Here is a 59,258-nt window from a genome sequence, read left to right on the forward strand (position 1 = left end):
CCGGCTAGCTATCGAGCTAGTGGGTAACAGACGCCTCCGAAAACGTCGGAGCGCTTTTGAAAATATGTGGTGTCTTGATAAACTGAGCAGATATTTGAGGTTTACACAGCTACATTCTCGCCTGAAAATATGTTAAACGTTTATTTTGTGACCCAGAAAGAATAATAAGAGTAATATTAAAACTAACTAGCTGCCGCCATTGTTGACAACTGCGCTGGGCCGCGCTATGAATTCTGGGACACAGTTTCTTCTTCTTCGGGGTTTAACGGCAGCTGGCATCCTTGTACATGCAGTGTACATCTTCTGTTTCAGTCCGTTATTACACTCTTAAATCCTGCTACTTATTCCTGCTTTTGGGATCTTACAAAGCTTCAAATGACGCGTCGACTATTAAATCAGTCGTCGACGATTTTGATAGTCGACGTAATCGTGACTAGTCGACTAATCGTGGCAGCCCTAGTTGACAGTGATTAATAAAAGTAAGTTGCATCAGGGTAATCATGTAAAACAGTGCAACCAAATAACCAAAAACTAACTTTATTGTATAAGTGACTGAAGTATAATGATAGAGATAAGTATGCTGATCATAGTTTACAATTAACATTGTATATGTGTCATTGCTTTGAAGTACGTATTTGTACCTTGGAAAAAGTACTACGCGTTACTAACGGCGTTACTAACAGCGTTACGTTTTTCAGTAAGGAGTAATCTAACTAATTACTATTTCTATCGTTACAACGTCGTTACCGTTACTAACAAGAAAATTCGGTGCGGTCGCGTTACTATTTTTCAACAAACAGACGGTTTAAGCTGTGTTCAGTTTAACGCATCTTATATCAGTTGCACCGAAATAACTGTAGGTAATCTGGGCGCTATACAGCTTTAAGCAGCTGCGCGCGCTCCCGCGGACGGCTATCACTTTCTGCCCGATCACTTTTTGGCACAACTAGTGATGGGATTTCCGGGTCTTTTTAGAGAGTCGAACCAAGCCAGCACTTTTGGTTCAACTCTCTAAAAAGAGCCGGCTCTTTCGGCTCCAAAGCGGCTCTTCAGGTTGTTTTGTTGCTTTCATTAATTTATTATTAACAATAATATAAAATTATGCACAAAAGGAATTACTAATGTAAAAAAAAAGTGGTTTTATTTATATATGTTTATATATAAATATATGCAATATTTCTTCCAAAACAGAGCTAAATTACACAATTGAAAACATATGTGTATTGTTTGTGTATTTATACACAAGCACTCATACGTCTAGCATCCTGGAGCCCTTTTTTTTGTCGTTTGTACGTGTTTTGAGTTTTTATGTGCTTCTGAGTTTTTACGTGCTTCGGAGTTTGTACGTACTTTGTCTCTAGGGGCCACCGTAAGTATACTTTTATTTATTCACTCCACATAAAATGTAATAAATAAATCATATAATACAAAAACCAACTATTCACATTTCAACTTTTAACTATTTAAATTTTCAGCTTTTTCAATTCATTAAAATATGAAAACAAAAAGAACATGCACATTCTCTGTCATATGGACCTGCATGAATAAACTTTCTGAATCCTTTATCATCTGCAACTGAAAATAGTTGTGGATGATTACTATACCTTTCTAATGTGACGTTGTTGTCCCTGGCTCTCTTTCTCTGTCTGTCTCTCCCTCCCGCTCTGTTCCTGTGCTACTGAGTGTAACTACCGCCCCTCCCCCCTCATCCCAGCTAAAGCACAAGGCTCACATGCTCACAGGAGTGAAGGGGCAGATCCAGCCAAAGCCCTTCATACTTCAATGGAGGGAAGGCTAATCAATGCCGTAGCAAACAACCCGGAGCCGTACGACACCAGCTGCTTTCTGTACTGAGACAGGAATATAAAGGACCGAGCTTGGAGGAAGATATGTAAAGAGATCGGGCAACCTGGTAAGTTCATTCATTTCTCTTAAGTTTTCTCTAAAGTTTTCGCTGACCCGGGGAAGCCGCACAAAAACTAGCAAGCCCCTGCTATTTTCCCACTGACGTGCAAATACCGTTCTGCTTTTATGCATGTTGTCATTTAGGAATATATTTTATTGTTTATTAATAAACAGTACACAGTGGTCCCGCTGTTCATCCGTCACTGCTTCGCTTTTTCGCTGATTTTCTTTTTTTCTTTTTTTTTTTGCACAGTACAGCATTGCATTCTGCAGCCTGATTGACAAATCTCCTTTGTGTCGTGTCTCCTGCGCTTGCCAAATTTATCATGCTTGGTTTTGATAACCATCACATCCAATAGGAAAAACAGCACAAAAACACCCATAACTATGAGCCTCATTCGGAAATAGACACCTGCACCGCGAGGGAAAAAGGCGCACGAAAGTGGCAGGCAGATGAAGACAAAACGCGGCATAATAATACTTTTACGTTTTGCAATCTACAAAGGTTTGTACTTTGAGAATCAATTGTGAGAACTGTAACCAATGTTCATATGTGTGGGGAAAACAGTGTATAAAGTGCGTGACCAGGGGCTAGTTATTCTGAGAACCCCTGCTGCAATAAAGGAGGGACCACTGTCTACTCTGTGATTATTATATTCAACCTGTTAACATTTAATACTGTATTGATAGAACCAACTGATTCTGCAGCAGAGCATCCCCAGTCCCTGAGCTCCTGCACCCACAGGTATGTACAGCAAGCACTGATACCTTTTTAGTCGGTGGGATTGCCTTGTGATCACCTTTACTAAAAATCTACAACCAATCTGATTATATCCTGTTTTTGTTTTTTTCAATGTTGAAATTAAAATCTAGTAGCAGCCTTCTAATTTCTTTGTGTTTTGTGCTGTTTTACAGGCCCACAGGGGAGGACGGCTCCGAGGCAGATGAGGGACGGGTCCCAGGACGGTCCATCGGCGCTGGAGCTGGCCATCCTGGTGTCCCTGAAGCGTTCACACCAGTCTCCAATGGAGCATTTCCTCCTCAGCCTTGTTCCTGCTCTGGAGAGCAGCTGGTCCTTTTTATTCCTGTCTCTGTAAATTCTTATATTTTATATATTTATGTTTAATGTTTTTCTGTTTGAGAATTTTAATATTATTTCAAATAAATTTTTATAATGACTAATGTCTCAGTTCTACTACACAGCAAATGTTGGCACACGACTTGACACATGTAGAATTTATTTCATATTATACTAATGACAAAATATACTAATACAGTGGGATGCAAAAGTTTGGGCAACATTGTTAATAGCCATTATTTTCCTGTATAAATCATTGGTTGTTACAATAAAAAAAAATGTCAGTTAAATATCATACAGGAGACACACAGTGATATTTGAGAAGTGAAAAGAAGTTTACTGGATTTACAAAAAGTGTGCAATAATTGTTTAAGCAAAATTAAGCAGGTGCATAAATTTGGGCACCACAAAAAAGAAATGAAATAAATATTTAGTGTATATCAATGTGTGTGTCTCCTATATGATATATGGGGTGCCTTTGTCTGGACGTGCTTCCCATCCAGAGCTGCACAGCACAGAGGGAAGTTCCAGCGCTCCTGGAGTCCCTCTGTGATGGACCGCCAGTCTCCAGGTGAAGGCACAGCCATGAAGTCTCCACTAGACAGTCCCAGATGGCCGTCGTTACTTGGGGGGTGATCTGGCTCACCATGGACACACTGACTCTGAAACTGAACGCGATGGTCCTGAAGGAGTCCCCGGTGACAAGGAACCTGGACAATATCTAAAACAGTTGTGTTTTGTTTTAACTTTAACATATCATAATTTGATTGGTAGCAACTTTTACAACTACAGTGTGCCAATCACTCATAATTCCTAAACATGTCAATCAGGTAGGAATGAAGTAAGACATTAATAGAAATAAAGAGTTGTATGTTGACATGTAGCCCTTTCCTTGCTTAAATCATTAATCTTTTTGAAAAATTAATCTGTGATAAGACATAGCTTATCAAGATAGAACCATGTAACTAAAGATGAACCAAACTGTTCAGTTTTATCTAACTCTGTTTTAATAAAGGCTGGTGACCCCTGCTATAGAGTCTGACAGCTGCAGGGATTATATACAAATATTCAACTATACCAGAATTAAACCAGGTCTAAATAAAAAGGAGTGAGTATCACTACAAAGGTTAACTCAGTGGTCCTAATGCTACAGTTTGATATCAGCAAGCACCGAGCGCATACATTGATGTGACACCACAGCCATGCTATCATTGCAAACACTGATAACAGTAGGGATGGGTACCGGTGTCGGTTCTGACATAAACGGTAGTAACCAAACCGAAAAGCAGCGCACATTTCGGTGCTTTATTTCGGTGCTTTTTTTTCTTGAGCTGTGATACACTTCTAGCCAATCGTTTTACGTTTCCGAGGATAGTAGGCGGGCCCAGGTACATATGTTCTTTTAGAGCAGAGCTACAGATTAAAAATGTCCAAGGCGAAGCGGTCAAAAGTCTGGCTGTACTTCACAGCAAAATATGCAAACTCAGCAGCCTGCAACAAGTGCTTTAAGCTGATACTGTGATACTGTCAAAGGAGGTAACTCCTCAAATCCGATGAAACACCTGGCGACGCATAGCGTTTTTTTTAAAAGCCCAGAAATGCGCCGTATTTGATAGCTTGCTGCGAGACCTCACACCGAGCGCATCTACTGCGGGTGGGTTGCCTGTTATGCAACATCCCCCAAAAACACGAAGAGGAGAGTCCTGGCCCCTAGCCCTGCCAGTGTAGCAGAAATGATGAGGATGATGATGGCAGCAGCAGCCGTTCTTCTCTGCGTGAGTAGCTTCATGTTGTTCGAGTGTAATTTACGTTGAGTAGGCTAACCACGTTATTACATTAATGCATGTAAGGTGAACTAGCAAACATCATAGCTACATGCGGCTGTCCTCTTGTTTGATGGCAGATACTCCCTTCACCCTGGCCAAAAAGGCTAAAATGACCAAAGAAAAAGTGGAAAACAGTTAAACATGAGAGGTTTTGGACAAAGTTTGTGTTTTTTCCATTGTTTAAGCACTGCTTCCAGCCAAGAGTGATACCATATATGCCCCATAGCTGCAGAAAAGGCTAACATTGTTATCTTTTTACAAAAAACAGCTGAACATGAGAGGTTTTTGGACCAATTTTGTGTTCTCCATTCTTTAAGCACCGGTTTGAGCACCGTTTGAGCACCGGCACCGTTTCAAAAGTACCGATTTGGCACATCGGATAAAACCTAAACGATACCCATCCCTAGATAACAGCATAAATTGAATTAAATCGGGACTTGATGAGACCTTCTGAGTATCACTAGAAATATTATAAACAGTAGTCTCCGTACCACAGTTTGCTATCAGTAAACACCAAGAGCATTCACTGTTAGCATAGCACATCCATGTTAGCAGTGTATAAACGATAGTTTAGCATATATTAGCACAGGTATCAATAAAGGACTACCATATTAAACACTTTTACTAACCTCAGGCAGATGGACAGGCGCTCTGCAGGTGGGATTGAGCGCTTGTAATTGGTGTCTAGGCGGGCGATTCTGGGACCAACGCGGGAAAGCAGGTCCTCAAACTGGCCAAGTGAACATCGGTGATAGCGCTGGAATCCGCCGTCATCCAGGCGCAGCTCCTGGAGCAAGTGGTGAAACTCACCAAACTGCTCACGCCTATGGAGGACCTGATGGACCCAGGTACAGCGAGGACGTCTTTTACGCCGCTGCTCTGCTCTCCACAGTACATAGAGAAGGGAGACTCTCTCTTCAAGCTGTCATGGTCACTGTGTGGCAGGCAGGATGAGGACCCAAAATGCAAACTCACAGACTCAGGGGATAAACTCAAAATGCAGCTTTATTGCTGACAGGTGACAAACGAAAGCAGTGATACCAAAGCAATACAAAACTAAACTACACTGGGAAAAGCTAATTGTAACATATACCAGAAGACACGGGGAGAACCACACACAGCATGAGGGAGAACGCGACGCCGAACAGAGGGAGACGCAGACAGAAATACACAGAGGGTTAACGAGGAAAGTGGGAACACACGGGGAACACAGCTGACACAGATAACCCTAACGAGACAGGGCGGGGTGAACATAACACTGACGGGAGACGGGCAGAGTCAAACAGGAAGTACACAGAGGTTCAGACAGGAGGAGAGAGCACGGGGAGAACACAGACATAACAGGCTGGGGAAAACATGGAATAAAACACGAAAGGGGACAAGGGCTCATGAATACATAGAGGGGCACACAGGGGGTGAGAGTCACAAAGGGAAAGCACACAGGGAACAACATAACAGGGCAACTCGGGAAACAGAACCTAAACAGGGAACTGAATACAAAAATACAAGAGAACTAAGAATACTGGGCCAACACGGCCCAGGACCATGACACAAGCGCTAGCTCGACAGCTGCCATCTTGCAAAGACACCGGTCTGGCACAACTTCCTCCCACATTCCTCCCACATTTCCAGTTCACGCGCGTCAAAATGCGCTATGGATTTTTCTTGGACACTCGTTGAGACGCGAATGTGCACACGTCAAATTTGGGGTGTTTTGTTCGCGTCCATCGCGTTCGGTGTGAACACACCTTAAGAGCCATTTTGTTCGCGACCGACACATCACTAGGCACAACACCTGGAGCTAAGGGGGCAAAACAATCGCATGAGTGCTGCTGTTTGACTGGGGAAGAATAAAGTAGTCGCGGTAAGCCAATCACATAACCACTTCAAGGTGACAAAGCAACAAGGTGATATATACCAGTTTTCAAATTGTCTTGATAGGCCACGTAAAACCAGAGTCACGATAAACAATATATACGTGGTGTTTTTTCGTTAATAGTTTCATCACGTTTACTGTCTAAGGATAGCACTAGCAAGCACTCTCTGCTTATGATCAAAAAATGATAAAACAAAACAAAAAACAGGCCTGTGGTGTTTGTGTAAAAATGCACCGTGTCGACTAATCAAAAATGATATGGCAACATGACATTTGGTTGTTTAGGAAGAGTCAGAAGTTTTAGGAGTGACGGAGAGAGAGAGAGAGAGAGAGAGAGAGAGAGAGAGAGAAAGACAGCAGAAAAGAGAGAGAGCAAGTTTTGAGATGTGAGAAATTTGTGACATTTAGCGTGTTTGGAGTGTGTAGTTAATGTGTTGTCTTGTGTAGTTAGTGTGTGTATTATCGTTAACGAAAACTAACGAAATAACGAAAACTAGAAGTGAAAAAACATTTTCGTTAACGGAAATAAAAATAAAAACAAAAAAAGGAAAACTAGGGCAGCACGGTGGCACGGTGGTTAGCACTGTTGCCGCACAGCAAGTGAATTGGCAACTGAATTTATAGCAAAAATGTGTTTAGTTTTCGTTGATGTGTGCGTGTCATACAATAGTCAAGGGTGAAAAAGAAGTTTCGTTTCCAGATTTTTTTTTCTTGCTGTCTAATTATGCCAGCAGGTGGCAAGCACGTTAGTCGAGTCGTCTGTGTCGCTGCTCCGTCCACGCGCAGAATCATGTCAGGAAAAGTCGGGAGAAAGCGCCAGAGTCCAATTTGGGATTACTTTGAATATGACTGTGTTTTGGATAAAGCAAGTGTAGTGGAAAGAGACAAATTATGAGGGACATTTCTAAAGGGAAAAAAATCCCACAAACCTTAAAGTGCGCTTGAAAAGCTCGCACAAGAAGGCTAACCTAGCTTAACTTGAGAAGGGAGCACACTCAACCCTCATCCCCAGAAACCGAAGCTAACACCAGGCAAGGCAGCGTGATGCATCCCGAGACAACAGGACTGGGATATCTACATAACTGTGTGAGTCAATTGCCTTAACACCCGGTGCTGCAAGAGTTAATAGTCTCATTGGGGCCAAGATATACATTTTATAGTTGCCTGGTATCAATGGTTGTTCATCTGCCTTTATTTATTTATTTAAAGAACCCATAGGTGGGAATGTGAGTTGTCTGTCTCTGCGTGTTAGCCCTGCGACAGACAGGCGACCTGTGCAGGGTGCAGGGTATGGTAGCTGGAATAGCAACATACCCAAGGATAAGCAGAAGAGAATGACTGATGTGATGAAACTGGGATTTTGTTACACTTAATTATTGCAAACACAACTAAAACTATAACTGAAACTAATCAAAACTAAACTGAAACTAATGATTTTCAAAAAAATAAAAACTAAACTAAACTAGCAAACAATTGGTAAAAACTAATTAAAACTAATATAAAATTGAAAATCTGAAGTCAAAACTAAATAAAAATAAAAACTAATGAAAATTGCAAAACTATTAAAACCCTGGTGTAGATACTACTGTGGAAACTACTGTGGATAGTTTTGTGTTGTGTGTCAGAAGAACAATGAGGCAACTTCTGAATGAAAACAGGAGGAGTGATACACCTGCTGCCTTCAGACCTGCAGGTATCAGGCTTGTGATGTTCTCCTTTATACTGGACCAAAATTTTTGGAGTGGCTCAAATAATTTGTGTGGCATCTTAATGAATGCAGAACAGCTGATTGTTATGTAAATGGTTTGAAATGGTTATTTAAAAAATAGGTAAAAGGTAAATGGCTGCAAATAACGTTGTTGTTTGCAAAACTTGTGCATATGAATTTAGGGTGGCTGTAGCTCAGGTGGCAGAGCAGGTCAGCCACTAATCAGAAGATCGGTGGTTCGATCCCAGGTTGCCTCCTGGCTGCATGCCAAATATCCTTGGGCAAGATACTAACCCCATGTTTGCCTACTGGTGGTGGTCAGAGGACCAGGTGGCGCCAGTGTCCGGCAGCCTCGCCTCTGTCAGGGCAACTGTGGCTACGACGTAGCTTGCCATTGCCAGTGTGTGAATGGGTGAATGACTGAATGTAGTGTAAAGCGCTTTGGGCTCCTTAGGGACTGAGTAAAGCGCTGTACAAATGCAGGCCATTTACCATTTAAAATTGACAATTTATATTTGCATTTAAAGTTATGAAATGTGATTCATTAAACATGTTTGTGGTTGTTACAGTAAAAAATATAACTTTTTCTACTCGGATTTTATGTTTTTTTGTCTGATTTTAGATCAATTGTGTTAATATAGTATGTCAAAATGAAAACACAACTGTAAATTCAGAAATGTGAGGTTGTGCTGAAAAGGATGATACCAAACAAGGCAAAGTAAATCGTTTTTAAAGGTGAAATTTAGAGGGAACATCAAAAGTAGTTAAAAATGGCCAATTATACCCTGGACCCCAGCGGGTTAAACATTTTTATTTAAAGTAATGCAATAGTTACTTTTCTAGTAATTAATTACTTTTATAATCTTGTAACTCAGTTACTAACTCAGTTACTTTTTTGAAGAAGTAACTAGTAACTATAATTAATTACTTTTTCAAAGTAACTTGTCCCTATTGCCAGTCTTGGCAGCTGGGGATCAGTCCGCTAGGGCCTCCGCATCTGCACGCATTCTTATTTTAAACTTAATCTGGAATTCATTGCAAACTGTTTGTGCGGGATATGAATGACAAGATTTTGTTTTTCTACAAGAGTTAGTAAAAAACATCTCCAGTGTGATCAAATCTTCTTGCCAAACATCTGCAGCTTGGCAGTGTATACAGCAATATAATCACCAGACCTAATTCTTTCAAAAACCATACATCTTTCCACAGGTCTCAACTTCATCAGACATCACCTAGACTCCGAGCTGAATGAGACCAGCACAAACAGCAGCCTAACCGACTAAGATGATGGATCCATGGCGTCAGGAAAGCCAGAAGCAGGGAAGCTGGAGAGGTACCTTTCATGTCCATTCACTGGAGGTGTGGATCTATTGCATGGCGTTCCTCACATCAAGAAGCTGTTGATCAAAATCAATACAGCTCTTCATGCATCTGAAGCTTGTGAAGGACTTCTCAGTCATGCAGGACTCCTGTTCACTGCTAAACAGTTACAGCTTCACAGCAAGAACCTTGAGAGCAAACTGCTGCTGAAGCTTAACCATCACTTCACTGAGTGAAGAAATGGCACATTTTTCCTAAATATGCAGAAATAAATGCAAACCCATACAATTTATGTTAAACTGAGCTGCCTTGTATGTACATATGTTGAAGTGGCCTCGTTCTAATGTTTTCTCTGAGGCTGCTGTGCCATTTGGAGCAAGTTTACAGCATATCTTTTCATTGTTTGTACTGTTTATATGTTTATATTATTTACTGTAGGTATTGGTGAAAAAAGCTTTATGTTGTGAAAAACTGAAATCTGGAAAAAAATTGTTGATATTTTTACATATATTCCTGTTGAAAATACTAAAATTTGTATATTTATTTATTTTTGTTTGTCTGATAGCATTTATTTATAAAACAAATCAGACATTTCAAACAGTTACTCGCTACTTGAGTAGGCTTTTCACTAAGTACTTTTTTACTCTTACTTGAGTAACATTTTTGAAGACTACTTTTCACTTTTACTTGAGTAATAATATTTTAAAGTAATGCTACTCTTGAGTACAATTTTTGGATACTCGATCCACCTCTGCTTAAACTTTACCAGAAGAGTTGTAATTGTCACAGGAGCCAACAACCACAGGACCTGTGCACCTTGTAGTCATTGAGTCGACCATGAATTTCTTTGTATAATAAATGTGATTTCGACTATCCAACAAGAAATGCTTAACCCTAAATTTAGTCTTCCAATGGAACAATGGGCCCAAGGAGATTAGTAAAATCTACAACAGCTTGTTTCCACCACTTAAAAACTATATGTGACTAAATAAATATAATAGTGGCCTGAGAGTCAAGTTCAGCAGAGGAGAAATAGCTGTCTTTTTCCACGGTAAAACTGCCAAATGAAAGAAGAAATGGTAGAGAAGCTACTGTAAATAGTTTATGAAACAGAAAATTCCATGTCTGTCTTTTTAACTTATAATGCATAGAATAAGATAAAATTATATGGTTGTATTTAATGATTCCTGTTTAGGGTTTTCAAAATAAAAGGCCGATTGAAAAAAATATAACGTAATCCAGGTACAATTTCAACCATCCCATTTGGGATTGGACAGGTTGTGTTAAGGTTAGGTGACAAAAAGACAATCCTGTTATGCCAGTATTCTGCTGCACAGTAATCTGCTCTACATAATATAGCTTCCTACTAGAGCTGGGCGATATAAGATTTTTTCATATCACGATATGTTTTTTTCATTTCAGGCGATAACGATATCTATCACGATATAAGCCAAATAACTATATTTGTAAGATTTAAATGTGCCGTTGCTCACAAGTAAAATGTGAAATAATCAGCAGCTTGTTTTTATTTAAATATTTATTTCCCATAATAAGTTCAACAGGGTAGATGTACTTAAGGAACATGAGACTTTTTCAGATAAATAAAGGCAAATATTGCAAACTACACAAAAGGCAGCCGCTAAAGCGTTTAAGTTTCAAAATAGAACAAATGAAACAGACTAAATTGTCAATTCCACTTAGAAACAAAATATTAATTCTAAAAATAAATCTTAGTTTGTTTTACAGAAGAACAGACAAAACTGACTAACTTTTGTCAATATCAAATAAACTGAGAACTAAAAGGAAATTCTCAATCTCTCCTTGTTGTATAGCTTAGCTTTTCAAACAGTTTTAACAGTTACTTTAGTCTGACAAAAGCCGAATGACGAATTAGCGCTTCCAGTCAGAGACTGAGGCTACGTCCACACGTACACAGGTATTTTTGAAAACGGAGATTTTCCGTTTTCGTTTTAAAAAATAATCCCGTCCACACATAAAGGCAGAAATGAAGGAAAACGCTGCTATGAACATGCCAAAGCAGCAGGTGGAGCTAGATTTCGTGACGTGACGTGACGCTGCGGCTGTGATTGGTTCGGCTCTGCGCTACTTAATTTGGATTGGCTGTCCTTTTTTTTCTCTTTTTTTTTTAAGAGGACAAGAGCAGCGAGGTCTATTGCAATAGTTAAATTTTTCTATCGAGAAAAAGTTATATCGCAATACATATCGTTATCGTTCTATCGCCCAGCTCTACTTCCTACCCACCATTATAATTACGGAAACGAGAATTATTTCACTTGAACACTAATTTGATCCATATAATTCTGTTAAAGTCCCAATTATTTTTGGTTTGTGATAGGGTAATATTTGTTTTAAAAATGTGTTTTAACCCTTAGATGCACACGTGAGGTTGTTTTTCTAGCTTCAAAATCTTTCAAATGAAAAGTTGTAATATATTCATATTCCAGGTATTGCTCATAAAATATGTTTGTAACATGAGGTCGTTTGCATTTTTATTTATTTTTTCATTAATTAAAAAAAAATGCAGTTTTTGTATCACTACCCCACTCTTCCACAAGTGGGGTCAGAAATGACCCCAAACAGGTCCTATGGAGCCTTCTATGAAACTTTCATTCTTAGCAACTCTGACTTACACTTGTGATGGATCAGGAATTCTTTCTGATGTTTTTTTCTTCTTCTTCTTAATAGTCTATACTATAGACTCTATACTATAGAGTCTATAGTATCATGGCTGTTATGAGGCCAGCTAGGATCCCTGTGGACCTTGCCCTACAAATGATTCAGGACGGATGGGAAGAAGAGCCCATCGGAGGCATTGACTCAGAATGTGACATCTCAGATATAGAGGACCCAGACTATTGTCCCCCCCCCCCCCCCCCCCCCGCTGAACAAAGCCAGTCAGATACAGAGGCGTCCTCTGATGAGTCCTCTGAAGAGGAAATGGATATTGTGTCTAACAGAATGAGCCCCTCTTACTGCTCTAGCCACAATATTCTGAATAATCGGCCAGGGCTTGCACCTGGGTTTACAGGGAGTGCAGAATTATTAGGCAAGTTGTATTTTTGAGGAATAATTTTATTATTGAACAACAACCATGTTCTCAATGAGCCCAAAAAACTCATTAATATCAAAGCTGAATGTTTTTGGAAATAGTTTTTAGTTTTAGCTATTTTAGGGGGACATCTGTGTGTGCAGGTGACTATTACTGTGCATAATTATTAGGCAACTTAACAAAAAACAAATATATACCCATTTCAATTATTTATTTTTACCAGTGAAACCAATATAACATCTCCACATTCACAAATATACATTTCTGACATTCAAAAACAAAACACAAAACTAATCAGTGATACCAATATAGCCACCTCTCTTTGCAAGGACACTCAAAAGCCTGCCATCCATGGATTCTGTCAGTGTTTTGATCTGTTCACCATCAACATTGAGTGCAGCAGCAACCACAGCCTCCCAGACACTGTTCAGAGAGGTGTACTGTTTTCCCTCCTTGTAAATCTCACATTTGATGATGGACCACAGGTTCTCAATGGGGTTCAGGTCAGGTGAACAAGGTGGCCATGTCATTAGTTTTTCTTCTTTTATACCCTTTCTTGCCAGCCACGCTGTGGAGTACTTGGACGCGTGTGATGGAGCATTGTCCTGCATGAAAATCATGTTTTTCTTGAAGGATGCAGACTTCTTCCTGTACCACTGCTTGAAGAAGGTGTCTTCCAGAAACTGGCAGTAGGACTGGGAGTTGAGCTTGACTCCATCCTCAACCCAAAAAGGCCCCACAAGCTCATCTTTGATGATACCAGCCCAAACCAGTACTCCACCTCCACCTTGCTGGTGTCTGAGTCGGACTGGAGCTCTCTGCCCTTTACCAATCCAGCCACGGGCCCATCCATCTGGCCCATCAAGACTCACTCTCATTTCATCAGTCCATAAAACCTTAGAAAAACCAGTCTTGAGATATTTCTTGGCCCAGTCTTGACGTTTCAGCTTGTGTGTCTTGTTCAGTGGTGGTCGTCTTGGCCATGTCTCTGAGTATTGCACACCTTGTGCTTTTGGGCATTCCAGTGATGTTGCAGCTCTGAAATATGGCCAAACTGGTTGCAAGTGGCATCTTGGCAGCTGCACGCTTGACTTTTCTCAGTTCATGGGCAGTTATTTTGCGCCTTGGTTTTTCCACACGCTTCATGCGACCCTGTTGACTATTTTGAATGAAACGCTTGATTGTTCGATGATCACGCTTCAGAAGCTTTGCAATTTTGAGACTGCTGCATCCCTCTGCAAGATATCTCACTATTTTTGACTTTTCTGAGCCTGTCAAGTCCTTCTTTTGACCCATTTTGCCAAAGGAAAGAACGTTGCCTAATAATTATGCACACCTGATATAGGGCTTTGGAGTTGACGTCACGCCGCAATGCATTATGGGAGCGCAGCGCCATTTTCGGGGTCTACGAATCAAAACAAACACACTGTGTTGGAATGATGACTACAAGAAAGATGCTTAAAAGCAGCTCAAAAGAGAATGAACTGTATAGAGACCGATTGCGTCCAGAGGCAAAGCAGTGGTACTTGCAGAAAATAGCGTGCATTGGAAATGTGGACCCGTATGAAATACGGCCGTGGAGTAGAAACCCTGAAGACCAACCGCTATTGACATAGCCTGACCTTGTCTGTGGAGTCAGCGCGTACAAGTCGTCATTCAAACAAAGGTAAGTCAGCTTGAGTACTGCGTGTGAAATGCGTTTGATTTCCCTGCAAACATTCAGATTAGTGCAGCATAAATTCATTCATGAGGGGGAAATTACAGTGAGAACATGTGGAGGCTGTTAGGTGGATAACATAATGAGTTCAGTGCATTGATGTGACATTGTCCTGAAGGATTGTTATTCTTTATGGTTAAAGAAATTGCACTAATTTATTCATATTTATTATAAATAATCCTAATTATACATCTTGCTTCCATGTTTGTATCCTGTGTCACTAAAAATACATTTTATTTTAGTTTTATACATTGATTAATGACCTGCAGAATCTCCTTATCATATTAAGTGATTCATAATTGTCACTTTATGCTTTCTCCATCTTGAAAGTGATTACATCCTTGCATTACATACTTTAGGTTCATTTTTCTGCAGGCAGGTTTCTGACAGAGAACAGGCAGATTTAGAATATAACATGCAGCGTTCTATAGATGGATACATAAAAAAATCAAAAATTACATGTATGTGCTAACTTTCTAAACACTTTGTTACATTTATGATAAAGTAGATAAAACACATTTATGTCGGCCTTGGCTCATAGTTCTTGTCTTTAAATGAACTTTGTCTGTGTGTGTTTCAGGTACTGCACTCTCAAAGACTGACTGAACCAGCATTGCAGCCATGGGTCACTGTGAGCATCACAGGGAAGGTTGAAGCAGCCCACTGCACCTGTATAGCCGGAGTCGCAGAGACCTGCAGCCATGTTGCTGCTCTTCTGTTTAATGTAGAAGCAACAGTGTTGATCCGTGGCACAAGGGCAGTTACAGATGAACCTGCATACTGGGTTTTGCTGGGTAATATGACCAAGATACAGCCAGAGGTTGGCCATAAGATAGACTTCTCCTCTTCAGCTGCCCAAAAAAAAGGCTCTTGATCAAAATATAAACAGACCATCCGTATTGACAGGTAAAAGGAGCCGTCCTCAAAACAGAAAAATCCCACCTGCTACTTTGGAGGAGTTGTCACTGCTATTGGATACTTTGCTGGAACACAGTAAAGCTGTGGGTTGTGGGAATGACCCATAATGTTTTATCTAGGGGTCTAGATTTATGCCTGTAGTGCACTGCCGTGTAAATAATTTGCATTTACTGAATATATACTGACTGAGTACCACTGTTCAAAAGTTGAATAAAGAAACAAACAAATTTTTGCCTCTTTTTTTTTTTATTAAAACCACCTTAAAGAACATCACATCAGTTACAATGTAGAATCCATGTCATTTATAGTTTACAAATGACAAAATGTTTACACAAAATCATGAGTGTTTACATGATATCACCCACTACTAACATTATTTACTGTATCTTTTGAAAAAATACAGCAATTTTAACAGCACAATACTTAAGAATATTTAACAGGAGCAAGTTTCATTCTCCCCTGGTTTTATTATCACACTGTTCACCAAAACGCAGCAAACCTTCACCATCTTATCCAGGAGGGTCACCTCTTCACCCTCACATGGAAGAAGTAATCTGATTGGCATGGTGGTATGTTTGAAGCAGGTCCCTTGTGTAGCACTGGAACCCAGTCACGATGTCATCCATTTCATAGGCTGGTTTGCTGCAATAATGCCAAATAATTAGCAACTCTATAAATAGAAGGTAGTTCTGCAAAATCACTCAGTAGGATGTTTGTTCTAATTTGCTATGACCTCAGAGCGCATAGAAAATAAAACTAATAGGCTATAAAGAGTGATATGAACATATTTAAAACTTACCGGAATGAAAATGTCTGGAGCACCAACAGATATTTGGAGATGGAAGCGAACTGCACATCAGCTCGTCTCACAGCTGCTATCCAGGCTAGACGCCTTCGTTTGGTAACATCCGATACACGAGCTGCCTCATGTTGCTTCCAGGTTGGGAAAGAATGAAAAGATAAACCATTTTCAACCTTATTCTCTTGCCGGTCGTGTGATCGAACATTGCAGCAAATACGAACCATGGCTGTTGTGTGTGACTTCGCTCCCTTTTCACTTGCGCTAGACCCCCAAAATGGCGGATTGGGCCAAAATCCTTTCCACGCCCACCCCCGTGACATCACGCTCCAAAGCCCTATTGGGTGTTGATGTCATTAGACCACACCCCTTCTCATTACAGAGATGCACATCACCTAATATGCTTAATTGGTAGTAGGCTTTCGAGACTGTACAGCTTGGAGTAAGACAACATGCATGAAGAGGATGATGTGGACAAAATACTCATTTGCCTAATAATTCTGCACTCCCTGTAGTACTGTCTCCCCAGTAGATGCATGGAAGATGTTCATGTCTGATAATATAAGGCTACATTCACACTGCAGGTCTTAATGCTCAATTCAGATTTTTTGATCAAATCTGATTTTTTTTGTCTGCTCGTTCACACTACAAATAAAATGTGACCTGAGTAACCTGAGTAGCGAAAGACGGAAAGACGATTTGCCGGGAGTCCGGTGTTCTCACGGGCTCTAGTGAGCCTTGCCCCCGGCTAGCTACCGTGCTAGTGGGTAACAGACGTCTCCGAAAACGTCAGAGCGCTTTTGAAAATATGTGGCGTCTTGATCAACTGAGCAGATATTTGAGGTTTACACAGCTACATTCTCGCCTGAACATATGTTAAATGTTTATTTTGTAACCCAGAAAGAATAATAAGAGTAATATTAACACTAACTAGCTGCCACCATTGTTGGAAACTGAGCTGGGCTGCGCTATGAATTCTGGGACAGAGCTACTTCTTCTTCTTCGGGGTTTAACGGCAGCTGGCATCCTTGTACATGCAGTGCTGCCATCTTCTGTTTCAGTCCGTTATTACACTCTTAAATCCTACTACTTATTACTGCGTCTTTTGTGATCTTACAAAGCTTCAAATGACGCGTCGACTATTAAATCAGTCATCGACGATTTTGATAGTTGCTGTAGTCAATTAATCGTGGCAGCCCTACAGACAGTATTGTTTGACTGACGGCCCTTAATAATAATAATAATAATAATAATAATAATAATACATTTTATTTTAGGGTACCTTTCAGAAACCTAAGGTCACCTTACAAAAAACACAATTAATAAAAGGAACAGTAGTCATAAAATAAATAAAATAAGTTAAAATTACAAAACGGAGCATGACAACAGATAAAATCAGCATTAAAGTGAATAAGCCAGTTTAAACAGATGTGTTTTGAGCTGTGTCTTAAATACGGAGAGGGAGTCAATATTTCTTAGTGCAGGAGGAAGAGAGTTCCAGAGCCGGGGAGCAGAGCGACTGAAAGCTCTGTTCCCCATAGTAATAAGGTGTGAGGACGGAACAGTAAGATGAATAGCAGATGATGACCTGAGAGGGCGAGAAACAGTGGTGATATGGAGCAGGTCACACAAATATGAAGGAGCAGATTTATGGATACACTTGTATGTAAGAAGTAAGATTTTAAAATTTATCCTGGCTTCGATGGGCAACCAGTGAAGCTGCTGAAGAACTGGGGTAATATGAGCACTTAACGGAGTACGGGTTATAATCCAAGCTGCAGAATTTTGAAGAAGGAGTTTATGAAGGGACCTTTTAGGGAGACCAAATAGGAGGGAATTACAGTAATCAATACGGGATGTAATAAGACTATGGACAAGGATGACGGCAGCATGGGGAGTAAGGAAGGGGTGGAGTCGGTTAATATTACGTAAATGGAAGTAAGCAGACCAGGTTATGTAATTAATGTGAGACTGGAATGAAAGAGTATTATCAAGTGTGACACCCAAACTCTTAACCTGAGGGGAGGGAAGGGTGGGAGAATTTTCAATGTTAATGGAAAAACTGTGGGATTTGGTTAAGATAGATGGTGTACCAACAAGTAAAACTTCAGTTTTATTACTGTTAAGTTTGAGGAAATTGGAGGAGAACCAGGATCTAATCTCAATAAGACAGTCTGAGAGGGAAGTAGGTGGGAAGGATGAAGAAAGGTAGAGCTGGGTGTCATCGGCATAACAGTGAAAATTTATATTATATTTTCAGAATATATAACCAAGAGGAAGCATATAAATAATGAATAGAAGAGGCCCCAATACTGAACCCTGGGGCACACCAGCAGAAACAGGATAGAGTTGAAGAATGGGATTTAAGTTGGATAAACTGAGTGCAGTCTGAGAGATAGGAGGTAAACCAGGCAAGGGGGGTGTGACTAATACCAATGGAAGCTAACCGGTTCAGGAGAATATTGTGAGAAATGGTATCAAACGCCGCACTAAGATCAAGAAGGATGAGAATGGATAGGAGACCAGAATCAGCTGCCATCAGAAGGTCATTGGTAATTCTTAACAGAGCAGTTTCTGTGCTATGATTGGGGCGGAAACCAGATTGAAATTGTTCATAGAGATTATGGTCATTGAGATGTAAATGAAGCTGGGCGGCGACAACTTTTTCAAGAATTTTTGAAATAAAGGGGAGATTTGATATAGGGCGAAGATTATTAAAGTTATTGGGGTCTGCACCAGGCTTTTTGAGAATTGGGATAACAGAAGCCGTTTTCAGTGCTTCAGGAACAATTCCAGTGTTCAGGGAGGAATGAATAATATTGGTTATGAGAGGTGCTAACGAGGGAAGACAGGCTTTAACTAACACAGTAGGGAGAGGGTCAAGTTGACAGGTGGATGACTTAGATTTTTTAATGAGATTAGATACGTCAGTTATGGAGAGAAGAGTAAAGCTTGAAAATCACTGACAGGACGACAGTGGGGGAACCAGGAAGTCTACTTCAGAGTCAGGAGCTCCTAAAGAGTTAAGTTGACGGTGAATGTCTGAGATTAACAGTGTTGGGAAGGTTACTTTTAAAATGTATTCCATTACAGAATACAGAATACATGCCCCAAAATGTATTCTGTAACGTATTCCGTTACGTTACTCAATGACAGTAACGTATTCTGAATACTTTGGATTACTTAATATATTATCATGCTTTTTACAACAACGTGAATGTACTATTGCTGTGTGATTTATTACTATTACTGAAGGTCCGCGACTCCGAACTGTAGTAAAGGGACCTCTGACTAATACGGCGGGGTCCCTGTCGGCTCGTAGCCGAAAAATAGCTTTACTTTGTTGTGTGGGTCAACTTTTCTTGCGAGAGACAGAGAGAGGCGTTGAAAGGAACGCTCAACGCTCAACTCAACGGAACGTATTGTTTTCGGAGGAAAACACGAACTTACTTACAACTGGGCTCGTCAGGCTCTCTTCTTGGCTTCAGTGGTTATAAATGGTAAATGGCCTGCATTTGTATAGCGCTTTTCTAGTCCCTAAGGACCCCAAAGCGCTTCACACTACATTCAGTCATTCACCCATTCACACACCCATTCACACACACATTCACACACTGGCGACGGCAAGCTATGGTAGCCACAGCTGCCCTGGGGCGCACTGACAGAGGAGAGGCTGCCGGACACTGGCGCCACCGGGCCCTCTGACCACCACCAGTAAGCAAACACGGGGTTAGTATCTTGCCCAAGGATATTTGGCATGCAGCCAGGAGGCAGCCTGGGATCGAACCACCGACGTTCTGATTAGTGGCTGACCTGCTCTCCCACCTGAGCTACAGCCACCCATAGGCTGTAAATATAATTATTATTATATTTACATGCTTCCAGCTCCCGTTTTTCCTCGATGACAACTCGTACCTTTCCACTCGCCTTTTTCTCCCTCCTCGCGCTCACAGACCCATAACGTGTATGGCAGTCCATTCTCCCTGCAACACGGACTACACTGCCCATGATGCTACATTCTTTAGAGCTATGCTTGTAGCATTCTGCCTGTTAGCTTAGCACAACAACAACAACAACAACAACAACAACGAAAAGGCGCTCTCTCACCCAGGAAACACACAGTCGCAGAGAGAGCGTCGCCCTGTAACCATGGCAACCGTAACGCTGCCGCCTGGAACAACAGAACATAGCTGTCAAACAAAACCCAAACAGCCCTGACCCGCGACAATATGAAACAGGAAAGTACCACAGTGTAATCCATTTATTTCAACAAAGTAACTGTATTCTGAATACCACCCTTTTAAACGGTAACTGTAATGGAATACAGTTACTCATATTTTGTATTTTAAATACGTAACGGCAGTACATGTATTCTGTTACTCCCCAACACTGGAGATTAATATAAAGATTTGTTTCCGACTTTACGTTTCCCAATTTTGCTTTTGTTATTTACATACGGTCTAATAATTATCCTTATTGATGTTTGAGAGAGGAGCGGTGCTTCAAAGGATAGTTGCAGATTTCTGTCAGAATCTGCAGATTATACAGTACAAATAAAATGTTCACGTTTCTCCAACGTTGTCTTCACTAACATCTACAAGGGATGCCCAGGAAGCATTCACGATGTCTTATCAGGCGCTGATAATTGGCTTCTGTCTTGTGTCAGTGACATAAAAGACGGATTTAATGCGACATGACCATTCAAACAGCAGTCACTTTCTGAAACATCAGATATGTATCCGATTCAGCAGGGCCGTGCAGAGAGGTTTAAAGGGGCGGGTGCTCAAAGTTAAAAAGGGGCGCATTGAACCAGGCTGAATAACAACAACACACAGTCATCAAGAATCTAATATGGGCAACAAGGCAAAGCAAACGTAGCCGATGTTTTACCTGATGGGTACAATGTTGCTGTTGAGGGGTTTCTGCTGCTCCTGCTGCTGATAGTGCTGGAGGGCAGGGCTGTGCTGATCTGAGACTGTAGACATTAAAGAGTCCATAGGAGAGATGGTAGCTGATTAAACAAGTGTCATGAGATAATAACAAAATGCAAAGATTGGTGACAGCGCTTGGAACCATAAGGCAACAAAAAATTATCCACACCTAACAACTCTTGCACTTAATCTATAATAAAATGATGAGAGAAAAATGTTATAGCACTGCCTTTAGTAGCCTCACATAGCTCTACTGTTTCCTCCTCATGTCCTTACCAGCCATGTCTGGACAATGTTATATCATGAGTATTTTTTTTAAAAATCCATCTAAATAAAACACACACATGCACGCACACACAGTGACGTTTTAGACCTTCTTCAGAATACTGTATATACTGTGGGCATCATGGTGCTGATCCAGAATCTTTACATTATTATTTATTACTAGAGCTACAATAATAAAGCAAAGAGGAGGGGGAAGTAATAAATATGAAATAATGTCATTATGATGATTCCATTTGTTTCACTATCCACTCTGTGCAGGGGCAAAGCTTATTACATTTTTAAACTGTAGACATACAATAATTTCACTGCTGTAAAATCCAAATTTTGTCTTATTTAAAATATAAATCTAATATAATCTGCTTCTTAATGTATGTTCTTTAAAATACAGCGTGTGTTTTTTAAAATATTATAATAATGCATAATTATGTGGACATGCATATTAGATCGTTTTTAGTGAAATATAATCCCTCCAGAAAGACAGGAAAAGCTCTGTAACTTACTTTAAAACTAAATATGTTCCCTAAAACGCTGACAGAGCTACAGACCCATGACAGCCTTACACAGGTAGCCAGCAGCTGTGACCAGCACTACTTGTGCAGTTAATAAAAGGACAGGTAATGTTTGTCGCGCTGTTGCACACACAGCACGCTCGTTTGTTTCAGTTCGTCAGTTGCCACAAGACAGCTTACCAACGTGTACGTAATAAGCTAATACTCCTGTGTGCTACACACTACAGTGTACGCTGTACACCTACTTACTGGTTTTGTCGCATCAGTCTGTATCTCTGAGTTAACTTGTGTTTCTCCTACGGCTCTGGACCGCAAAAAATGCGCGTGCTTTTTGTGAGCTCTTTCCCGTCTCATAACCAGCGCGTTCTGCCGTCAAGGGCGATCATTGGTTAAATGTGATCATGTGACTGATGCAAGCCAGAGCCTTTTATTTAGCAAAATTGTGATTATAGTATATATTATTGTTGAGGGGCACAGACAGGACTCCGCACGCACGCACACATAAAAAAAAATTAAACATTTTTTAAAAGTTTCCTCAACAAAAGGGCACTTTGGGCACCCATCAGGAAAGGGGCGGGTGCTCAAGCCCCTCCAGCCCCCCGCTCTGCATGTGCCTGCGATTCAGTACCAAATACGAAAGTGACTCAGATCGGATTTGTGCCGTTCACACTGTCCTACCATGATCGGATATGGGTCACATAGGGTCAAAACAGTCGGATTTGATGCGCTTTCGCCTGCAATGTGAACGTAGCCTAATAGAAGAGGTGCTGACATGCAGGCACAAAGAGTAGCCACAGACAGGGGAAAAGAGTGGAAAAATGTAATCAAACATAAGCTAATGGACTTCATTTGATTGGCCATTCTTGCAGGAAGTGAGAAGAACTGGGATGTACCAGTCTGTGTTTTTTGAGAGTTCTCTGCATAACCCATTGCACAAGGCCACTATGTCAATTCAAAGATTTGAAGATATTTGCAGTTTCTTGCACTTTGATGACAAGAGGACCAGAGCCTAAACAAACCACATGGCAGCTTTCTGCTACATATGGGGCCTGTTCCTGGTCAACTGCAGGCACAAATTCATCCTCACGTGATTGTGTTACAGTGGATGAACAACTTGTGCCTTTCAGAGGGAAGGACCCAGCTTCTGCAGTATATGCCGAACAAGCATACAAAAGTGATACAAGCGATACAAAAACTGCAGTTCCTTAAAATTAATAAAAATGTAAAGCACCTCATGAGGAATACCTCAAATATAAAAATATTACAACTCTTCATTTTAAAGATTTTGAAGTACTAAGTTTACAGCAAAACACTGATTTTATTTGGGGTTATTTTTGACCCCATTTGTGGAAGAGTGTAGATATTGGTAGGCTGTGCATCCAAGGGTTAAAACATTGTTTTAGTAAATTTGTTATACAAAATGCTTATTTTCCTCCTTTTACCATTTATAAATTGTCACTTAAAACTTAAAAAAAAAAAAAAAAAAAAAAGCTGGAGTGTATTTGTTAGAAATGTTGAGCCCATTCTGTAGATTCATGTTCCATAGTGGTAAAGTAACAGGGAGGATACTTTCCCTGTTTACTTTGAACCTACCTACAGGTAAGCCATAGGAATTTCTAGTTTCATTTCACATTTGACAAAGAATCCTGAGAATTTCACAAATTAGTCAATAGAGCATTAAGACAGTGCCCACCCCACCCCAAGATATTTACAGATCCTGCTTTGAGATAAATTAAGAGCTTCCAGTTTCAAGTTAGAAGTTAATGTACAACACATAAGGGTTGCAAGATTAATTTATTGTCAAGGCAGTTACATCTCCATACACAAAACACTTTGACATTTGAAGACTCTGCTCAATCATGCCAACTACAAGTTGTTCCCTTGCACCTGTGTTGCAAACAATGGCCATAAATGACATCTCTGAACCCTGTTTTTAGGTCATTAAATTTCACTCCTGCATTTTACTTGTTCTAGGAGGGTTACTTTATTAGAAAACACGTCAGGTAGCAGCTGGTATAGCTGAATGTTTAGTCGACCTCCTCAATGGTTGGTCCAGAGGATCCACCACCAGGAGCGGCACCACCGGCTCCAGGGAAGCCACCAGGCATGCCCTCTGGCATTCCTCCAGGCATACCTCCAGCACTCTGGTACAGCTTGGTAATGATAGGGTTGCACACCTTCTCCAGCTCCTTCTGTTGATGCTCATACTCGTCCTTCTCAGCAGTCTACAAAATATAGATATTGTATAAGCCCTTCATAGCAATTGATACTATTGTGATTTTTTTCTGGTGTGTGCTTGGGGGTGGGGTTACCTGGTTCTTATCCAGCCAGCTGATGACCTCATTGCACTTGTCCAAGATCTTCTGCTTGTCATCATCGCTGATCTTGCCGGCCAGCTTCTCATCCTCCACAGTGGACTTCATGTTGAAAGCATATGACTCCAGGCCGTTCTTAGCAGACACTTTGTCACGTTGAACATCATCTTCTGCCTTGTACTTCTCTGCTTCCTGAACCATGCGTTCAATATCCTCCTTGCTGAGCCGACCTAGAAGGACAGCAAAGAGTCACAAGTTGTGCCAGAATTTTGATGTCATCAATCAAAACTGTCATCAATCAAAACCCACCTTTGTCATTGGTGATGGTAATCTTGTTTTCCTTGCCAGTGCTCTTATCAACAGCAGAGACATTCATGATGCCATTGGCATCAATGTCAAATGTCACTTCAATCTGGGGAACGCCTCGAGGAGCAGGAGGGATTCCAGTTAGCTCAAATTTGCCCAGCAAATTGTTGTCCTTTGTCATGGCACGCTCACCCTCATAAACCTGTTGAAATAGGTCAGCCAATAATTTTTCCACTCCACATCTACACAAATGCTAATGTCTGACAACATGAGTCTCAATCTCTAGTGGAATGTGAATGGCAGAAATTAACATAACTGCAATTAAAAGGCCAAGATAAATAAGGCTACACTTACCTGGATGAGCACACCAGGCTGGTTATCAGAGTAAGTGGTGAAGGTTTGGGTCTGCTTGGTAGGAATTGTGGTGTTACGTTTAATCAGGACAGTCATAACACCTCCAGCAGTCTCGATACCCAGAGACAAAGGTGTGACATCCAGAAGGAGAAGGTCTTGCACATTCTCAGACTTGTCACCAGACAGGATGGCAGCCTGGACAGCTAAAAACAAAAAAAATTATTTCAAGATAAAAACTAAATTCCGATTATAATAGGGCAGCTATCATCAGTAGCTTTTTTCTCCTCTGAAAACTTACCAGCTCCATAGGCCACAGCTTCATCTGGATTAATGCTCTTGTTGAGCTCCTTTCCATTGAAGAAATCCTGGAGAAGTTTCTGGATCTTCGGGATACGGGTGGAGCCACCAACCAATACAATGTCATGAATCTGCCCTTTATCCATCTTGGCATCGCGGAGTGACTTCTCCACAGGATCCAGGGTGCCACGGAAGAGGTCAGCATTGAGCTCCTCAAATCGAGCCCTTGTGATGGAGGTGTAGAAGTCAACTCCTTCATACAAAGAGTCGATTTCAATACTGGCCTGTGTGCTGGAAGACAGGGTGCGCTTTGCCCTCTCGCAAGCAGTGCGCAGACGACGGACAGCCCTCTTGTTGTCACTGATGTCCTTTTTGTACTTGCGCTTGAACTCTGCAATGAAGTGGTTGACCATGCGGTTATCAAAGTCCTCCCCACCAAGATGAGTATCACCAGCAGTGGATTTGACCTCAAAGATACCATCCTCAATGGTCAAGATGGATACATCGAAGGTGCCACCACCAAGATCAAATATGAGAACATTCCTCTCTGATCCAACCTGAGAACAGATTTGATAGTGCTTAAGAACAGACAGTTAACAAAAAAGTAGTATAATCCAGAATAAATTTTTACCCATTTACCTTTTTGTCCAACCCATAAGCAATGGCAGCTGCAGTGGGCTCATTGATGATGCGCAGAACATTCAGGCCAGAGATAGTGCCAGCATCCTTTGTGGCCTGACGCTGAGAGTCATTGAAGTAAGCGGGCACTGTGATTACAGCGTTGTTGACAGTCTGAAATGTAAAAAAAAAAAAAATATGGACATTAAATTGATGAGTCATGTGAAAACTTGCGACTATTCCACAAAGGAAAATTCAGAGCATACTTTTCCGAGGTAGGCTTCAGCAATCTCCTTCATCTTTGTCAGCACCATGGAGGAAATCTCCTCTGGGTAGAATGATTTTGATTCACCCTTGTACTCAACTTGAACTTTAGGGCGACTATTGTCATTGATGACATTAAATGGCCAGTGCTTCATGTCTGATTGCACAACTGTATCGTCAAACCTCCGGCCAATAAGGCGTTTGGCATCTGAAAGAGAAAGTTATATTTAGTTATTTTTTTTTAAAAAGATGCAATACACTTCTGCAATAGTCTTATCATTCTTCCCTCAAATCCACAAGGCTCAAGACTGGTCTTTAACAGAGATGAGTTGCTTCAAGACAAGCTCATGGGTGGTAAAACCGAGGCGTTAACTTAATTTGGTTGATGAATACCAATTTTTTTCAAGGTGTCCTACCTTGAAAAAAAAATTGGTACTCATCAACCAAATTGACTTTTACTGTTAAGTAAAATTTTAACCCTTACCGAAGACTGTGTTTGTGGGGTTCATGGCAACCTGATTCTTGGCTGCGTCGCCGATCAACCTCTCGGTATCTGTGAAGGCCACATAACTGGGTGTGGTCCTGTTGCCCTGGTCATTGGCAATAATTTCAACTTTGCCATGCTGGAACACACCAACACAGGAGTAGGTGGTCCCAAGATCAATACCAACTGCTGGTCCCTTTGACATGTTTCCTAAAGAAATGCAAGAACAGTGTTACATTTATATTGGTCTTCTAGTTACCTGTAACTTTTTTACTTCAATCCTTTATAACATGCTTAATGTCAAATTCAATTGAACAACTACATTTTACCCAATTATTCAATTTAAGGCAATTTAGACTAATAGAACTAGAATGTACAACAAAAACATATGGTTTTAGTTGATTTGCTTTAATTATCCTTCAAGTTTAATTTAGAGTTGTCTTTTAAATTTATATTGATTATATAAATTTGATTAAGAGCTTTTATTTTCCCCTTGGCCATAAAACATTAAGCATTTTAACAACGTTATTGGGCTAACAAACCCCAATTCCAACAACCCACCCACTTACAGAAAAAAAATGAAGGAACCCGCCTTGAAAGAGCGTGGCTCATGGCCAAGCAATAGCCATGCGTCAGTCATAAATCACGTGCACAGCAAACTGGTACAACCGGAAATCTAAAAGCTAGAGTGCTTTGATACTAAAACTATTGTATTAAAATGTGTCTAAAGCACAAGAAAATATTTAAAGAATTAAATCTGAAAAGATTTACAAAACCTTTTACTTTTGCTCTAGAGTAAAAAAAAACAACAAAAAAGAAAAAACAAAAACCGGAAGCCTGTATATTCCGGGTATCCGGGTAGCTTAACAGTTGTTCGAGAACATTCTCGAACGCGTCAGGATTTCTCCACCCCCCCCCTCCCCCTCCGCCATTATATAGCCTTAATGCAGCATTTGAGTCGATGATTACGCCTCGATAACAAGGATATGAATACTTTCACCTTCATAATTCACTATGCGATACATATTTGTTAATAAAATAACCGTCAAGCATTTAACACGAGGAGAAAATTCAGCATTCCCCAGTGAACATGCACATCAGTCATACATAAAGCAAATCCTGCCAGCAAATTCAACTAATATACTAGAACTTTTTGTTAACACCAATGTATTTCAGAATGACTTACCGAGTTACTGAACTGAGGTTGACTGTGGGTATTGTTGGGCTGGAATGGACTAGCGCCACGGTGACTCAACCCTGCCGGTATGAGAAGCGAAAGGAGGTTGAACCTTTAGCCGAACCCTTTATATCACCGGCACAGCATCCAATCGGCGCAGTCACTGAGTCTTTCCTCATCGGTTCACCAATGAGGCTTTGGTGAACCGATGACGCGAGACACAATCCATCCCACTTCCTGCTTTATTGTGACTGCTTCATAATGGTTGTGAATACCCGCATGCCATAAGATGGAAGCTTTGTGTGAAGTGTAGAAGGCAAATCATCTCTCTCTTCTTTTTTTTTTAGATTTTACCGTTAAGTATGTCAGTCATGTTCGGTGCTTGATTTGGCTTCTGTTTTTTGTAAGCTACATAACGCTCTTTAAGTTCATACATAATTGATATATTATGGAGCTATTTTTAAAAATATGCATATAGACCTTAGTGTTATATTACCGTATTAATGCTCGACACGTTTTCAGAGACAAAGCCACAGAGTGCTGATAATATGTATATGATATTAATGTTTCCCATAGCCTGTTATCTTTGCTCAAAAACAATATATTATAGCAAAATATAATTTATTGCTACATGTTCAACCCAAACATACAAAATATATACATACAAGGCAACATATATGCTATATTCACACAGTATATATTACAGATATTATGTTGCCACATTTGATCCTGTGTAGACATTCAAACAGTTCATTAGGAACACCTGCAGACATGCTTATTCTTGCTGATGCTGGTCATCCGCCAGTCATATAGCAGCAGTGCTATCTACTATTGTAAATACAGGTCAGGTGCGTTACATATAATGTTCATATAAAACAAAAACATGGCATGACTGATGATGTAAGGGGGGGGATTAACTTGTCGTCAATTGTTAGACTGAATGGACCTCGACAGTCCAGGTTATGTATCGGTATGGGGAAATGTTTTCCTTTGTCTGACCATGAGCATATGTTTATGAGATCTTCTACTGACCATTACACACAGGAAATCTAACCCTCATGAACATAACAGTGAGTTCAGTGGACTTCGGTAGCTGTAGCAATGTAACAGAATGAAAACAAGGATAAAAGTACAGTAGACAAATGATGTGATGAATAATGTCAACATAATGTAGATACTTTAAGTCGTTTTTTTCAACATCTTGTGGCATTCATGGCACCAAGAACTGATGCTGCTGAAGATCAAAGGTAGGTTCTACCTACCATAAGTAAGCACATATTCCTAACAATAATAAGTGAATGATTGCCCTGTATTCTGCCATGCAAGTGCAGAAAAAAATGGAAAATTGCTGATATCATGAAAACTGTGTTTTCAAGACAGTTATAGCGATGTCTCCTTCGCATCACATTTGGCTAAAGTTTGTGCTGTAGTTTGATGTTGAGAAGTTGTTGCTGTGATCACAGCTGTGTTTTGCACTGAAGTCATCGTCTTTGCTGGTTCTTCAACAACATACTGTGTGAAGGCTGTATTGAAGAGGCCTGTAACAATAAAGAATACCAATAAATATCCCATTTTCTCTTTTAAGATAGGATAAGGCAGTTTTTACAGTGTACTGGGCAAAATGTGTCAATGAAAGCACTCCCTGACCATTAACTGGGATTCAAAATATGTAAAGGTTAATTGGATTTTTGAGTTTGAGTTCCCTAAGTAAGTGAACTTTATCCTCTGGTTGACAAGTGTGCTGTTTCTCTAAGCTGCCAACATGACCCTAGTCATGTTTTAGCAAATGCTACATTTTATAATATTCACATTTAAACAGAAGGTATAATACAGTCATAGATGCGAACAACCATCTAATTAAAAGGTTTTGTACCTCTTCTCCGTTGTGCTTGTGAGGTCTTTTCTTCATGGCTTGATTTAGATTTACTGCTCTCCTCTGATGGATTAGAGTCTTCATTTTCTGTAACAATAAAAACTGTCAAATCTTTTGTAAGATAAATAAAAATACATTTAGATCACAATTCCTGAAAGTACAACACACTTGCTGCAAGAATGTATGATTTTTAGCCAGACTATAGTCAAGTAAAATTGTAAATAACAGCAACTTTAGTCTGACATCAAACAGAAAACGTGACCTGCTTACCTCTTTTCCAGGCAATGTGTGCTCTCCTCAGCTTGATAGCAAAAAAAATGACGACCACTAGAAGGCCACAGATCAGGCATGTCACTAGCAAGACCAGCAATGATGAATTTTCTTGGTCTTTTCTATGCATGTTTAAGTCAAAATTCCCTGGAAATAGAGAAAACCCCGAACCTTAAGGATTTTAAAACACATGGTGTTCTCTGTGATTCTCAGAGAAGAGGAACTGTTATTTTAACTATTCAAGCTGAGTGTAAATGTACCTGTTGTGTTACTGTCCATGTTATCAATGGTGATGTTCTCTGTGGTTTCAGGGGAATATGTCCAGCCTTTAAAGGTGTAGTAAAGAAAAGAGGTACAATAATTAACACAGACTCTATGAAGCTACTACAGTCCAGGTCTATTATGTTTTTCAAATGGAACCATTTTTTTGTAGTTTTCCAGAGTAACCAATAGGTGGCATCAAACACACATATTTGAAGAACCTGTTGGGCCTACTGCCTCAATGGTGTCATTGCTTACCCTGTTTGAACACGATAGGACTTTTTTTTAAATTAATTTTTAGTGTTTGTTTTTTTTTTACAGTAATTTTCTGAATATATAAAGCTCAGGTAACATGCGAAAATGGAAGACAAATAACTGTTTTGCACACATTCTGCTTAAATTTTAATATTACACTGAATTTACTGTGTGAGTAAATTCACACATATATAGTGCATTTCTAACCAATTACATGTCAGTAGTGTTCAAGGTTTGAAACACTAAAGACAGAAGACGTAAACTGCTTTTTTTGGAGCATATCTGACGATCAGAGCAGATATGCTCTCGGAACAGTTTTTGTTTGCCCACAGAGCTGCAGCCTCCCAATCAGTGAATACATCTAACATGACAGAGTTTCATATAGCTCAAGCTCTCCATTGCAGGAAACACATCTGGTGTTATATCAACCACAGTAGTGGTTAAGAGACCTTTTAGACACTGTATGTGATCACTCTTGTTTCCACCCCATAGGCTCACAGTTAGTGTAATATGCTAAACACACAATACTAAGCAGTAACAAAGAGATGTATTGTAGGCTAATTTCTCCACTAAAGTTCACTTTCCTTTTTAGCAGATCGAGGGATTTAAGTTTCATTTAAAATATGATGTATGGCATAACTTAAAATGTAAAATGGGGTTTTATTCATTGTGAACTAAATAAAATGTATTTCTTTTTAAAACTTCCATTTCTCCACTACTTTCTTTTGTGTCCCTAAGCTCATCCTAAGGTGTGTTATCTAATATGAAACCTTATGTTTCTTGAAATCCACGGGGCATAAAAAACAAATAAAAATGCAGACAGTTTCCACTCACCACTAGTGCTGAGATGTGGGTCTGTAGGGCCTGTAACAGGGATCTGAGGAGATCTAGTGATAGACATCTCTGGGTCACTGGTGGAAGCCTGCAGACTGGAGGGAACCGTTGAGCTCTCTGATAAGGGCTTGTTCTCATTTCTTGTGGTGGAGTACACTGCTGTTCTATTATGTCTGATCCACATGGTTGTTGTCCCTGGCACTTTTGTTGATCCTTTAACAGTATGTGGACTGACTGTGGATGTGTGGTGGGATCCTTTTGCTGTGACAGAAATTGGACTTGTGTTACTACTGAGTAGAAACAACACTCAGTTCAGAGAAAGTTAAAATTCATGATGTCATGAAAACTATCTGCAAATCACACTTCATTTTTATTAGAATAGAGGAAACTAGATTTTTTTAACAACACAGAATGGGGAAATTACGTGGATTTGCCATTTTTTTTTGTTTTTATTTTTGGTCAGACAGTTTCACAGTCTGGTTCTATGGACTGTTTTGTGGCGCAGTTCATGAGTTAAAAACCCCAGTGCTTTCCCTGTTCTGTGACGACACAACTACACAGTCACTGTTCCTCAAATTGAACATTTTATGTAGAAGTTATTCACTGTACACAAGTCATGGATAATAAAATGGATGATTTTACTCTTTTAATGTTTAAAACTGTTGCTATAATGTGGTGGTGTTGAAAAACTAAATGAATGAAATATACTCACAGCCTCGTCTAATTTTTACAAAGTTCATCAGATGTTTTGATTTCAATGCAGGGTGACGAACAAGACACTTCACAGTAACTCTTTTCTCTACTGAGAGAATTTCAATCATCCCAGTGGAGATGTATTTCTTAGCTTCCTGTTGGAATTGGTTACGAGCTGTAAAATGGGATAGATGTCATTAGCATCGATTGCATCAACTTACACCATCACAAATGCAACACTTGATCAAATCAACCCTTTGTAACGGAAACTACTCTTCTGTGGAATTCAAAATAAAATTCAAAATCCCCCTTGTTTAAAGTCTTTTTTTTAAAAAACATTTGAACGTTGTTCAGTCTCATCATAGTAGCAAAGATTCCAGAAAGTGTGGGTCATGCTATCATCATCACATGAGCCCACTCACTGGTTGCTGTCACTAATTTTAATACACCTACAAATGTCTAAATTCCGCAACGTAAGTGTTAACACCCATGTTAACCTAACCCTAACCCATCCATCCACTCTTAACTGCTGTGGTTTTAAGCACAGTAGTTAAGTTTTAGGAAGAATACATTGCATTTATTATCAAAAAGAATCAACCTTTCCTAGTATCAAATAAATTCACTTTTTGTGCTTATTCCTAGTTAACTGCTCTTAATTGAATTGAATTGAGTTCACAATATACATGTAACTTTTTTTATTTTTATCTATGTATAGAAATTAGCAAACATTTGTTTGCCAATTATGTATCATAAAACATTTTATGATACATAAATATGAGTAATCAGCAAGGGAATGATATCAAAATGGCATCCCCTTGTGTAGTCACCTCAATTCAGCTTTTTGGAAAATCCACTGGGAAAAATCCTGATTGAAGGGCAATTTTTCTAACTAACACCTCAAACTATCATTCTCACTTTCTTCCAACTTACCAAGAAATTCTGACCCATCGTCGATTTTCCAAGAAATCTGAGGAGCAAAGTGGTTCCCCACAGCAGTGCATTTTATGACAGTCTTTCCTTCATGCTTTGTTTTTGACATTTTGGGATAACCTTCAAAAGAATCACAAAAGACAAAGTTTTATGAAACAAGATCAACACAGTGGTAATTGTTTTGGTAATTAGTATAACTGTCAAAGTCTGATCCCATCGCTAGTAAAGATGTGAAAAGAAAGTAAAAAGAAAGACGTAAGATAATATTTACCCAACACTGTCACCTCCACTATCTTCTCTGTTATTTGGTCTCCATAATGAGAACATGTGTAATTGCCTCCATCGTTAAATTTGACGCTGGAAACACTGATGGAGAATTTTGACTCAGACAGTGTGTCGATTCTGTAGCGTTTGTCCTTTAAGGCTGGAAACAATTTATTTAAAGTTATTTAATGTTTGCCTTTCACCAAAGGTTGTTTGAATTTTGGCCCAAACATTTGCCACTTTTTAAGTTTTTGTTTTTACATTCATTACTGTGACTGAATATGCCATTTTCACCTTGATTGTGATTGAAGAACATAACAAATCCTTCAGGGTTTTTCCAGTCCACATTGGTCTTGTCAGCATTGGTAACAGGACAGCTTAAGCTGAGGTTCTCACCTTCCATGACCGTCACATGCTGCAATACTGCAAGTGAAACTGCAATAAAATAAAAGGAAGTTTGACTTTGTTAAAGTTTCTTTGAGAACGAAATGTGCATAACACATTTCCTAACATGGTAAAAACAAGTGAGCAACCATCTGCTGAAATTAAAAAGTCAGTGGCACACATACAGATGTCCAAGTTAAGTTTTAAACAGTTCAGTTAAACTTTTCACAGTCTGACTCATCTGCCACCACCTCTGCCACTGGCCTGTCACTGTGTATATATACAGTAGGTGTGTGGAGGAGGTGTGACAGGAAAAAAATGCTGTTCATTGCAGCTACAAAATAAGCAGCCCCCCTGTTATACATCTGATGCATTTCTGTTCTAACAGGAAGTAATGTGGTCAGTGCTTTCAAGGTGAAAGAGAAAGTAGGGCGGGTGTGAGGAAAAAATATATATTTGCTGTAGGTTGTTCATGGGGCCTTTGGGGGCTTTTTCTTTTCTGTGGGTTTCAAATAACACACGGAAAACACATTTGTTGGGGGCACACTGACACCACTGCAGAGGTCATAAAGCTATTTTTGCAGTTTGTGTGCTAGTCATGCCATTACATCAACTGACAACCACCAATATTTGTATTGATGACTTTTCATCAGTACAGTCATTTTTATGTCCCTCAAGGCTTTGGTTGTCTCTGTTTCTTTTTTAATTTTATTTGTATTGCCTGATCAATACAGAAAATGTAATTTCTCAGTAAGTTCTTAATGCTAACTAAAATATATACATTGTATACTGTGTATGTTACGTTGTTTGCTCTTATGCAAAGCTAAAGCCAGTCTCCTTTGTCTATTTTGTCTCATTATAAGGTTTTCATCTGTATCATTCCATTACTGACAACTATTAAAGGGCCAGTCTACATATATACTCTATGTCATAGAAGAAACTGTCCTAAAGAACTTTCATTTTATGTCAGTCATTTAACAGAGTTGAGAAGTTGTGAACTGGTTCAACATACAACCCCAGTTCCAACAATGCCAGGGTACTGTAACATGTAAATAAAACACAATGCAACAATTTGACGCCACAAACCCTCATCTTATTTACAACAGAACAAAAACAATAACATATTAAAACTGAGAAAATCTATCATTTTAATAAAAAAAAAATACAACTCTCTTAAGAGCTGTCCATAAACATAGGAGGACTTAAGGGAGCAGTTACTGGACTTTGGGGGAGGAAAGTTATCCTGTTCTTTTATGACAGGATTATAGCTACTCCTGGGACTTCTTTGTTGTATTTTTTGTTTCACGATATGCTACATGTTCTCAACAGGTGAAAGGTCAGGATCCTGGTAGGCCAGTTCACCCAGACCTCCTCCTATCAAGCCAAGCTGTTTTACATGCTTTTAATAGCACTAATGGTGTCTTACCAGATGTGCTACGCATAGAGACTAATGTATTGCACGATAGAGCTTTAACCTGCATTTATGGCAAACACAAACACAGTGATAGGAAGTGTTCCTAAGTAATGTTGCTCCCATCAAATTCAAAATGAGCTTATTATTTTTATGAAATTGTACAAAGTTTCAGTATAAACAATTGATATGTTTTCTATGTTCTACTGTGCATACAATATGGGTTTAGCAGATTTCCAAATTACTGCATTCAGTTTATATTTACAATTTATGCAGCATCCCAACTTTCTAGGTTCAGTTGATGTGAACATGAGCAAACAGAAATCCAAATGCAAATTCCTCTAATGCATAACTAATGAAACAGAGTCTTTTACTGAAAATTGAAGCACTTTCTGTGTGAAATATGAGAGCTTGTAATTGTACCATAATTTTCTCTATATAATAAATCATCTAAATGTAAAAGAGCACAAACAGCCTCAGAAGGAAGTTGTTTACTCCAAGGCATAGTCATCCTCACTGTGTTCATCTGCTTTTTCCAGTCATGTAGGTTACGATCCTATTTCAGCACTTATCAGATCGAACACTGCCAAAGAGTGTAAAAAGTCAAACACTCACCCTCAATGTACAGCACAAAGACGCTAAGCACAAGTTTTAGTTCCATCTCTGTCACGAAGAAACACACTGACTCTGGTGCACTTCCTCATCACTCATCTATATGTACTCTACTACGGGACCTTCCATGACATCACAGCTCTGTGGTTTCCCCTAACTTTTTGATTTGAGAGATTCTCATGTGACTCCTTACAGTAGAAGTGGAAGCTGACCATGATTGCATTTTATTCCTGTTTGTAGTTTTGCTGCCAAACATGAGTTGAATGTTGAATTTACAACTATCTATCTTGTGGATGGCTGTGGTTCATCAGAGCATGAATGTTACATAGAAAGTGTGAAAATGACATGTTGTAAAAAGTGCTTTGAGTATTTAAATAGAGTAGAAGAGCACTATATAAGGATCAGTCCAGTTACCATTTATAGTAAAAGACCTGAGACAAAATTATCCTTCCTTATTTTCCAAAATTATGTTAATTCTGGAATTAGTAACTCTGGAAACAGTAGAGATGCTTTATCAACCAAGTAGCCAGCTAGTACCTAACATTAGTAACTGTGGTTTGAACACAGTTACTAAACTTCAGGTTGAATTGCCACTGCAGTTTTAACTCACACATCAACAAGATTAACAACTTGCCACCAATCTGTGGCTTACTAAGAGGAAATGGCTACTTTCTAAAGCAAAAGATGTTTGAGTTGGAAACTTGTGTCAGGTGGGTACCGAGGGGAAAATGAAAGCCATAGCCCTCATGGTTTTATGATGTTTTCCACTGTAGACTCGACACAAACATTTACTGAATTTAGTCAGATCAAAAATGTGGTATTGCAGTAATTAGGTGCCATTACAGTCTCCAGAAGAAAATGGAAGAATAATTTAAAAGCAAATGCAGAAACATACTTGTACTCACTAACTATATATAGAAGTGGAAACAAACCTGTGTGAATTTCTTTTGGGGAGGTTTTACTATGTGTCATATAAGTCAGGTTGCTTAAAATGTTATATCAAGCAGTAACTTAAAACATTTATCACATTCCGTTCACTTGTATGTGAACACAGAAATTAAATGCCTCTTACCCACTCTTAAAAGAACAACAGGAGAGGAATGGTCTTAGGGTCAGTCATCAAGTATGTTAAATCCTGAAAGACAAAAAAGTTAACTGGATAGAACACATAATTTACAAATCATTCACTCTGTAAAACTCAGCATGGGGTTCAGTGTTGCCTAAATATCCTCATTAACTTAACAACAGTGTAGCGACATAGAGGGGTTCACGGTTCACAGTCATACTAGGTTAACTGGTGATTCTTTTTTTTTTTTTTTTTTTTTTTTTTTTTTTAAATGACATCAGAAACAGCAGTATGCGACATTACGTGATGGCAGAGCTTCAGTTCATCCTTTGTCATTTTTTTTTTTTTTTTTTTTTTAATAAATAGGACAGGGGGAATGAATGAGAGAAAGAGGGGGAGAGAAAGAAAGAAAACCAAAGGGGAGAAGAGACGGTGAGAAGGGGGGGGAAGAGAGAGAAAAAAAAAAGAACTCCTGGGTCACCTGTATGGAGAAAAAAAAAAAAACAAACAAAAAAAACAAACAGAGGAGACAGCAAACAACAAAGAGCAACATAATAATAGAGAAAACAAAGCACCATCACAATAAACTAGCTAGTCATAGATATCAATATTTACTAAATAATAAACGATATTGTGCAGCACGCAAGATAGACAGCGCACAGTGTGCTTTGAGGCAGCAGCCAAGAAAGCTTTAGTCCGCGTCTGTGAATACCCATGTGTGCATACCTGTGTGGATCAGCATGCTTGCATTCCAAAGGTTTCTCCATGTAATGATCTGCTAGGGAGTGTGGGGGGGCCACAGCCCCGTCCTCCAGGGTGTGAAGTGGGTATGGAGGAGATCCAAACTCCAGACATCCAGAGGCCCCCAGAACACAAGAGACCATGGAAGACCAACAGAGGGGCAGCCGCGCCACTGTTCCAGTAAGAGCTGAGGAGAGTCCCAGATGAGGGCTCGCCCAGCAGCCGCGGAGCAGAAGTCAGGGGGAGTTGCAGTGACGCGCCCGTGAGCTCCGCCGGCCCCCAGCTGTGCCTGAGTGACCGAGCCCCAGGCCGAGAGGCCGGGGGCACCCCACCTCCAAAGGGGCCCGAGCGAGCCCCAGGCCCCAGGCCCCGACAAGCGGCCGCCAAGGAGTGAGCCGGTGTGTACCCGGACGCCCACCCCCAGACACAAAGAACCACCAACACACCGACACCTGAGGGAGTCCGCCACCGGCAGGGGAAGTGGTGGTGGGTGGAGATAGGCCTCCAAACCTTGGAGGGCCTGAGAGGTGGCATCTGATACCCAACCTGACATATAGACACAGACATACAGGCACACACAGACACAAACATCCATTCCCACCCTCATGCTCTCATATGCACTCACTCCACACTCAACCAACGTGGAGACAGACATAAAGAGACGCTGTACACACAATCACACTCCCCAAGCGTACTCTACAAACCGGGTCTAGGTACCCTTGCCCCTGGAGGGGGGAATTGCACCCAGACCGGTGATTCTAAATTGAATGCAGGTGTAAATACTGTAAATGGGAAATGGACTGGATTTATTTGGGCTCGGAAAAGGGTGGAGTCCCCACTCTGGGTCAGGACACCCTGGAGAGATTATATCTCTCGGGTGGCCTGGGAATGCCTTCTTGTTTCCCCGGACAAGCTGGAGGAAGTGGCTGGGGAGAGGGAGGTCTAGGCTTGTTTGCTTGGGCTACTGCCCCCGCGACCCGGCCCCAGATAATCGGAAGAAGATGGACAAAAGACTTTTTCTTTTGGATGGTAAATGTACTGGTTCTTTTCTACTCTGACCAGACAAAGCGCTTTACACAGCTTGGCTAATTCACTCTTTCACACCCACTGGCACAAGCACTTTTCTCTAAGTGCCTTCTAACATCGACATGCATTCATACTCCAATGGATGCATCTGACAGCAATTTGGGGCTAGTTTCTTGGCCCACAGTATCTTGCCCGAGAACAGGCATGGCAGTAATCAGGCCTGGATGTGGCTAGAGAAATTGAACTCAGGTTTCCAAAGATGTGATGCCCCACAGTTTTTTTTTTTATGTTATAATGGGGGCGCGCAATCATTTTTTTTTACACAGGGTCATGTAAGTTTGGATTTTTTTCCCCCTTAATAATAAACACCTTCATTTTGAAACTACATTTTGTGTTTATTTGTGTTATCTTTGTCTCATATTTAAATTTGTTTGGTGAGAAACATACAAAAAAATAAGAAATCAGGAAGGTGCCATACACCTTTTCACACCACTGTATATAGAAAAAGCACAGAAAAAAGTGCTTGTTTGAATAGCTGAATTAGGTAAGTTGTATAAAGTAGTGTGCACAGGTGCCCCATTTACCAATAGAGCAGGGTTTTCAGTTATTAAAGCCAGACATGAAACCAGACAGACCTACAAACAAGCAGCAACTAAAGGTGGCCTAGTAGAGTATCTCAAGAGAGGAAATGCAGCAGTCGTTATCTGCCAAAGATCGTTATCTAAATATCAAGCAGAATCCTTACACTGAAAAAGGTGTTAGTTTGTCCTTTTAATTTGGAGTCACTGAAAATGGAAGACTATTTATAAAAATGCCTGCATTTCCTGAACAGTTAATGCATTACTTTTGTTAAACATATAGAATCAAAGCTTAAAGCGTGTATTTCAATCATATCTTGTCATCAGATCCTGCTGACTTAAGGATGCCTGTAAGTTTTCACATGTCACATATGATTCATTAAATTTGACTGATTTTCTGTCTCTGTATGGGTTTAAACTAATAAAAGATCTATGGTGTGCATATAAATATAAAGTTAAAGTATTTGTATGTTATTAAAATACATTTTTCATTGCAATGAATTGGTGTGATTAAACATAATGTTTGTTGAAAATTGAAAAAGCATTAAAATTTTGCATCACAGAATATTTGCATCGAATTTTTGACAAATACGAATTTTAGAGCATCCAATTTGTCTTTCTTTTTTTTTTATTCCACTATTTCTGTTTCATTTGCATGATCTTCATGTGAGTATGTAACTTTCAACCATGCACAAGAAAAAAAATGTATGGTGTCCACTAGGGGTTTTTGTTTTATGGAAAAAGTAGGATGAGGTGGAGAAACTGTGATGCCCTATCTAATGTAACCTTATTTGTGAGGTCAACTATAATACCTGGTGAACAAGGCAAAAGCAGACAGCAACCACTTTGCATAAGTAGAAACTTCTTCAAGAATACTGGTCCATGTTTTCCAGGAATTTAACATTTAAAATATATATGTTTCACTAGAATTTTACACTGTCAATTTAGAGTTTGTGGTTTTGTCCTTAAATTAAATTGTGCGATTGATCTTTCTGAGTTAAATTCGGTAATCATTTCAAACCATCGACATGTCTATTCGATTCCATTCCTATAAGACTGTTCAAAGAAGTCTTACCAATAATTATTGCTTCAGTCTTGCTTCAGATATGATCGGCCTATCTCTATTAATGGGCCTCAGTGCAGCATTCAGTACTGTTAGCCATAGTATTCTATTACAGAGATTAGACCATGCCATAGACATTAAAGGTAATGCAACACAGTGGTTTAAAACAAATCCATCTTATAGACCCACAAAGCAAACTGGAGCTGGCTTTGTCCTTGTATTTTGTTTTTATTTTTATTTTTATTTTTTTCTCTGTGGGCAGGTGTGCTAGGGGTGGAGCTACTGCAAGTGAGGTGCTCACCTAGCTGTGTGGGATCACTCTCATTAAGATGGCAGCTGGCACAGCAGTTCTCTGCCTGATCACTACAACCTCCATGATAACACTGTCTCATTTTCATGCCTAAACTAGTTTTTCTTTGTGAGTTTTCCAGTCATTTGATCCCCTCAGTTCCTGCATGCATTTTTGGATTTATACAGGAACCACTCAGACCCATAGATGCTGTTAGTTCTTTCTTTCTATTGCAATGTTATTCCTGTGATTTCCTTAGAGCACCCACAGCAAAGATTACATATTTTTATATTGGATTAATTTTGCTACTTTCTTTTTAATGCTATTATGCACATTATGCTATCATAAAATCTTGTAATGTAACTTTAGCTTTGTCCCAAAACCTAGACTGCATCCTTCAGAGGCTGCATTTGTAGACCGATTACATCACAGCCAGGCGATGAAGGTTCTCCCAATTCTAAGGCTGCTCCAAACGCGGCTGACAAATGCGTCCTTCATTTCATTTCAATTTGAAGGATGTGTCAGGTGTATCCTTCATGGCCCAACCTTTCCCGGAATTCATAGCGTGGCCCAGCCAATTCCAGTTTCCAACATGGCAGCATCTACTTAGTTTTAATATTATTCTTTCTGGGTCACAAAATAAACTTTCAAGATATTTTCAGCCGAAAATGTAGCTGTGTGAACTTCAAATATCTGCTCGGTTTATCAAGACATCACATATTTGCAAAAGTGCTCCGACATTTTCGGAGACGTATGTTACCCACCAGTTTGAAGTTTTGCGAGATCTCGCAAACATTTTGTGAGATCTCGAATGCATTTTTTTTCTCCAATGTTCTTTGTGGGGCTCCATACAGAATAGACAAGCCTGCATGAAATCTACTTCATTAAGTAAAAACGATAAAAATCCCTCAGATGGCTCAAATCCAAGAACATCAGACACTTACCTATTCAATTATCCCAGCAATCACCTTAGAGGTGACAATGGCTGTCATTGCTGAAAATTCAAGGAAATCAACAGATTCCCATTGAAATAAATATTCCAAAATGAACTTATATTAGTGTTTGCTGTTAACCCTCTCAGGCTCAAATTAAACTTTTTGTTGCTAATGCACAATCAAGTCCTGCAGTGGTACTTCTGAGTAAAAAAAACTCATAAAACATGTATCTGAGGTAATCAGGTTGTTAGTTTTTAACTGTTGCAAATCTGCAACGCCTGCCTCGAGAGGGTTAAAACAGAAAATAGAAATAAAAAATCTAACACTACTACTTACAGAATTTTTCCAATATGGAATGGCTTGTTTGCATTAAAGGCCTTTATCAGCCCCTGCTGGAATAATACATCTTGTGAGCTTTTTAACTGTGTCAGAACATTCCTGTCCAAAGGGGCAGCAGTTGGAATTGATCTTGGGACCACCTACTTCTGTGCTGGTGTATTCCAACATGGCAGAGTTGAAATCCTTGACAATGATCAGAGCAACAAGACTACATACAGCTATGTGGCCTTTACAGATACTGAGAGGCTGATTGAAGATGGTCTTTGGTAAGGTCACATCAAGGTGGATTTATATGGATTTTGAATTATTAATTCTTCCAAATGACAAAGATGAAGGAGATTGCTATCCAGAGTACATCAAAGTGTCTACTTAAAACAGTTTTTTCTCTTTTTTTTAAGTCTGTGTCAATTGCTGTAATGTTGTGCACAATACCTGAATACTGTAAGGACTCTCAACGTCAAGCAACAAAAGATGATGGAACTATGTTTGACCTAAATGTTTAGAGAACAATGGCTGTGTCCCAATTCAGGGTCTGCACACTTGAAGTACGCATTTTAAGTGCGGTTACGTCACCGCCACGTGACGACGGCTGTCCCAATTCGAAGTGTACTTCAAATGCATACTTCAAATGCATACTCCAAATGCGCCGTCGATTTCCCCAAATATCAAGCGTGGTCCGGTGCACGCTTCATGGTCCCATATATCCCACAATTCATAGCGCAGCGATGGGTGTGGATAATTTTGCCGCAAAATACAGCAGAAGGGAGCGGCCGAAGAGGTTTTTCTTGTTTTTTTTTTCTAAACTTTATTGAAATTATAAAGCGAACAGTCAGTCATTCCAGTTCAGTTTGTACAGTAGACATACAAGGCAAATAAGAGTAACAATATACAGTACAATGAAATAAGAAGGATAAATAAATAAAGGATAGAAAAGAAAAAAAGAGGGGAGGAATGTGACAGACTTCATAACAACTTTGTACTTGAAAGTTGTGACAGCTCATTCGTTAAACATTTCTGAATGAATTTCAATCAATGATAAACCTTTTATATTGGAAGTTAATTTAAGAGAATTTAAGTATTATTCAATTTCAATCAAAAACAAATTGAATGATGGGGTTGAGTTTTGAAACTGACATGTATGTGGAATTTCCCTAATAAGATGGAGCGGCCGAAGAGTGAACTGTCAAAAGTACTGAATATGACGTCACTCATTTATGTGCGAATGCTTAATAATTAAAGTCAGTCATATATCCACAAACACAACAAGCTGAAAGTCAGTGACTATATATATATATATATATATATATATATATATATATATATATATATATATATATATACCATGCATGGAGGGTTTCACCCCAAGTCCAGCACCCTGAGGCTGTACGCTAAGCGGAAGGAAGGGGGCCGGGGACTGGTGAGTGTCAGCACCACAGTCCAGGATGAGACAACGAACATCCAAGAATACATTGGGAAGATGGCCCCAACTGACCGAGTGCTCAGTGAATACCTCAGGCAGCAAAAACCCAAGAAAGAGGAGGGAGACGAGGAACCATCATGGAAGGACAGGCCCCTGCACGGTATGTACCACCGGCAGATAGAGGAGGTGGCTGATATCCAGAAATCCTACCAGTGGCTGGACAAAGCTGGACTGAAAGACAGCACAGAGGCACTAATCATGGCAGCACAAGAACAAGCTCTGAGTACAAGATCCATAGAGGCTGGGGTCTATCACACCAGGCAAGACCCCAGGTGCAGGCTGTGTAAAGATGCCCCAGAGACAATCCACCACATAACAGCAGGGTGCAAGATGCTAGCAGGCAAGGCATACATGGAACGCCATAACCAAGTGGCCGGCATAGTGTACAGGAACATCTGTGCCGAGTATAACCTGGAAGTCCCGAGGTCAAAATGGGAGATGCCCCCAAGGGTGGTGAAGAATGACCGAGCTAAGATCCTGTGGGACTTCCAGATACAGACGGACAAAATGGTGGTGGCTAACCAACCGGACATAGTGGTGGTAGACAAACAGAAGAAGACGGCCGTAGTGATCGATGTAGCGGTTCCGAATGACAGCAATATCAGGAAGAAGGAACACGAGAAGCTGGAGAAATACCAAGGGCTCAGAGAAGAGCTCGAGAGGATGTGGAGGGTGAAGGTAACGGTGGTCCCCGTGGTAATCGGAGCACTAGGTGCGGTGACTCCCAAGCTAGGCGAGTGGCTCCAGCAGATCCCGGGAACAACATCGGAAATCTCTGTCCAGAAGAGCGCAGTCCTGGGAACAGCTAAGATACTGCGCAGGACCCTCAAGCTCCCAGGCCTCTGGTAGAGGACCCGAGCTTGAAGGATAAACCGCCCGCAGGGGCGTGCTGGGTGTTTTTTATATATATATATATATATATATATATATATATATATATATATACGGCCGTCTTCTTCTGTTTGTCTACCACCACTATGTCCGGTTGGTTAGCCACCACCATTTTGTCCGTCTGTATCTGGAAGTCCCACAGGATCTTAGCTCGGTCATTCTCCACCACCCTTGGGGGCATCTCCCATTTTGACCTCGGGACTTCCAGGTTGTACTCAGCACAGATGTTCCTGTACACTATGCCGGCCACTTGGTTATGGCGTTCCATGTATGCCTTGCCTGCTAGCATCTTGCACCCTGCTGTTATGTGCTGGATTGTCTCTGGGGCATCTTTACACAGCCTGCACCTGGGGTCTTGCCTGGTGTGATAGACCCCAGCCTCTATGGATCTTGTGCTCAGAGCTTGTTCTTGTGCTGCCATGATTAGTGCCTCTGTGCTGTCTTTCAGTCCAGCTTTGTCCAGCCACTGGTAGGATTTCTGGATATCAGCCACCTCCTCTATCTGCCGGTGGTACATACCGTGCAGGGGCCTGTCCTTCCATGATGGTTCCTCGTCTCCCTCCTCTTTCTTGGGTTTCTGCTGCCTGAGGTATTCACTGAGCACTCGGTCAGTTGGGGCCATCTTCCCAATGTATTCTTGGATGTTCCTTGTCTCATCCTGGACTGTGGTGCTGACACTCACCAGTCCCCGGCCCCCTTCCTTCCGCTTATCGTACAGCCTCAGGGTGCTGGACTTGGGGTGAAACCCTCCATGCATGGTAAGGAGCTTTCTTGTCTTTATGTCAGTGGTTTCTATCTCCTCCTTTGGCCAGCTTATTACCCCAGCAGGGTATCTGATCACGGGCAGGGCGTATGTGTTGATGGCCCGGATCTTGTTCTTACCATTCAGCTGACTCCTCAGGACTTGCCTGACCTTCTGCAGGTACTTGGTGGTTGCAGCCTTTCTAGCGGCCTCTTCATGGTTCCCATTTGCCTGCGGGATCCCCAGGTACTTGTAACTGTCCTCTATGTCTGCAATGTTGCCTTCTGGTAGTTCAATCCCCTCAGTTCTGACTACCTTCCCTCTCTTTGTTACCATCCGACTACACTTCTCCAGTCCGAACGACATTCCAATGTCATTGCTGTATAGCCTGGTAGTGTGGATCAGTGAATCGATGTCTCGTTCACTCTTGGCATACAGCTTGATGTCATCCATGTACAGGAGGTGGCTGACAACTGCTCCGTTCCGTAGTCGGTATCCATAGCCAGTCTTGTTAATGATCTCACTGAGGGGGTTCAGGCCTATGCAGAACAGCAGTGGGGACAGAGCATCTCCTTGGTAGATCCCGCACTTGATGGTAACTTGTGCTATGGGCTTGGAGTTGGCCTCTAGTGTTGTACGCCACATCCCCATTGAGTTCCTGATGAAGGCTCTTAGGATCCCATTGATCTTGTACAATTCTAGGCATTCCAGTATCCAGCTGTGGGGCATTGAGTCATAGGCCTTCTTGTAATCAATCCAGGCAGTGCACAGGTTGGTCAGTCTGGTCTTGCAGTCTCGGCTGATTGTTCTGTCTACCAGTAGCTGGTGTTTTGCACCTCTGGTATTCTTGCCAATTCCTTTCTGTGTCCCGCTCATGTATTGACCCATGTGCCTGTTCATCTTAGCCGATATGATACCTGACAGGAGCTTCCATGTAGTACTGAGGCAGGTTATTGGTCGGTAGTTGGAGGGGACCGGTCCCTTCTTGGGGTCCTTGGGGATCAGGACCGTCCGGCCTTCAGTTAGCCATTCCGGGTGTCTTTCGTTAACTAGCAGCTGGTTCATTTGTGCTGCCAGACGCTCGTGGAGTGCAGTCAGCTTCTTCAGCCAGTAGGTGTGAACCATGTCGGGCCCTGGTGCTGTCCAACTCTTCATACTAGAGACCCTTTCTTGGATATCTGCCACTGTGATGGTTACTGGACCCTGTTCAGGGAGGTCGCTGTGGTCTGCCCTCAGATCCTCTAGCCACTGAGCATTGCCGTTATGGGTTGCATCCTTCTCCCATATGCTCTTCCAGTATTGTTCTGTCTCCAGCCTTGGTGGTGCTGTTCTCTTATTGTTCCCTTGCCACTGAGAGTACACCTTTGCTGGTTCTGTGGAGAACAGCTGGTTTATTCTCCTGCCTTCTATCTCTCTGGTGTACCTCCTCAAGTGGCTGGCCAAGGCTGTGAGTCTTTGCTTGGCAGTTTCCAAGGCCTCAGGTATGGACAGCTTGCTGTATTTCTTAGGCACCTTATTTGTCGCACCTTTCTGCAACTCCGTTAGTTGGCTAACCTCCCTCCGTGCTACTTTGATCTTGCCCTCTAGCCTCCTTCTCCATGGAGGGTACTGCCCCTTGTGGCTGTTCAACTTGTAGCCAAGCATCTCACTGATCACTGCTGCCGTATTGTAGATCAGCTTGTTAGTGTCGGTAACCGTGGTTGTAGGTATTGTCCGTCGTGCTGCATTAACATCATCTAGCAGACCTTCTGAGGGTACTTCGCGTAATCTTGGTAACCGGCTACGGGGGATCCAGGTTTCAAGCTTGGCCATCAATCTCGGGTGGGGGTGATGATATCTCCCCCCTGACCTGGCGTCCTGACTCCTCCTTGCCGTAGCATTTGTGTTGTACCTCGTCAATCTCTAGCTGTGAGAGCAGTCCCTTCTTTCGAATGTTGGAACACTGAGCTACTAGTTGTTTCGCCGTCATTGTGGATGTTGGGTATCGAAGAATCCATAGGTCCCTCATCCTATTCATGTAGCCCCTTCCGCCGGGGTTACTTGCGTAGTAGCATTCCAACAACGCCCTGTTTTCGTCCCTTGCCCACCGATGCCTTCTTGTTCCAGTAGCCCACTTTTCGTCAGGGTGCCCTGGTTCCTCAACACCTGACGCGGACCTTGTTGATCCGGGCGACGTCCGAGCCGGCATGCCTTCATATTTATCTGTCTCGCTCATGTCTGCGGTAGGCTTGCTTAGCATAGGGGGTCTAGCCTTAGGACCCTTACTGGATACAGACGCCCCAGGCAGGAATCGAACTTGCGATCCTCTGTTCCAAAGGCGTGTAGTTTAACCACTACGATATATATATCATAATAATCTGACAATACTATAATATTGGCCATGTTATATTTACATTGCCACAGTGAGTTGACTTTAGTCTCATGAGCAACATTAACTAATTGTTATTTACTAACTAATCTTAAATGACTGTTCAGCACAGAAATGAAGCCCAACAATCATGTTTTACAGTCCCGTGGTCTCAGCCTCAGATACTCAACTAAAGAAATGTCATGACAAAACTGAATGACCAACAAAACATTTTTCTCCTTCATTTCTGTCAAACAAAGCTGTATGTAACGTGTCTCGCGGTTCGTATCATGGTTGCTAGGCAACCTGAACAGCGCGACGAAGTGTCCCATTTCACAGGCCTCTCACTTCCGCACTTCTCGTACTTATAGTACGCACCGTACGTAGTACGTGTAGTGCGCGTACTTCAAGCGTGCAGTCTCTTACTTGGGAAACAGCCAGTGTCTGTAAGTTCAGTCTGTGTTATGTTTCCTGTTTTACTTTGAAAGACCGTGTCTCATGTAAATGCGTCTGGTTTTGCTTCCTTTGTCTCGTTAGGCCTGATTTGCCCCAGCTGTTTTTCCCTCCTGTTGCCCATTCCCTGATTGCTCCCTCTATGTATTTAAGCCCTGTGTTTCAGTTTGTTGGTGTTGTGCTCTACCCTCATCTTCCTGTGTGTTCTGGCTGCATAAGCTTATTTTGTAGTGATGGCCAAATGAAGCTTTCCGAAGCACTGAAGCTTGTATTGAAAAACGGTTCATTACTCGAAGCTTTTCAACACAGTCCTCTCCGGTGACATCTGGTGGTGAAAATTTTGAAGAGCAGCTTGAATCTGCAAAATAAAACGGACTGCTCAATTATCACTGCTCACTCAAGAGTGGAGTTCTCTCTGATATTGGGCCACCGTTCCGTTGCTTTGAACATGTAATTGGTTTTGTTTTCTCGATTGGGCTGAAAAAAATGTAATGCGTATCTGCGTAATACATTTTGATCAATAAACTTTCCCTATTTAAACATGCACTATGGTGTGGCCTTTCTTTGCTCATAACTCCTTGATGTTGGTAAATACAATAAGTGAGCAATATATATAATATACATATGAGAATGCACAGCACATTATGGAGTATGCCCCTGCTGTGAAGTCCTGCCTCCATCTACTTGTCGTTTAATCACTGGACAGCTGGACAGGTTCATACAAAATATTAGATGAGGCCAATTGTCCTATACATATTTTTGACCTAGGGGTGGGATTGATTGTGAACTGGAAAGGGAAAATGCTTAGGGAGCTGAGTACGGCTGCATCGTCACTGATTTGTAGAATCATTTTTGATTCGATACAGGATCCGATTCAATTTGATTGGAATCTGGAAAGTTTTGCCTCAGTCAGAAATATTACAATTCTGATCATTTAACAGTATATATAAAGAAAGCTGACACATGTGAGACTTAATTAGAGATGTAAACAGAGAGTTATGAAACCTGCAGCTGCAGAAGCCAGCGGGAAAAAAAAGAGGCAAACACAGCGCGGACCCGACGACGCACCAAAATCTGACTCTGACGCGTCGGGTCCGCGCTCTGTGTTCACGTTTGTATGCAGAATCCGTAAACCTGCTCCCAGTTACTGTTTTAGCTGCATGGTGTTTGACGACATGTTGTGAGGTTTAACCTGAGATGCTGGCGTTTCAGGCATAATAACGTTAATTTACAAATCGACACGGGATTTTAATGAATCAATATCACTTTATTCAATTTAGCATGGATTGTAATCAGAAAGGCGATAATCAAAACCCACCCCTAATCAAGAACTTGCAAAGTAAAAACATGCTCTATGTCAGGTAGCCCTTTTGTTATTTACATTTAAAAAGAGGATTAGTGTTACTGTGCGCTGGCTGAGTCTGTTTCTTTTCTTAGAAATAGTTTCTCCTGCCCTGGAGAAAATCCACTTGCATGGAACAGAAGAGGCTGTGGAGTGCAGGAACTACACTGCAAGCTGGTAGATATGCAGGTATTCCTGGGTCCTGCAGACTATCACCTAAAAACAATAAACAAAATGATTTTCTAAACTGTAGCAATGTAATGTACGTATAGTGTCAAATACATTGTTGTAGTCTTCATTAGCTTTAATTCACATGGAAGTGTTCCTAAAGTCATATGCTGTAATGATATTTACATTATGAAAACATGATTTTGGACATTTCAAGTTTTTCACTTCGGCAGATAAAATGAATTGAGCAAAATCAACTCAAAATATTCCCACACGCCAGAATGTCCTCTCTTCCTCGCTGGCTCCATATCTGTCAGTGGAATGATCACCTCTTCGCTCTCTGTCACCATCAACACACTCCACGAATCCCGTGGATGATTCACTTCCTTATATCCGTTTGAATCAGGTACCGAAGCAGTTACGTGCGTAATGAAGCTTCGGACGTCACTGGTCACGTGACTTTTGCCAAACGAAGCAAGCCTCGACACAGTGCTTCTGAACCAGTGTGTTGTTTTTTTCGACACACGCTCCGGAGCGTCAGCTTCAAGTGGGCCATCACTATTATTTTGTATTCCTAGTTTTGTTTCCCTTTTGAATTCAGCATTAAAGCTGTTTTGAGTTCACATTTCGTTTCCGTGAGTCTACATTTTGGGTCCACCATTCCTGCCTGCACACAGCCGTCACATGACAGAAGATCACAACCAGAACATGGACCCCGCAAACCTTTTCACTTCGGAGTCAGGCGCTGAGATGGAAAGGCTGGTTAAATTGCTGGACCGCATATCCCAGTCCGACAGCCTACGGGCTATGTCTGTGGGACTGAGCACAGTGGAAACAATGGTGAAAACCAGCTCCCGGCTTCAGCAGTTTGCTTCGGATGCCAATCTGGGCAGCACCATCACTGCATGGAGGGAGTAGGTCAGGGCACGTGAGCTTGCCCTCTCTCACCACGCCAATGCAGCAGCGGTCTGAGCTCGCTGTAAAGCAGCTTCCGCAGTGGTCACCACAACGGGACAGTTTCCGCACCGCTGCCACGGACTTCCTCTCCCTCCCCACGCCAGTGGGGATCTCGTTCGCCTGGGTTTTTCCTAGCGGCTATGTGCTCGGAGGATCAGGAGGAGGTCTCCATTTCTTCACTGGTTCCTGTTCCTTCATCCCGTAGGAAACGGCGCAGGCGCCATCGTCACTCCTCTCCTCATTCATCTGTTCTGCAACCTGGTCCTGCTGGAGGACCCGAGGGGCCCGTCCATCCATCTGTTCCTGCTGGGGGTTCTGGAGAACCGCTCCAGCTGTCTTCCGTCTCCGCTGGAGGACCCGAGGGGCCCGTTCAGCCACCTGTTCCTGCTGGAGAGTCCGAGGGCCCCGTCCGGCCTTGGTCTGTTGTTCCTGCTGGGGGTTCTGGACTACTCCAGCCGTCTCCTGTCTCCACTGGAGGGTCCGAGAGACCTGTATAGCCTTTGTCGCCTGCAGCGCCACCATTTGCGGCTTCCACGCCGTCGCCTGCAGCGCCACCATCTGTTTCGTTGCCTGCGGTTGCCATGCTGCCATCTGGTCCTGCTTCGTCTCTGCCTGAGGCCTTTGCACGGGCTGGTTTCACTTTGTCTACGCCGGAGGTCTCCGCACCGTCTGTCCCTGCTCGTCCTCGCCCTGTCTGGCCACTTTCCAGGCCGTTGGCTGGACATCATCGCTGTCGCGGCCAGCTGTGTCGCCGCCGCTGCTCTCTGCATGGCCGTCCTCCGGACCTCCTTCGCTTGCCTCGCTGCCGTTGCTTTTCGCACGGTCGGCTTCCTGAACTGCCCAGGTTTGGACTTTTGTGCTGTCAACCTCCAGGCTGGCCCCTGAATTTTTTTGGAACTGTTTTCCTGACCGCCTGCACCTTTTGGCAACCTTTTCTTGTTTGGTTGTTTAGAGTTGTTTTCTGGGCTCCAGTATTTGCTGTTTTTGATTTATAGCACCTTGTGTTTAATTTGTTTAGTTTCCGTGAGTCTGCATTTTGGGTCCACCATTTCTGCCTGCACACAGCCATCACATGACACTTGGCAGATGGAAATGGGGTAAACTAAAACAGTAAAGTTATCTTCAAATAAATATTTCTGCCAATATTAGTAGTTCTCATCATGTTTCTTAGTGTTCATGGGGTATTCTTTCTCATAAGCTTAATTCCAATTACTAACTTAATGTTGTAAGATTGGCATGCAACGTCATAATGACAGCTTTGACTGGGAGCTGCAATCATAGAGAAACTTGCATATGTTAGTTTGGGAAGGGTGGATGGAGTGGGGATGGAGAGAGGAGGTCCAGCCTTTATTTTCCAAAACCAAACCTGACTGTTTCAAACTGACAGCGTGAGGTGTTCTGCAGTAAACTGGACTGACAAAAAGACTTGAGGCCCTGGCACACTTTCTTGTAAGTTAAATGTGTGTTTGTAAGCTAATCAGTTGTTAACATTCCTAGCTAGCTAAGAATGATCAGGGAAAGCCATGTTTGGCAGCTATACCGTGCACATGAATGGATTTACCTTGACTAAAGAAATCACTCTGAGGTTGTATGTTCATTAAAGTCAGTGATGTAGTTTGGACATTAGAAGTGAGAATTAGAGCCAATAGCAGATGGAAATGCACTGTTATTTATATATAGTCCTTTGACTTTTTACACCACTTTATTCTGAATGCAGGGTCAACTTAGAGTTCAGTATCTTGGCCAGGTCATTGTGGATGATTGGGGTCCTGAACACTTCAGGGAGAGCAGTGTTTACATCCATCACACCTCCAGCAGGACTGGAGGTGTGGGGACATTGTACATGGATAGCAACTGAAAGTTCTTTCCTCCAGTGGCACTGAGGGTAAAGAGCTGATGTAAAACCTGTGATGCAGTGGGTAAGACTGTCAATGTCCTCCCCATGTGGACTGCAGTCTGTGGTTTCAAAGGGGTTCTTTAGCCTCTGTTTGGAGGGGGCGGCCCAAGATAAGATTCATGCTGAGTTTCTCAAGTCTTTGGATGTTGTGGGGGTACAGGGTGCGCCAAGGTACTGGAGGAGAGTGTTAGCATTCTAAAAATGTTTTGTTGGTGGTAGATACTATGAGGAAAGGGCTCACTGATTTGATTATCAGGTTGTTCATTTTTGTCTTTTGAACTTTGATGTTGTGTTTTGCACCTCAAGGTTACACAGTGTACTTCATTTACTGGCATTTATATTAAGCTTTTATATCAGACCAGGAGCAATTTGGAGTTCACTACTGTGCTCAAGAACAAACTAAATGCAGCTGTTGAATCCAATCCTCTTTCTCAGTTCTTATTTTTCAGTTTCGCCATTTCTTTCCTCAAATCCTCTCCTTGCACCAGAGATCTCAGTGGAGGTTGAGACATGAGGTGAGACGAGTTGAGGCTACTTTAAATGAAATAAAATTATTAAATTAAATTCACAGCATAGTAAACACACAAAGAGCAAATAACTTTTCTTTGAACTTGTACTTGTTGATATCAAAAATAAGCTCAGGTGCATCTTGTGTATTCTGAGCAGGCTCGTGTTGGTTTCATCGTGTTATTAGCAGCAACTGTGACCTGTTTTGTTTAACTGCATGTAAGTAATCACATCTGTGCTGTACTTGACTCTAATCTGGCCAACTGTGGTTAGTTTTATGCATCACCTTTTTGTTTGTTTGTTTTTTTGTTTGTGTTTTTTTTTTTTTTTTTTATTGATTATTTTAAATTGAGTTTAAATTGTTTTTATTTTACTGTTTTATTATTTTATTGTTCTATTACAAATTAAGTATATTAATTGTCAATGGAAAATTGTACTTAGTAGTCAGTATAGTCTTTTAATGATATAAGTTTGCATATGGTAGAATACTGCATGTAATCATTTGTGTGTAGAAGTATATAGTTGGTGGCATATTGAAAGAATGTCTCATCCTAGGAGGTCTGTAACATTCTAGGGTGTTCACCCCCACATCCTAGCATGAGAGAGGTCGTACCTCGAGACGGTGTTTGTGCTAAAGTCAATCAGCCTATTGTTGCTGGAAAAGAATGGTGCGATATTTGTTTATTTTGGAACTCACTGATAAAGTGTCACGTGAAGATATGCTATGAGGTTAGGCCTACAATCAGGCTGACTGAGTCAGGTAATCGGCTCACTTCTCTGGCTTACTAACCACTTTGCACTCTAACTTACTTGATTTTTAAGTCCCCTTTTTGCTGATGATCTGAATGCTGTACGGTAGGATTAACGTAGCTATGTCAGTTTTAGTTTAAGTGCTTTTTTTTACATATAGATGAACTGTTGGATTTTCCAGACCAGCAGGTTAAGGGAAGTTGTTTATGGGGCCACACACACACACACACACACCTCCACATTCCAATGTAAGGAACAAACGCTCACTGAAGTATAAATAAAGACCGGGGCAGTTTCTCAGTGCGAGCCTCAGTGCTGGAGGCTGCCTTTGCTAGCAAGAAGTTCTGTGTGTTTCTCTTCTCTGAGTCTTTACTGAAGAAGTGTTTTAGAGTATATTTCTTAACATTATTATAAATTACTAATATACTCTTCTAATATGGATTTTATCTATGTATGGATGTGCACTCACTGCTGCTTTGTTAGGTACATCTTTTCAACTGCTTATTAATGTTAATATCTAATCTATATCATATTCGTATCAGCCAGTCACACGGCAGCACCTCAGTATATTTAAGCATATAGACACATTAGTTAAACCAAGCATTATAATCTGGAAGAAAGGTTATACTGAGTGACTTTGAACATGGCAGTTGCAGGTGGTGATTTGGAATTTTTCCACACAATCATCTCGAGGGTTTACAAAGAATTGTGTGAAATATCCAGTGAGTGGCAATAAAATGCCTTGTTGATTTCAGAGGTCATAAGAGAATAACTGGACTTGCTTCGAGCTGATGGAGAAAGCAATAGTAACCGAAATGGACCGAAAATGAAGCTTAAAACATGAGCTGCAGCTGCTGAAAACCACACTGTTGGCCACTCCTGTCAACTAAGAACAGGAAACTGAGGCTACATTTAGCATAGGCTCACCAAAACGGGACAGTGGTAGGTATAAAACACCTTGCCTTAGCTGATAAGTCTCAATTTCTGCTGCAACATTTACATGATCAGGTCAGAATTCAGCATAGATATGCCTTGTATCAACATTTCAGGCTGCAGGTGGCGTAATCGTATCTGATTTTCATTTCCTTTTTACAACAGCCTACCGAGGGTTTGTTGCTCACTGTGTCGATGCACAGTAATATACCCCACATGAATATAGTCTAAAGTTTTGAAGGAACCTTGTTGAATCTGTTAGTACAAATTAAGGCGGTCTGGAAGGCACTAGCAAGGGGTACCTAATAAAGTGTCCAGTGAGCATACACTTTTTTAGCCAAACCACTAAGTTTACTTATTAAAATGCCGATGTTAAGTTTCAAAGCTAAAACAGCACTTACACATCAGCTGCTTTGTGAAATAAATCTATCTTCCATCTTTCATTGCTTGTTGCTGGATTGTCTGCTCATCTCCCCTTGTGTTTGTGAGTCTCAGGTGCCTCATGGTCTGGGTTTCAGGTCTTTATGTTCCATGTACTTATGTTTAGTTGTTTCCCAGTTCAGGTTTTGATAGTTTAGTCTTTGTCTCCCTTTGCTTTTTCGTTTGTGTTTTGTTCTGCCACAAATAAAGGCACGTTTTCAGTTTAAGTTCTGTTCCAGTGTTTGCATTTGGGTCCTCTCATTCTTTCCACTTCATGACAATTAAATACAATAACCATTTTGTAAAGTGAAAGTAAAATGTGTACAAGCTGTGCAAAAAAAAAAAAAAGACATTCATACTTTAACAAGTCAGACTTAAGTTCCCTACGAAGAAATCGGAGACAAATGAAACACTATATTAAAACATAACAGACCGGTCCAGTGAATTAAGACGTTCAGTGTAAGGCCTGATTCTAATGGAATTCATTCTCTTCATTCTCCAGTGCTGGTGCAAAAATTAAGAATTTGGCAAAGTAAACCATTGAACATGGGGGGTTCACTAACCCCTAACCCTAACCCTTCCTACTTTGAATTCATTTTTGTGTGATTTGGTGTTTATGCAGTATCTCAGAATGAAAAAAATAACTGTAAATTCAGACATGTCAGATTATGCTGAAAATAATTTTACCAAACAAGGGAAAGTAAATAGTTTTTAAAGGTAAAATGAAAAGTAGTCAAAAATGGCCAGTCGTACCCTGGGCTCCACTACCTTTGCATTGGTGAAAAATGTGCTGATGACAGTGCAGATTTATGACACTTTATGTAAATTTAAGTATGTAACCATCTGATTTTTTCTAATGAAAAATAGTGTGAAGCTGAAATTAGACTTGTATTTCTAACTGACTGACCTCGTGTTGTGTAGCTGTCTGTAATATACTTATTGGGGTATACATTTTTAGGCAAGGCAAGGCAAGTTTATTTATATAGCACAATTCAACAACAAGGTAATTCAAAGTGCTTTACAGAGACATTAAAAAACAAAAACAAATAAAAAGCATGATTTAAAATTGATTAAAAAAACACTAGATAAAATCAGTAGTTAAAATGTAAGTTTTGAAATTTAAGCTTACAAGTGTGGATTTGGTGTTTTATTCAAATGCAGCTGGGAATAGGGGAGTCTTCAACCTGGATTTAAATAAACTGAGTGTTTCAGCTGATCTGAGGCTTTCTGGGAGTTTGTTCCAGATATATGGAGCATAAAAGCTGAATGCAGCTTCTCCATGTCTGGTTCTGACTCTGGGAACTGATAAAAAACCGGATCCAGATGACCTGAGGGATCTGGAAAGTTCATACTGGGTCAGGAGGTCACTGATGTATTTTGGTCCTAAACCATTCAGAGCTTTATAGACCAGCATCAGAACTTTAAAGTCTATCCTCTGACGGTCAGGCAGCCGGTGTGAAGACCTCAGGTGGTCCACTTCTTTGGTCTTAGTGAGGACTTGAGCAGCAGAATTCTGAATGAGCTGTAGTTGTCTGACTGATTTTTTGGTTAGACCTGTAAAGATGCTGTTACAGTAATCAAGCCTACTAAAGATGAATGCATGGACTAGTTTTTCCAGGTCCTGTTGAGACATCAGAGCTTTTATCCTTGATATATTCTTGAGGTGATAGTAAGCCGATTTTGTTATTGTCTTAATGTGTTTTTCTAAGTTTAGGTCTGCATCCATCACTACACCCAAATTTCTCGCCTGGTTTGTGGTTTTTAGGTGTATAGATTGAAGTTCTCTGGTGACCTGTAATCGTTTTTCTTTGGCACCAAAGACTATTACTTCAGTTTTTTTTAATGTAACATAAACGTTTAATTATGTGGTCTAAAGAAAATGAGAAAGTTACATACAGTGTTTATTGATGCATTTGATGTATTTCAACCATATTAAATACATAGTACAAAATGTAATGCCTGCTTATGTGTAAAACAATGGCCATTATCTTACCGTGCCATTACACAAGTAAATAACATAGCTCTTTCCTGCTTTTTGCGCCCCCTTCTCTTATGGGTTTTGCTCACGGCCTTCTGGGAGCCTTTTCTGTGGCCCGGGGTTAATTTTGCCGGCTCAGGCAGTTTCTCCGTCGCGTTGACTAAATCCCCAACACAGCACAGCTCAAAATACCGCCTCCTGCACAATCTCCTATTTATAGCATGTCTATGTAAATCTAAGCGTGCCGATCCTTCTTTAGGATTGGGCCATTGCTCATCCGAGGACCTGCATTGGTAAAGGATGTGGTGTGCCATTGGTTCGTGGAGTTCAGTTCCTTTCGTCCAATCGGAGAACGCTTTCTGGTTTATAGCGCTATATTCACGAATGCATTACGTAAAGCTCTAAGGGCGTCATTGTACGGTTGTTATACTGTTTACGTCGTCAATAGCCACATTATCAAGGATGTCTGGCAGAGGAAAGACCGGAGGCAAAGCCCGAGCAAAGGCCAAGTCCCGCTCCTCTCGAGCCGGACTCCAGTTCCCGGTGGGTCGAGTCCACAGGCTGCTGCGCAAAGGAAACTACGCGGAGCGGGTCGGCGCCGGGGCTCCCGTGTACCTTGCGGCCGTGCTGGAGTATCTGACTGCTGAGATCCTGGAGCTCGCAGGGAATGCGGCCAGGGACAACAAGAAGACCAGAATCATTCCCCGGCACCTCCAGCTGGCAGTACGAAACGACGAGGAGCTCAACAAGCTGCTGGGGGGAGTGACCATCGCCCAAGGAGGAGTGCTGCCCAACATTCAGGCTGTCCTCCTTCCCAAGAAGACGGAGAAACCGACCAAGAGCAAGTAAAAAACAGACAAAACAAACTGCCTAGAGGTCTGGATTCAGCCGGGACAAAAGGTTTCCCGTGGGGCCAGCCACTTTTTTTTTAATATATTTTTTTTTTGATAAACAACCTTTCGAACGGGGATGGTGTTGCTGTTTCTGCGTTATAACTTACAGTATCGGGACATTTTTATTGACTGTTGTTGCGTTTTTTGGCTCTGGAAAATGGAGGCACTCTGCGGGCTGGGTGGTGATGACGGCCATAGGGGGAAAAAAATCCATTCTTAAAGTGGACCAAGTATGGGCCGGAACATGTTTTAGTTTCGCAATGCTGCTACGTGCAAATGTGTTTTATTGTTTATGTCATGGTGTTTCAATAAAGAAATCTGTTAAGTCTTTATTTTTGTTGTTTTGCTGTTCGTCTCTTCGATGGAACAAACGACAGCTGAGCAGAAATGGCCTCTCTGGCTGTGGTGTTGTGTTCAGGGGTACTAAGTATTTTTTCCCCTCTCTCTTCATTTAGATTCTTCCTTTCACAAAAGAGATTGGCCTTCAGTGGAACAATGCGAGGTGTTTACAAGATTTCACATTGACTAATATGTCAAAGTAGGTTGCTATGAATTTGAGTTCACGTTACTGTAATAAACTAAAAATTTTGTTCTTTTATGATTCATGAACATTTTCTCCCGATTTAAACGGAAGATGTAAATTTCTTGACCCTCCTGTGCTTGAAGTCCTCGTGTGTATGCTGTTGTTCATAAACGCATTAACAAATACACATAGTACACTTGGACTTTGCCAGTATTAGTTCTGCAAGGGCCATTTGAATTGAAAGTGAATGCATTTTCTCAATAATACGTACAATATTTTCAATGTCTGTTTTTAAAATAACCAAAAATGAGAATCAGAAGGATCCTGTAGTTAGCCATATGCTGTTTACAAAGGCTTGGCACGGAGTGTTTAGCTGTTTCATTGCAGCAGGGTATATGTTAACTGTTACTTGGCTCAATATTATTGTCATTAGTATTCATGGAAAACATTTAATGTTATTACCAACATATTCCACTTAAGCTTACAAATATAATGAATGTTTATTACACAAACACAAATTAAAAAATGAAACCTGCCTTGGTCATAATTTAATCTTCAGGGTCCAAACATTTCATAAACTGCACATATAGATGTTTTCTTTGTGGTGAGTCATATATTACACATTCAATACAACAGCCAACCAACATAGTGTGTTGGAAAATGATTACAGTTACATGCTGACAACAACACTACTGTGACTGATATTGACATACCAGCAATATTTGATGGTCTCCTAAATATGCCATAAGCCACAGATATGCATAATTCAAGAAAATAAGAGACCACCAGAATTTTCTGTCTGCATATTCTTTTAGCAGATAACCATAAATATTAAAATAAATTGAAGTGAAAACCACGAACAAACACAATATTAATTTGAGCTTTTAATTAGTTCCATATCCATTCATATCTGCTTGGCTCTCTTCCAGTCAGCTGATGACCTCATTGCCCTTGTCCAAGATCTTTTGCTTGTCAGCTGAAGCGCAACAAAGATTGTGTCTCGTGACACAGGATGTGATGTGAAAATCGCTACGTGACACAAGAGCATAAAACCAGCCTTGGAGTGGGTACGGCAGTGTACTCTGGGCATTGGTCTGAAGTGTAAGACTTTCTATGTGGTTTTGACAAATCAGAGCCACAAACCTGACCTGTAGTCTGTTTCCCACCTGATAAAGATCCTGGAGAGAATTATCCTCAGACACCTCCAACTTCTGGTGAATTTCATTTACTGTCCTGGTATTTGTGTGGGAGATACTTTATGCAATGCCATTTTTTGTTGTTTTTTTCCACAAAGTGTGGAAAAAAAACTGCCCTGGGATTTCTGGCCACCAGGGGTGATTTATATATATTCTTAAACCCCTCAGCCAGCCTCAGTTCTTAATGTAATAATCCTAAT

General features: G+C 41.0%; 4 protein-coding genes and 1 long non-coding RNA gene across 5 annotated transcripts; 2 read left to right on the forward strand and 3 right to left on the reverse strand.

The window, feature by feature from the left end:
* The first annotated feature begins 1,738 nt into the window (after positions 1-1,738).
* LOC147320102 (uncharacterized) lies at positions 1,739-2,990 on the forward strand. Its single transcript, XR_015131141.1, has 3 exons — positions 1,739-1,912; positions 2,596-2,650; positions 2,821-2,990. It is a non-coding gene; the product is annotated as an uncharacterized LOC147320102 (long non-coding RNA).
* Positions 2,991-15,712: 12,722 nt separating this feature from the next.
* Positions 15,713-22,267, reverse strand: LOC147320103 (uncharacterized). The gene is made up of 4 exons (XM_086307404.1): positions 22,192-22,267; positions 21,108-21,192; positions 16,218-16,351; positions 15,713-16,060 (listed from the first exon to the last, which is right to left on the reverse strand). The coding sequence occupies exons 1-4, from the start codon at positions 22,203-22,205 to the stop codon at positions 15,955-15,957; spliced, it is 339 nt and encodes a 112-aa protein (XP_086163530.1). The 5' UTR covers positions 22,206-22,267; the 3' UTR covers positions 15,713-15,954.
* A 1,450-nt stretch (positions 22,268-23,717) lies between these two features.
* Positions 23,718-27,921, reverse strand: hspa8 (heat shock protein 8). Its single transcript, XM_086307924.1, has 9 exons — positions 27,767-27,921; positions 26,581-26,790; positions 26,099-26,304; positions 25,854-26,006; positions 25,216-25,771; positions 24,918-25,120; positions 24,567-24,765; positions 24,255-24,487; positions 23,718-24,167 (listed from the first exon to the last, which is right to left on the reverse strand). Exons 2-9 carry the CDS (start codon positions 26,783-26,785, stop codon positions 23,970-23,972), a joined length of 1,953 nt encoding a protein of 650 aa, XP_086164050.1. The 5' UTR covers positions 26,786-26,790; positions 27,767-27,921; the 3' UTR covers positions 23,718-23,969.
* A 478-nt stretch (positions 27,922-28,399) lies between these two features.
* crtam (cytotoxic and regulatory T cell molecule) lies at positions 28,400-35,607 on the reverse strand. Its single transcript, XM_086307405.1, has 10 exons — positions 35,548-35,607; positions 33,432-33,572; positions 33,145-33,297; positions 32,874-32,993; positions 31,963-32,118; positions 31,251-31,511; positions 30,161-30,226; positions 29,901-30,047; positions 29,631-29,717; positions 28,400-29,295 (listed from the first exon to the last, which is right to left on the reverse strand). The coding sequence occupies exons 1-10, from the start codon at positions 35,591-35,593 to the stop codon at positions 29,138-29,140; spliced, it is 1,335 nt and encodes a 444-aa protein (XP_086163531.1). The 5' UTR covers positions 35,594-35,607; the 3' UTR covers positions 28,400-29,137.
* Positions 35,608-56,825: 21,218 nt separating this feature from the next.
* On the forward strand, positions 56,826-57,671 carry h2ax1 (H2A.X variant histone family member 1). The gene has a single exon (XM_086307927.1). The coding sequence runs from the start codon at positions 56,909-56,911 to the stop codon at positions 57,293-57,295; it is 387 nt and encodes a 128-aa protein (XP_086164053.1). The 5' UTR covers positions 56,826-56,908; the 3' UTR covers positions 57,296-57,671.
* The last annotated feature ends 1,587 nt before the right edge of the window (positions 57,672-59,258 follow it).

Source organism: Aulonocara sp. 'chitande type north' Nkhata Bay, linkage group LG10 (assembly GCF_057382095.1).
Source record: "Aulonocara sp. 'chitande type north' Nkhata Bay isolate Kocher_YH1m ecotype deep benthic linkage group LG10, A_spYH_male_GT1.1, whole genome shotgun sequence".
NCBI lineage: Eukaryota > Metazoa > Chordata > Actinopteri > Cichliformes > Cichlidae > Aulonocara > Aulonocara sp. 'chitande type north' Nkhata Bay.

Excerpts from the sequence above, each read along its gene's own strand:
- LOC147320103 (XM_086307404.1), bottom strand. Across the intron at positions 16,352-21,107 it reads AGCAACATTGTACCCATCAG|CAACATGAGGCAGCTCGTGT; the intron begins GTAAAACATCGG and ends CCAACCTGGAAG. Across the intron at positions 16,061-16,217 it reads CTCCAGACATTTTCATTCCG|CAAACCAGCCTATGAAATGG; the intron begins GTAAGTTTTAAA and ends GCATTATTGCAG.
- hspa8 (XM_086307924.1), bottom strand. The coding sequence starts at position 26,785 with ATGTCAAAGGGACCAGCAGTTGGTATTGATCTTGGGACCACCTACTCC. Across the intron at positions 26,007-26,098 it reads CTGAAGCCTACCTCGGAAAA|ACTGTCAACAACGCTGTAAT; the intron begins GTATGCTCTGAA and ends TTTACATTTCAG. Across the intron at positions 24,488-24,566 it reads TACCATCACCAATGACAAAG|GTCGGCTCAGCAAGGAGGAT; the intron begins GTGGGTTTTGAT and ends CTGTCCTTCTAG.
- crtam (XM_086307405.1), bottom strand. The coding sequence starts at position 35,593 with ATGGAACTAAAACTTGTGCTTAGCGTCTTTGTGCTGTACATTGAGG. Across the intron at positions 33,298-33,431 it reads GTTCTTCAATCACAATCAAG|CCTTAAAGGACAAACGCTAC; the intron begins GTGAAAATGGCA and ends AATTGTTTCCAG. Across the intron at positions 30,048-30,160 it reads CATGGACAGTAACACAACAG|GGAATTTTGACTTAAACATG; the intron begins GTACATTTACAC and ends CTCTATTTCCAG.
- h2ax1 (XM_086307927.1), top strand. The coding sequence starts at position 56,909 with ATGTCTGGCAGAGGAAAGACCGGAGGCAAAGCCCGAGCAAAGGCCAAG.